This window comes from Coturnix japonica, chromosome 2 (assembly GCF_054131305.1).
Source record: "Coturnix japonica strain WE chromosome 2, WE-NBRP24, whole genome shotgun sequence".
In the NCBI taxonomy this organism is placed as follows: Eukaryota; Metazoa; Chordata; class Aves; order Galliformes; family Phasianidae; genus Coturnix; species Coturnix japonica.
In genome coordinates, this window is record NC_140664.1 from 43,124,293 (window position 1) to 43,186,377 (window position 62,085).

Here is a 62,085-nt window from a genome sequence, read left to right on the forward strand (position 1 = left end):
CATATGGTGGGTTTGGATATAGAACTCCTCCCTGTATCTGTATTTGAGGCAAGTTATGTTGGAACCTGCCTGTGTTCATTACAAACAGGTGGCAGAGCGATGCTGATTCATAGCATCATTGCAAATTTGTTCAAAAGTCAGTTTCCCACATATCTGCAGGAAATAAAGCTCCAACATTAGCAATGATATAGCAGAGATCAAAGCAAGACTACATAGAGGGAAAGTTGATTTTGTATGAAAGTTTGAATACATTTCAATTATACTCACACTTGAGTCCATACGCTTACGCCTACAAACAGCAGGAGAGTATACACACTCAAATTGTCTGTCTAGCACACAAGCTTCCAAATGTGAGTATCTAGGTGGTCTGATCAGGACTCCCTGGCAGTTAGAACAAGGGATGTCACCTATGAAGTCTTTTCCATGTCTTGTGGCTTCTTTTTGACTTAGTAACAGTGATCTGGTTTTCAGTGTGCCTCTGTCATACCGCCTAGGAGTTGAGAATAATTCATTACTACAGCCCTGCTCACTTTTGTGTTTCACTGTCTTGAGAAGCATCTTGGGATCCTCATGGACGGCTAATTCAGGCATGTTGTTCTTACAAACCTTGCCCTGTTGCTCCGCATATGGTCGCTCATCTTCACCTTCCCATTCCCTTCCTTTCATACCACTTATACTGCCGTTCTCTACACACTGATGCAAAATTCAGCAGACTTCCTTTGTATGAAACATTTTGAAGCTCTATACAAATTCGAGTTGATTGTAAACAAATATAGTCCCCCCACCCCCACCCCCCACCTCTTATTCCTTTTTTAACTTTTCCTACTCATGAAAAAAAACAAACCAAAACAACAAAACATCATAATGAATAGTTTCTCACGATTGCAAAACTTCAGAGAATAATTCCTGTGTTTATATATATTTTGTGTATTACATCATACCGAGAGGCCTCCACAAGACATATTTCTGCGTACTTATGTTAAAAAGAATCATCTTTTTCAGCTTAACTGTTCAGCTCTGTGATTAAGAGACATCCATTTGGTGGGGCCCTGGGTGCTAAGCCCCGTAAGATGAGTAAAAGATCTGATTTTCCATCAAACTGTAAACATCGCATTCTTTTAAAAAGATCTTGGATTAAGAGACAAGAGAGCAAAGAGGTATCTTAAATCTCTTGTTTAACAGTTGGTGCAGTTCTTGCTTTTTATAGATTATCGCATGTGAAGCACAGTGAAGTTGACCAAATTAGAAACAAAACATTGCTTACCATTGCAAAAATGAATCAAGGCTTTAAAATGAAATGAAAGAACAACCTTCCGCCCACAGAAACCAGTCCAAAAGTAAGATTTTGATTTATTTGATTCTACACATATTTTTGTCATTAAGCTTTGTAGCATATTCTAAACTTTTGCTGTACTGTTATGCATACTAAGCCACTGATTCCCACGTGGCAAGCTAACAGCAAAGAAAACACTTGTGTCACCACAGCTGTGGAAAAGAGAAAGTCCAAGGCAGAGACGCAGATTTCAGTGCTCTGACAGACACTTTAACCTACAAGAAAACACCACTGTACAGGGCAGTTTTGCAAGAAATGAGTCAAAATTGCAGATGGCCATGAAAAAGAAGAAGCAAAGCTGTTGTTAGTAGCACTGAAGCTGGATCAGCAGTGTGTGTATACAAGCAAATGTGGGGACTCCTAGAACAAGCACTCAGCATCCATTCGCATCTAAGGGAGCCCCAGCGCTGCTGGTGGCTGCCCCAGGACCTGGCCTTTGATGGTGGTGAGTTTCTTGGACTTTTCTTTCTTATAAACAAGGACAATAAATTGTCACATGAACATCAATCATTTTCAGAAAGATTTCTGTAGGTGTGTGCTTTACACAAATTAGGGATTGGGTATCTAAAATTTGTTTTATTCATTTGTTTGCCTGGGGCAGTTAGCTGCAACCAGGCAGATGCCAACTCTTGAAGGAGGATGCAAGGAGGATTGCAGTTCCCTCAAATCAAAACAAGGCCGCAGCTGCAGAGATGCCCATCGTTACTATCTAGTGGAGCTATAGTCACATGCATTTTCTTTCATGGCATTTCCAGAATGGTTGTCATTGCAGCCAAATACTAAGGCTAGACCACAAAAGCACCTTGATTAGCTTTATTTTTCCTATTGCCTGCTCCCTTATTTGTATTTGTGGGAATATGTGTGTTCACATGTGTCTTAATTTTTCACAGTTGTTTTACAGTCTGCTTTCTGATGTCTTGAAGACCACACATTAAGGAACGCCGGGTGTAGACGAACTGTTAAGACTTTCCTAGTAGCACTAATTCAAGCTTGAAGTCTCTTCTGCTCTTTTCTTTTTCTTCCCAGAAGCAACATCAAAATGCCAAGAGACAGAGAGGCATTTTTCATATGGGAACGTCTTTATTTTGCATCATCCAGCGGCTCGCTTGCTGGAAGGGTCTGCTCATCAGGGACAGAGGAACAAGTTATTCTGAATAAATTAAAGGCATGAGCTTCTGGCATAGCCGCATCTAGATAATTGCAGTCCCCTTCCATCTCCTCTCTGTGTAAGGGATTTTACCTGCAGTCACAGCTGGGTGAACTCCCTGCTGCTGGCTGCAAGGTAGGAGCACACAGAGGGGTATTGCAAAATAAGGTCATGATTGTGAAACTTGGTTCACCTTTCTGATTATTTTAATGCTCTCCACTGCAGAGGGCAAGACAGGCATTGAAACCATGAAATGTCATGGAAACAAAAGGAAGAAATATGTGCTTCACTACCAAGATGTATGTAAGTGCTATGTTGCCTTTTCGAAGTGAAGCAAATGAACACGCAAAGGAAATAGTGCTTCATATTTCTTTTAGATGTGGGATGTTTGCTAATGTTGTTAGACCAACACAAAGCCAGATGGCTTCATTTTGGATTGTTATGGGGTGTTCTTTTTCCACTGTGCCTAACAAGAAATCATTTATGAAGCAAAAGAAAAAATACCACCAGACTCTTTATATTACGTAACTTCACAAGGAAAAAAAAAAAAAAAAAAGAAAAAAGAAGAAGTCTTTTGGGATTTTATAGAAATATGATTAGATTGTTGCTGAAACTTCATTGCTTAAGACAAACACTGGATTAAATGACAACTATTATGATGGTACCTTTGTGACCAGTACATGCATTCATGGCAGAGCGGTTAATGACCCCTGCAAAGCAGCTCAGCTTCTCTGAGAGGCAAAAAACCCATTACATATCATTCAGAGGCAGTCAGAGCTCCCTGAACAATTGCACTGCTGTAGATGCCCAGGGGCTGAGGGTGCCTGCAGAAACCTCCTGCTGCTGGCACTTTTCTGATGGCCACCCACACCCATGGCACGCATCATGGCCTGGGTCCCCAGATCGCTCTCCGCATGTGCCGGGCAGGGATTGGAAACACCATTCCCTCAGTCTCCCTCACTAATATGGATACGAGCTACCATTGCAACAGCTGTGCAGTGTCCATAAGTGCCAGTGCTGCTGCATGGTGAAAGATGGAAATGAAGCCGAGAGGAGCCATGTGTCACATAGCGCAATGGTGATAAGTGCCAAGAATAGACCGAGACCTCCTGACACCATATCTTGTGATTTCACCACTAGACATCTTCCTGTTTGCCTTTGAAGATGTTGACAGCTTACTGGAGAGGAAAATCTACAAACATGACACATTCCTCCATCTAAAAAGGGCTTTGTTATTTGATATAGGAACTCTTTTAATTATTTTGGTAACTTCACAGCATGAGGTCAAAAGGGGCAGATTTGTTAGCAGCATTTATTAGAGATCTCTCCATGGGTAGCACACAAGTCCAGAAGAACTGTTGTGACACGCTGGAGTTTTTTTCCCCAGTCCCACCCAGGAATAGCTTAACGAGAAGCACCGTAACTTTTTGACTGGAAATAGTGAAATTGGTGCTGATCCAGAGAGAACTGACCTTATTTTTCATGCACCATTTGAATCTATACCAAAAGATGTTCCAGCTCCTGCTGCTTTGGGTATTACTTTCAGATTGAAACAGATGGACACAAATCCAAAGAGACTGTTTTTTCCCTGTACAAGCCAAATGTCCAAGCAAAACTTCATATACCTCCATCACTGCAACTGCACTTCAACAGTCTGAGTTCTTAGATGAGAGTAAACTTATTAGCAGGATTGATTACACAACTGGATAGGTGACTTCGATGCTTTCATTAGTCACAGAAGGTTTTTATTGTTTCTTGTGAATCTTTTTAGCAGATTTGCTCACAATAATCCTTTTTTCCACTTCTTTCTGATGACATAAAAGAGGTGAGAATGAAGAAATATCATAGGCAAAAACTCTCCCCTCTGCACAGTAAATGCATAGTGAAAGGGGAAAAAACCCACACTATTCAGTTATGTAAATTATGATATGGAAATTATATCCAAAATTGTTCTCAGTCTGAATTTGGCAGTAAAGTTCTGCTAGCTTTTTGCCTTATGCCTAATGGTACAAGGCAGCACTTTGGACTCAGCACTTGGCTAGGAGCTGAGAAAACCTGGCAAGCTTTCATCTTTTAAACAGCAACATGCCAGAGTACACGTAACAAGGCAAAGCACACGTATTTGGGAGTTGTGCATCACTCGTAGAACACCTTGTCTGTGCCTGAAGTGGTGCACTGGTTTAATGGAGCACCTTGCTGGGGAACTCTGCTACAGGTTTATGTTCTTGCATTACTGGAACTGATATAACTCTGGTTTACAATGGAGGGTACAGAGAAGGAAAGCTGTGACTCCTCAGCTGAGACAACTCTTCAGAGTAGGCATCCATCCTAGGTGGTGCTACAAATGCTATGGCATTAGGTTCAAGATCAGTGGGACTATCGGACCCTGAGTATGATCCCAGCTTGCCCTGAGAGGGGCCCAGAAACACAGTGGCGGATCATGCTTGGGCTATCTGCCCCAGACTGTTAGCCTCTCCATTTGAAAATCCAGGATGCTGGATGCTGGCAGCCTTAGGTTGTAGGTGGTCTGAAGGGCTCATGAAGCTCTTGACCTCTGACATAGCAGTGGCACCTGAATGTGGACCAAATGTCCTTTCCTGGAAACACAATCCACAGGGGTAGACCTTTATAATGAACCTTATGCATTCCCAAAGAAGCTCATGGGGCTATGAGTGAGTTGAAGAGTCTCAGCTTTAAATAGTTTACCCTGAACATCTTTGTGGTCCTGGTGGATATTTGTATGAGCTAACACCATGCCTTCAAAAGGGAGGTTTGTTTTCCGCCTCTACTGATCTTTACATGCAAAATACTTTGGATCATCCGTATCATATAGCGGGGTCAAGCATTTTAATTTATGGGGGGTCACAGTTGCTACTCCTCTTAAACACCAATGGAATTTTTCAATATCCTTGAAGTAAATCCCTTTTTTCAAAACAGTAAATGTTAGCATGACAGCATGTCAAACACGGATTTGTTTCAAGATTATTTACTTACAATTAGACAACTGTGCTGGCTCTCAGAGAGAATAGTCAGCAAAACCAACATTATTTGAAAGAGCAGCGGGGATGGCTAGTGCTTTAGAATCCAAGGAATGTGGTTTTCATGAATTCCACAGCCTTATGAGATGCCACGGAGCTAACTAATTTGTTCTTTAAAGGTTTGTTTGGGCCTATTTTACATGCAGCTAAAGTTGATGGGTGTTATATTTCAGGAGGAAAAAGGAAACAGTGATTTCTCCATACGAATACTTGCAAAATGGACATTTTCACATTAAGGTCAAAGTATTTTCCTTTTTTTTCTTTCTTTCTTTCTTTCTTTCTTTCTTTCTTTCTTTCTTTCTTTCTTTCTTTCTTTCTTTCTTTCTTTCTTTCTTTCTTTCTTTCTTCCTTTCTTTCTTTCTTTTCTTTTCTTTTCTTTTCTTTTCACTTTTACTTTGACATATGCATACACAGAAACCTATAGAGCCAGGCACTGAGATGGGCAAATACAACAAGGCAGCTGGTTCGGCCTATAACTGTGATGGGCTTAATGGCACCGTTAGCATTTCTGCATGCTGCAACCATGGCTCTTCTTGCAAACTGCTGTTCCATAATAAGCATTCCTTGTAAATCCTTCCTGCTTGGTTAGCTCTTTTCTAAGCAGAAAGCAAAAGGTAGAGCATGTAGTTATGTGCAGGGAGGCAGTTTTTAAGGGCACATTCTTCCTGATGTGTGTTTTCAATAAAATCTTAATTATCCTCTTCACTGAAGCTAAATTGACGTGTTTGTCTTTGTGGGCACGACGTGGCTCAGCCCATACTTTTGAAACAGGGCAGGGACAGCTAAGGAGCAGCAGAGCCCTCTTGGGAGTTCAAAATGGGTGTTTGGCGCACATGGAGAGGCTGGGTTCTGGTTCAGTGTAACACACAGAGCAATGACAAATCAGACATACAAACACTGCCCAGACCAGGACAAGAAACAAGCAGCAAAGTAGAGAGACGCTGGGGCAGAGCAGCGGTATGGCCACAAAATGGTGGGCTGGTGGCCTACCTAACCTGGGCCATGGGTCTGGACAGGCAGATGTGCTGCTTCTCTGGCTTCAGCTGCTCTGAAACCCCTTGAAATCCCTGAAGTCTTTTGACAATAACCCAGTGAGTTAAACTTGCTCCTTCCAAAATTTCATATTTCTGTTTCACATCTTGTGATGCTTTGAGATGCTGAATTCCCTCTCCTCCTACATCCATCCCCTCCAGCTAGGACTGGGCTCTAAATGGACAAGCACAGATAAATGAGGTATCAGATAGCAATACTTCACATCAGAAGTGCCAGGCAAAAGAAGCAGGAAATCCTAAGTTTTTAATATGTGTGACAAGGCATTTTTCTAACTCAGTCTGAAGAGAAAATGGGTTGGTGATAAAAATGATAGATCTGCTTACAGATTTACAGATTTTTACATACTTGATAAGCTAGGTAGAGTCTTGCTAGAACATTAAAGACAATTTATGTACTCAGAATTCACATAATGATGTGGAAACAGATGCCAGAAATGGTCTCAAGGGAGGAAAAAGAAACAGTGAACTAGGAAACGAGGCTCCTGTTAGGGCATATAATTAGAATATCTGAAGAGTGACAAAATTCAAATGCCAAAAGAGCTCCATTTCACATCACTAAGAAGGTGCCCAGAAGATGGAATACAACGAAGAGCCCAGAAAATTGCTAGTTTCTGTTAAGCTTCTGGTAGAGAGCCCGTGCATTCTGAAATTTGGCACACAGCAATACTCTCTGTTGTCCAGTCTGTGCTTTTGTTACTTTAGTACATGCCTTTTATAAATTTAGAAGTAGCCTTTGGCTACCATGGAGATTAACCCACCTCGAGAAGACATTTGAGTCTCCAGAATAAGACCTAGACCCAGAACTACACCAGGACTGGCTATGAGATTCCATCTCTACTGCAACCTGTGTGAAACCCACTTGTTCAAGCTGCTGTGTTCTGTATCAGGGTCTTAGGGTACAGAAACCACCGTGACTTACAACCCCATCAGGATAGCCAAAGACTGCCAGTGCAGGCACTCTTTTTTACCCAGGGTGTGTAAGGGAAAGGGGAGGAGGAGGCATCTGGCAGCAAGGAGCAAAAGAGCAGAGAACAAAGGGCATGCTTTACCCTGCTCCATCGGGTAGCCCTGCCCTGGTCCATTTGTTGTGCAATCCAAAACTGCCTGTCAGCAGCATTATTTATGGCAATGTACAGGCTGAGTCTAAGAATCAGGAAGCCAAATCCAGCTTCTGTGATGTCATTTCCTATCCAGGCTTTTAGATTTTTAGCCTAACTTGTCAAAAAAGTGACTGTTACGTGACTTCTGCAGCCTGCTTGTACCATGGTTTATCAGTCTTTTGAGAATTTTTATGGTTGGAAAAGATCTCTAAGGTCAACCATCCACCTGCCACCAATATTGCTCACTGAACAATGTCCCTCAGTACCACTCTTACATGTTTCTTGAACACCTCCATGGCTGGTGACTACACCACCTCTCTGGGCAGCCTGTTCCAATGCTCAACCAATCTTTCAGATAAGTTTTTCCTAACATCCAACATGAGCCTCCCCTGGCAAAACCTGAAGCCAGAACTTCTTATCCTATTGTCCTCTTAACCTTTTCTTAATAAGTTCATAGTGCAGATCACCCATTTCAGACATTTGATAGAAGGTTGCAAGACTCAGCATTGTCCAGTTCACAAATGTTTGATTGAGCCACTTGTCTGCATAGAAAAATGAGAGCTAGAAGAGCACCTGTTCCTCAAGGAAGGTGGGCAGAGCTCAGCCTTTATTCAGTCTGGAAGTTGCACCCTATGATGCAACCCAGCCATCGCAGGACTCCTGGGCTAAGAGCAACTTCTCTTAAGTCTGAGAGAAGCGGACATACAGCAAGAGCAAAACTGAGCACTCTTCATGATGCTCTGTATCTTGTGGCATGGACAAAGTATTGGAGATAAGCCAGATGGTGCATAAAGTCCCAGATCTTAGTCTAAAAGGGTTAAAGAAATAAAGCTTTTGACTTGAAAAAAAGTCCAAAGGAACCTTAAGGGTGGAAATGGGAACAGAAAAAGTCCAGAGACATGTCAGCAGCTGAGATGATTGCATCCCTAATCATAAACCAAGGGGCTCTGATTTGATCTATGGAATGACCAGACACAGAAGGAATTTGAGTGGAATTCTTGTGCCTGCAGAGAAGTGGATGTAGTATGCAGGTCAAATAATGCACTGAGAAGGGTATGAGGATTTTTAAAAAGTGTGGGCTGAGAAGCATTGTGGAGTTTATCTAGAAACTCAGGGAGGGGGATTCTTAATGAGAAAGGACACTCAGCTTCCTTCTGTACTGAAATGTCTCCCATTTGCTATTAGCAGCTCAGCAGGGGTGGTATGATACAATTACTCGTTAGGTAAAGGAATGTCAAACCTTTGCCCTAAGAGGGGGCTAAACTCGTCACTCATACTCAACCCTACATCTTTTCATAAGCCTAAGCAGTACTCAAACAAGGATCACCTTTTTGTTTTAGTTTGGTTTGGATTTTTTTGTTTGTTTTAGTGAGTGCTCTAATTCTGCAATGATGAGTTTGCTCCTGTTTCTCTGTGCTGAGCTGTAACACAGCTGTCGTGCACATACAGTCTTGCTTGTTACACAAAGCTGGGAGGGACTAGTTTCATCTGCGTAAGGTCATTTCCTCCATGAAAAGCATCATGTACAGCTTCTCTCTCTCCCAGTCTTTCTCTTCCCGACCCCAAATAAATCATAAGCTGTAAGGGTTATACCCAGCATTTTAATTCTGGGAAGAGGGGAGGAAGAAGACAATGAAGCAACAAGGCTCTGTGGCCATGTCTGCACCAATGATTCATATATTGCGTTGTCATACTGCCGTTGCTGCAGCTTTTGTGGTTTAAGGCTGCAAGGGAGGTACTTTTTTATCAGACAGAATGCCTTAATGGGAAAAAATGGGCAAGGCTTTTAGATTTGTGTCCTTTCTTTCAGCTGTGGTTGTCAGGCTAGTAGAAGATGTTTGCTCCCTCAACAAATCTTACTTTTCTGATTAAATCTCTACAGACTAAATGCTGCACTGACTTAACGGCACATTCAACATTATTCCTGGGTTTCACTCTTTTCAATGAGTAATAAATAAAAATATCAAGTTTAGGTACATCAAAGGCATTTGGAATAAAATCTTCAAATTAAATGGGAACATATGTAGCTCACATATCTTTATTTGAATAAAGAATATGGAAAAACTAACAAAGTGTACTGTTTCAGCTGATCTGTTTTCCTCAGAAAACTTTGCTGAGTAAGGCACTGAAATGTTAAACTTTGTTGCTTTTTCCATTTCTGTTGCTTAAGGAATTTTCTGCACAACTGTTGCATGTGTGTTGGGAAAATAACACCGCTTTAGCATTATTTTTTTATATGTAAGTCTCTTTGATTCTCTTTTGTTATGCCAGAGATTTGATGTTTCTTTCGACATCGTAAGGGCTGTTTTTGCAAGGACTGCCTGGGATGGCAGCAAAGTGACCTCAGCAGCTCCTGTCCTCACACACAGAACACTAACAGGTATCAAGCAGTTCTGACGTACCATAGGTGGGTAAACAAGGAACTAGTGAAATCCCACAAAATTCTCACTGAGAAAAGGAAGAAAAGTTATCCAGAAATAACACTGTTCAGTTTGGCACCAAAGCAAAGAGTAGCATCTCGGGTTTCTTTGGGAGGCCATCGCTTGGGATCAGGTGCTCTATGGGACGTGTGCTGCAGGCCAAGATTTTTTCCCAAGACTTTTGTGTGGGACTGACTTTGCTTTCCTCAGTGGAAATAGTGCCCAAAGGGCTGAACTTGCTTTTTCAAGGACACATGAGTGGGCAGGAGTGCTATTTCCCCTAAGAAAGTGGGTTATCTGTCAGCAACCAAGCCATCTCTCTGCAAACAGTAGCTCTTTCATAGCAGAGCTACTTTGTGGAATCCTGTGGTTTCAGATGATTTCCACAGAAACCTCTAATGGTAAATTCAGCAGACAGTGCACTGATAATGTTCTTTGCTCAGAAATCCAAGTCTGAGCCTGGAGAACAGGTACTTTCCATTTCTCATGGCTTCCTTTTGTACTAGTTCTTACAGGGGCATGAGGATTAAACACTCTTATGACTTCCTCATGAGGTTACTCTGGTTAGAGATATAAAGAAAAGTAGATTTTGCTTTTTGGAAAAGGAATTCAAAAGTTTTCAGCAAAAATGCATTACCTCCATCATCCAAACTGATAGAAAGAAAACACTTTTAGAAAATATGATGAAGAAAACAGCAAAGCAGGTGGCCTAAAAGTCAGGGTTATGGAAAATGTGACAATGGGCAGAAATACCTTTATTTCTGGCATAGTAGTCAGTGTAAATTTTCCAATCCTAGTTAACATGAATTGGATGTACTAAGCAGTTTTTGTTGCATGGCAGCTTACACTGCAGGCAAAAGCAGAGCAGGACAGGACACTGTCTATATTCTGAGTTACTTGAAGAAGAGCTAACAAGAAACTAGACAGCACAGTGATAGCATACAGCCACTGTGGTGTGCTAGCAACACCACACCAGCACTGAGAAGTAGAATGGAGAAGAAGACATCTTTGTGGATGAAGGAAACAAGAAGAGATGGGCAAGGGCAATATGCTTGCTCTAACTGCCAGCAATCTTTACCAACAGAAGTTAAGTTTATGTGTGTTCTTTCTTTGTGCTTGTGAAAAGCAACAGCTTTAAGCGCACACAGTAAACGCAACACTTGGATTACTGTTGATATAAATTTCCCTTTAACTTTGATTAGTGTTGAACTAAGTAGATTGTGAGTCTTTATCCTCTAATCTGGTCTTTGCTCTGACAACAGTAGCAAATTGAGATGAATGAAGGATAAGTGAGCACTTTGTATGGCTATCCCAGTCCTAAATTACCACAGGAGTGTCCTTCAGACAGGGTTTTATATCTGAAGGTCCTCCAGGCACAGAAGATAAGTGCATGTTACTAGCTTACAGCCTTTGGGCAGAAGAAAAAGCATTTATAGATGAAGTTTCTGTCATAATGTCTCTACATTCATTTCTCTGAACAAAGGAAGAAATATCTGTTAGTTCTGAAGATATGATGGAAGATCTTCCTTTAGCTGAAGGGAATGGAGAGAGAACTTTCCACTGTGGGTATAAAAGCATGAAGCTCTCTCTGACTGAAATATTTCAGCTTCATTCCTGAATGCTAAAAGCTACGGCTGAACCTTGTCCTGGCACTCCAAGCATGTGGCAAAATGAGGCACAGAGCTTCCATTCCTAAAACCACCTCCTTCGTTCAAGAAAAAAGAAGGGGGTTCTGGACACAGTCTAACATCAAAACAGCTAAAATTTTCTAATATCACAGAGTGTGATTTTTTATGATGGATTCCTTGGTAGATGTTCCATAATGAATTTCATGATTGTGTATGCTTCTTCAGTGACCAAAAAGCCTAAATTCACACCTGAGAATCGAAGCCTTACTTAGATAGCACAATGGTTGTCATGTGCAGTGAGAACAATGGTTAGAGGTGGTTTCAGTGGCACTAAGTCCTTTGTTATCACAATGACGTACCTGTTAGGAAAGTGGGGAGCCTCTGATACTTTCTGATGTGATAGTGCCTCGAGAACTGTGTTCAGTTTTGGGCCCCTCACTGCAAGAAAGACATTGCGGCCCTGGAACGTGTTCAGAGGAGGGCTACAAAGCTGGTGAGGGGTCTGGAGCACAGGCTGTATGAGAAAAGGCTGAGGGAGCTAGGTTTGTTCAGCCTGGAGAAGAGAAGGCACAGGGGAGACCTTATTGCTCTCTATAACTTCCTGAAGGGAGGTTGTAGTGAGCTGGGGGTTGGCCTCTTCTCTCGTGTAATCAGTGATAGAACTAGAGGGAATGGTTTTAAGCTGCGCCAGGGGAGATTCAGGCTGGACATTAGGAAGTATTACTTCTCGGAAAGGGTATTCAGGCATTGGAATGCACTGCCCAGGGAGGTGGTGGAGTCACCGACCATGGGAGTGTTCAAGAAACGTTTGGATGTTGTGTTGAGGAATATGATTTAGCTGGGATTAGATGATCTTCTAGGTCTTTTACAACCTTGATAATTCTGTGACTCTGTAATAAACCACTGTGCCCTTAAACATGCATCTGTTTTAACACAAACACTTCAGACAGATGGGACATTGTCATCAACTTTTTTTTTGTGATTAAAGATCTTGTAAATTCTGTACATGTTACAGAAAAAAATATGTATCTGATGTCCTCCAGGTCTCCAGCTGTGGAGATTTACAGCTGTAAGAAACAATTGTAATAAGAGATGATACTATCTGTATGGATGTTATACAAGCAGCCAAGGGCTATGGCTTTCCTGGTTTTGGCTGGAGCAGAGTTAACTTTTTGCTAGTATGTGGTATGGTTCTGTATTGTGGACTTGGGTTGAGAATAATGTTGATAGCAAACTAAAAATTGAGTTGTTGCTGAGCGGTGCTTACACAGAGCCCACATACTTGAGACATACTTGGGATGCTTGTTACAGTCATGCAGATGAGAGAAGATGCAGCTCTCAGTTGCATTTTGTTTGTTGGCCAGTGGCTGAAAGTGATGTCTAAACATCAGTTCCTGTGTAAAGAGAAAAGGAGAAAGAACAATACTTACGTTGTGTTTTTCTGGGCTAATGGTTCAGAGATTTTCCTAGGAGAGATGGAAGGAGGGAAACTGCTGCGAGGTTCCCGAGGATTCAGCCCAGATTCTTCAGCACTGCAGCTGAACACTGAGAGAAGGTATGCACAGAAATATCCACATTTCAGCTCCTTCTGGGAGCCACAGATAACACTTGTCAGTTAGACCTGGAGAGGAATCTGTTACAGAAAGGAAAACTAAAGCCAAATGCTGTCAGTGGATGCCCATATCCTGACTTACTGTATCTACATGAGTCATTGTTGGAATAAATTATTTCTGTTATGAAATTGATGAATAGTGATGGAATGTGAGTTCCATATGATTGATTCTATTTCGAATGTAGCCAATTATTTGCATTTATTTAATCTGAAAATATAAACTTTGATTTTAGCTCCCTTTCAAGGTTTATCTTTCTCCTATGAGACTGACAGAAATATCTTTGTTTGCTGATAGTCATAATTTCATTAGATTGCATTTAATGTGCGAGCTGAGATCATAATTGTCCAGATAAGTACATTATATAGGGTGAGCAGAGCACGTAGTTTGGATATATATATGATCATATTCCACGAGAACAACAGCATCACTTCAGGCTCTACCTGACCAAACTACAACAAAGTAGCTGACATAAAATCAGAGGATCCTTAGAGTTGGAAGGGATCTTTAAAGGTCATCTGGTCCAACTCCCTTTCATTGAACAGGGACACCACAGCTAGGTCAGATATATATATATATATCAGTTTCATGTCTGCTTTGTTCAGCCCGGAAGAATGCTTCTCCCAAAATGAAGAAATATAAAATAAATGAAGATTACTGTATTTTCACTTTGGAAAGGTTCATCTAGTGTAACCTCTTCTGTATGTGTATGTGCCTACCCCTGATATGCCAGACAAAGATTAACGGAATAATGATGCTGCCTTCACTATTAATAGAAAGAGTTCAGGCTGATTAGTCAAGCTTAACCTACTTGTTTTGACAAGGTCTTTGAGTTTACTTCAGTTTAAACAAGAATAGAAAGCTCCTTAATGATGTTTATTAAGTGTGAAGCTATATTTTTCTGTATTGGCAGAGAAGAGAAATGAATAGCTCGAAGATGTCAAACAAACATTTTAAAGTATGTTCTGTAGAATAAGAATTATAAGAACATAATTGTTTCCCCAGATTTAGTCAAAATACCCCATCCACATAATAACAGGAAGAGACTTCTGCATCAAATTCCGTTGGTAGAAGGTGAGCAAGAAATATTACTTTATGCATTTCATAGTCAAAAGGATTAGTCATAATTATTATTTACTGGAAGGATTGGCTTTACTATCAGAAAACTACAAGTTGCAATTCTGTATAGTGAATATAAATTAATGTTGCTTGATCTTTAAGAAAAGAAGCCAAAACCTTAAATGCAAGTCCAGGTCAGATTCACATAAGGTGCTTGAGAATTGCAAGCTCTTTTATCTTCTGAATTAAATGTACTGACCAGATACTTTTGTTTCCACCAAATTCCCTAAGACCCCTTCTCTGCTATATCTTCCTCCTTCAGACAGCAATAGATATGGAGACAATTAAGCCCTTAGAGGAGGAATGTCACTGACGCAGATCAGGACAGGAGCCCTTTTATTTGATAATGCAGAACAGTGGCTAGTGGGGGGACACTCTCCCCTGGAGCTATGGCTTTTGAAATAAAACTACACGAGTTCCTGTGCAGTTTCTACAGCTGTTACTCATCTCCCCTAGGCTCATCACTCAATTAGTGAAAGTTTTTATGGTGAGTATCGTGATGCTATATTTCATTCCATGCTTCCTCATGTGTGCTGTAGCTTGTGTTGTCCCACACATCCTAGAACCGTGGGCCGTGTAGAGTGTGCAGATATATCAGGGTTTGGTGGAATGGCAAGCTGATGCTCACCTGTATTTAATGTCAGTCTGGAAACAGATAACAGCCTGGTCCCAAAAACTGCAAGTGAAGACAGATCTCATAGCTTACATATTGCCCAAGCATCCTCATCTGCAATGAAAACATTACTTATCAATCTGAGAAGACACATAGTTCCATAATGATACAGTTCTCTTTCAACCACAGTCCTGAACTGCCAGCCTGAAACTTACCTGCCCTGACTAATAACATCAGCCCAGTGGAGTGGCAATGAGTATCATGGAGGACTGGATTTGAGGTCTTATGTGATGGGCACAGGGCAGAGGAGGAACTGCCTGTGCAACCAATCACAGGCGATTCAGCTCCTGGGAGAAGCTTGCTGGAGGCAGTCTGTAACATCTGGGTTGAGAAACAGCTGTGATTTGCTGATACACATAATTGAGATGCCTCCCTGGAATTAAGTGTCTCCAGAGGAAACTCAGCATCTGAGCAAACAAGACAACCAGGAAGGATGTGGGATTGAAACAGATGGCACTCAGGTCTCCCCTCTTTCTAGCTGAGCATTAAACGTTGTTCCTGGGTGCCTTGCTTCTTTGCAGGAGATTTATAACAGGCAGCGTCAGTGCTGCAGCCTCCTGGGATCACCATGTGGGAGTTAGTAGCTTATGACTAATCTTGTGTCTCTGGTCATGGTATTTGGGCTGACAGACACACATCCATCTCCCTGTCAGTGCAGAATTCTTGCCCAGGAAGCATTTCCAGCCTTTTGCCCAGTCTCTGTCTTCAGACGTGGAGTTTTCCCTTTGGATTCTATTACAGTCCAACAGTGCCAGGATATTATCCCCTATGTTTTAAATAACTTTTTGTACTACCCCACACCACTCAGCTGCCCCCTCAGCTGCTGGCCCCCCATGGCACTATTCCAGCATTTTGCTGGAATACACACTCTATCAAATACTCATTTCTCCTGTTAAGACTTTTCTTGGAAAAGCCCATTTCTCTGATCTCTAATCAATATATATTCTTGAAGAGACTCTGGAGTACACACTCCTCTATCAAATACTCATTTCTCTTGTTAAGACTTTTCTTGGAAAAGCCCATTTCTTTGATCTCTAATATATACCTTGAAGAGATTCTATATGAAAGCTTTATATATGTATTTCCAATAAATAACTTTCTTGACCTAAATGCAGCTTTGGGTAGTGAGGGGAATAGGAGACAGTGGAGAAAGGAAAGAAACAAGTGAAATATTTCACATTCTCCAAGAATCATGAATCTGTGCCTATTATTTCACCATTAAAAGTGGGACATAGCTGCCTTACTCTATAGCATTTTGAAATGACAAGTGTAGTTTCTGCAGTACGGAGACTGCTAAGAATAAAATGCTATTTCTAAAATATATCATGTAGCAAAGAGATAATTTGCTGGATTTTTTTACAAAGACATTTTCATGTGGCAGCTAATTGTTTATTAAAACAATCTTCATCAGTGACATTGACAGTGGGGTGGAGTGCACCCTCAACAAGTTTGCAGATGACACTGAGCTGTGGGGTGCAGTTGACAAACCAGAAAGATGGAATGCCATCCAAAGGGATCTAGACAGGCTTGAGTAGTGGGTCCACATGAACCTCATGAGGTTCAACAGATCCAAGTGCAGGGTCTTGCACCTGGGTCACGGCAATCCCCACTACAAATAAAGCTAGGGGATGAAAGGATCGAGCATAGCCCTGCCGAAAAACATATGCCACTGTGCCTCATTTATCATTTAAAATCTCAGCCTCAGCCGAAATTTGTAGATTCAGTGAAAAACCATGTATCCCCCTTACACTGATGCTGTAGTACTGAGAGGTCAATCAGTAACAGCATACTCTGTGTGTACAGCTAAATGGTTTGATTCTACAAGATATCTGCAAAAGAGGAATTCCCCTGCATCTTCAGTCTTTCAACAAGCAAACAGGACAAAATCCAGCAATGTGCCTTTGCAACCCAGAAAGCTAACCGTATCCTGGAGTGCATCAAAAGATGTGTGATCTTGCTCCTCTGCTCTGTGCTGGTGAGGCCTCACCTGGAGAACTGCATCTAGATGTGGAGTCTTCAGTACAGGAGAGACATGAACCTGTTGGAGAGTGTCCAGTGGAGGGCCACAAAAATGATGCAAAGGATGGAACCACCCTCCTACAAGGACTGGCTGAGAGACCTGGGGCTGTTCAGCCTGGAGGAGAGAAGGCTCTAGGGTGACCTGACAATGGCCTTTCAATATCTAAATGGGAGCAAGAGGAAAGAAGGAGACAGACTCTTTAGCAGTATCTGTGGTGAGAGAACAAGAGGAAATGGTTTCAAGCTTAAGGAGAGAAGACATAGGTTGGATATAAGGAAAAGGTCTTTTACAATGGGGATGGTGAGGCACTAGAACAGGCTGCCCACAGATATGGCAGATGCCCCATGCTTGGAGACTTTCAAGGATAGGCTGGACCAGAACCTGGGCAACCTGATCTAGCTGTGAATGGCCCATGTTCATTGCACAGAAGATGGACTAGGTGATCTTTAAAGGTTCCTTCCAACTTTAAGGAATCTATTAATTCACAATGCTAATCTTTGTGTGCTTTATCATTTTTGGACTTGCCTGTGGGAATTTTGAACTGCCAAGTAGAACAAAGTTGTATCTCAAGTTACCTTTGCCCCATGAAGTCCTGAGCATTTGAATTTCAAGGATGGAAAGTCCAGAATACAAATCTACTCACAAGGACACAAAACCATTACATGCAATTCTTCCCTCTTGTGGCTATGCCCAAAGACAATAATGTCACCGAGTTGTCTGGATGTTTCTCATATCAGTCTGTAAAAGGTGAAATATTCCTTATTGTTATATTAACACTCCTAAATATTTTACTTATATTGAAGTGTTAGCACTTACCTAATGACAAATGTGACTTTATAGGAAATTATGCATCGATTCCTTATAGACTCCATATCACTGCATAAACAAGAGTAGGAGAATTGCATATTAGTGCTTATCAAAAAGCCTTACATTTAAACTAGGATCATCTCAATGCCATGAAAAACACAGGAGTCTTAAACGGTGATATTTTTGGGAAAAGGGCACGGTTAATTACTCCAAGTGCTCTGTTATGTCTTGAGTCTAAAGCTGTCGTACTGAAACTTGCAGGAGTTCTGGCTTAAAACTGCAGCAAAACATTTCTGCTATGAACTGGATCCTCAGGGTTATACCAGCTGTGCTTCTGGCCCAGAATGAGAGCCTTTTCTCATTTAAAACCCAGCCAATACTCATGTAAGTATGTGGGCTGATCTCAGTTTTGATTTGGGAAATGGACAAACTGTGGTGAAATAGCTTTCCTCCAGTGGCCGAATTCTGCAGGGGCTTAGACCATGCTAAATTTCTCTCCTACAAGCAACTTTCAAAGCTTTTCAGTTCAGTGAACGTTTAATAGCAAGTGATCATAAGAATATACCCTGAAGATATCTTTAATTGAGAGTTCATCTGCAAAGATGCTGTTGTTAGTCCTAGCTCTGACTGTGGTCACATAGGTACATGTATTTATCAGAAGCTGAGCTGCATTTTCTTTAACCTGCCATTGACTTGGGCTGAGGCTGTAGGCTTAGTTGAAGTCTTGTGCATGCACAGAGAATTCAACAGGATTATTTTCAGGGACTCTGATGGTTTTTGATGGCCCTGGCCCAGGACAAGAGTTTATAGTCTTTGCAGCCAGAAAAAAACTGAATGAGATCATCTGATCCGATCTCTGGTTAATCACAGGACAAGCAAGTTTTACCCAGATATGCCAGTACTGAGAGAACAATCTTTTCCCCAGGATATTGGGAAGCCCTTAGCATGATGAAGAGGAGTGGAGGTGCCTTTCTCTCCATATTATTCTCACTCCACTGCCAGCCATGACTGCCAGAGAAGACTGCAAACACTGGCCAGTCTCCTCCTCTCACAACACGTGTGTGCTTCATGCAGTCTCAAAATAAGGCCAATTGTAGTAAGTTCAATCAAAAAGACATGTAGCTCAGCACTACATCCAAATGTAGCAGATGCTTTCAAGAAATGCAGAAAGCTGAGCAATATAAAATCATCCTTCATTTAATCAGTGGCTTAGGAATCTTTTGAACCAGAGCTTGGTGCTGGCTCACCATACTGGAATAATGTGGTGGAGGGATCTCTCCTCCAGGAACCGCCTATTTTTTATCCCATTAATTTTGCTCTCAGAATCTATATTAATCCCTTTTTTTCTTACAATATGTTATATCTCCTTAGAAGAACTCTGAGGGTAAATCCACTTCCTTCATATAAGCTGTCTCAATATTTTCCTCACAGCTATTAGGAAATTTCTCATTTCAAGGCTGGATTTTTCCAATTCTAACTTCCCGGAGCTAGATCTTATCAGGCTTTCATCAGCACACTTGAAGCAGAGGATGGAAAACAGATTTTTCTCTTTCCCTTTCCCTATTGTACTGTATCTATCTTTAAGTAATAGCTACTCTGAATTTTAAAATCCTGATCCAGAGGCGAGTGATTTACTTTAAGCACATAAGCAACCCCATTGACTTCGGTGTGACTACTCTTGGGCTAAAAGTTAAATACGTTTTTAAGTGCTCTGCTTGAATAGTATTTAAGTTCTCATTAATTTCTAATTCACTTTCATTCCTTGCTCTTGATACTTGATCCCTACAAAGAGTTGGAAGCCAGTGTTTAAGTAAATAGTTCAGTGTGGGATCACATAAGTAGCTCACAACACCGCAATTTCCATTGTAGGCTTTTGTCTAGTGCTAAAGGAATTCTGACTGACAGATACCAAGGGCTTTTCTGATGTTATTTTCTCTGAGGAGCTAATGCTCTTCATTCTTGTTAATTCCCTCTGCTGCCTGGTTTATTTGTTCAGCAGTGCCCTAAACAAGAAAGGTTCCTTTTGAACAATAGGCTGCTTTGCACTCTGTTCTCTGTGTGTGTGGTTTACTGAATCCAGTCCTAGAGAAAATGTGCTGGTCTTCATCTGGTATGAATCAAAGCTATTTGCAGAGATGAGGGAGATATGCTTATTTACATCAGCTAAGGTTCTGACCAGCTGTCTGTAGTATTAATGTACAATTGTGTGCATACGTGCACACATTAAGACCTACGCAAATCAATAGACCTTCAGCAACCTGTACGTGGATATGAAATATCTTATAAGAAATGCAAACGCAAAAGAGAGAAATTAAGGCTTATTTCTTCCTGAGGTCAAGTAGGAGAATATACAGTCTGACACTATACATGTCTCCCAGTGCTGATAGCAAAATACTTTCGAGTAATGCTAGCAACAAAATCACATTGAGTAATGTTAACAACACAATCACCCCCTAAAGCTTTCTAGCATTTGTTTCAGATTAATCTGCTTTATTTCAGAATTTTTAATATTGGTTCATGACTATTCCTATGTCCTACATAGATGTGACTAGAGACTCTGGCTCTCTTTGTAGGCAACACGAAGCAAACACTTCAGCCAAATTAGGAAGTTAAATACTGCTTAGCTCATGGTATGGTGCACAGAATGTGTGGTGAGAGTACATCTGAATGTACAGTACTAGCCCAGTACTCCAGATTTTTGCTAATATTCTGGAATAAAATCTTTTTAATAAAATTGCATGTTAGTAATTTGCATACACTAGCTATATTGCACATAAAGGTGTAGTTCTTAAAGAACTAAAAAACCTTGACTTGGGTGAACAATTGGTTATATTTTAGGGTACAGTTTCCAGCTGGAACCTAAACAAAGCTTTTACTACCTCTTCAAATCTTACAAAAAATCTCAATGTAGAGATACAAAATTGCCTTCACAGGCAGAGGAGTTACCTTAGTTACCTCAGCATTAGCACTTTTGTGAGAAAATAAGTATCTCCTGTGTAAATGCATAAATAAGAACCTACAATTAGCATCCTTCCAGCAGCACTAGAGACAGCATTTTCTATACTGTGCTGAAAACCACAATGAGTCTATGCCCCATGATTGTTTTTATGTTCTTTATATGTAGGAAATAAAGTAAAAACATAGACTCATAGACTCATAGACTCATAGACTCATAGACTCATAGAATCATAGAATCATAGAATCATAGAATCATAGAATCATAGAATCATAGAATCATAGAATCATAGAATGGCTTGGGTTGGAAGTGACCTCAAGGATCATTAAGTTCCAACCCCCCTGCCATAGGCAGGGTTACAGGCTGCTAGATCAAATTGCCCAGGGCCCCATGCAAGCTGGCCTTAAATACCTCCAGGGACAGGGCATCCACAACCTCTCTGGGCAACATGTCCCAGCATGAATCCAATGAATAGTCCATGCTTCAAATCCATCTCTCTCCAATTTAGAGATAGGGATGCAGTGGGAGACCATGTCAAAGGCCTTGCAGAAGTCCAGGTAGATGACATACGTTACCTCAGTAACTGCATCAGGAATCACTACTGGCCATTGTCAAGAAATTAGGATGTTTGATACCATGCTGGATACTAATAAAATATCTGACCAAAATCTAAGTAAAAATCTAGCAAGACTTTCAACTGTTATGGTCTAATCCTGAAGCAAATTACTGTGTTAGATTATGCTCAAAATGAGTTTTCCTTTATCTTTTATTACTTTAACACTTTTATTTGAGTTTTGAGAAAGATGATGGTTTAGATATGGTAGCTGCCATCTCAGCTGACTGCAGATGGTGCTAGGAAATGGCAGACAGGAATTTGTACAGCTTGAAATGATTCCTAACATCATTATGCTCTAAGTGTGAATGCTCAGATCCTGCCAACTTCCATGCATGCCAGAAGTTACACATAGCAGAATATAAATCCAATTATGGCTTGTTTTATACAAATATAAACAGAAAAACAGAATAACTGAGGTTAGAAGGGACCACTTGAGATTATCTGGTCCAACTTGTACTCAAACTAGAGCTGGTTGCCCATGACCACATCCTATCAGATTTCAAATGCCTCTACAGAGGCTCTACAAATGCCTCTACAAATGCCTCCACAGCCTTTCTTTGAGTATTTGACTGCACTCATGGTAAAAAATCTGTTTTCTTGTGTTTGATTGCATTTCATGTGTTTACTTTATGCCCAGTGCCTCTTGTTGTGTTGCTGGCATCACTGAGACTGGCTCTTTTATCTGCATTCCCTCCCATCAGGTATTTATCTATAATAGGATCCCCATGAGCCTTCTCCAGGTTGAGGAGTCCCAGTTCTCCTGACCTCTCCTCGTATAGAAGATGCTCCTGTCCCTTAATTATCATTATGGCCCTGCACTGGACTTACTCTAGGGTCTCCGTGTCTCTTGTACTGAGGAGCCTATAACTAGACCCTGCATTCCAGATGTGGCCTTGCTAGTGCCAGTTAGGGGGCAAAGATCAATACCCTCGGCCTGCTGGCAATCCTTTTCTTAATGCAGATCAGGATACCACTGGCAAAGACTTAGAGGCAAACCAGGTCAAGTTGACGCTTCATGTCCTGTCAATTAGATTAATCTGTCCCAGTTTCAGAGACCTACGTTTAGGTTAGTCTGCTACATCCACTTTCCACTTGGGACAAAAACAAGGTCTTCCAAAGTGTGACTCATCTAATTCTGAGGTGAAGATCTACAGCAGATCAGCTGAATAGTACTTACTATTACACAGCACATGCAAAAGTATTAAGAAAGTTGAAGCTCAGACAGATCCTCATATTAGTGTGAATGGTTTCATAACAGAGAAGAAAATGACAGAGAAAGTATTTTAAGGGTTGTATGTTGATATGTATGTTGATATGTCCTGTTATATCACATGTGCTTGTCTTCATAAGCTTCATTTCTGCTAATTGCAAATAGTTATTTGTTGGTAGGGGATATAGAAATGTAATTAACTTCATGTATCTGTATTTAGAGAGACTGTATTCTTCAGTGTCTTCCCTGATGTTTTGGTACTTTGTTTGTTTTTTTTTTATCTTTTGCCTCCATTTCCTTCCCTGCCTTTTTTGTCTCACTTCTAATTCTCATTTGCTCAGAACCCAGTGTTTCTTTTTTTATTCTCCTCCCATTTGTCAGGTCTCTGTAACTGATGTTGTTGTTGTTTCTTTGCAGATCTTTAAAAGCTATGAGTACTGAGGCAGCTGCATGGGGCAGTGCACTAGTTATATAAAAAGACAGCTGTAAAAACATGTGCAGTGACAATTAAGCAAGAGCTGTTAGGAGCATGAAGCCATTAATTCAAATTGCAGCAATGCTCTTCTTAATATATCATTTCTAATATCAGAAATGGTGAAAAAGCACCTGGAAGCATTCCAGATTTACTTCCTCCAATTCTGTGCTACTGCAAGTAAGGGAGTTGTGTTTGCCTTGTTACTGGATGTATGGAGGAACTGTTATCTTCAGACATCCCTCCTTGGTCTTCTGATCTCTCAGGCACTTTGGTAGGCTCTACTTTAGATGCAGCAGAAGTAAAAGGCTGAGTTTCCAGCCAAAGGATTGTTTCTCACCAAAACAACTTCCACTTTCTTTATTGATTATGATAAAGGCCACACTGTGAATGCCTTCAGTAATCTTTTCAGGAAACCAGCAGACTGGGGTAGTCAGCATCATCTTCAAGAGTTCTTCAGCACCTCACAAACTACACACTGATTATTCAGTCATCTTAATGTCATTAAAATCCAGAGTAGTTTCCAACAAGCGGCCACCCTTTAACTAGATGATACGGAGCTGAATGACAAAGATATGCTTAAGCAAACCAGATGAAAACACACACGGAACCCTGCTCTTTTCAGTTGCAGGATGAAAGCTGATACATTACATGTCTGCATGCAATAAAACTTTTTTTGTTTTAATGTTCCTAGGGAAGCTTGAAACTAAATCCTTGCAAAACATCTGGTTGAAAACTTCAGCATTTTCATATTAAATGCTTCCTGAAATCTGTTTGTGTAACTGTAGCATGCAGATTTGCTTCACAGCTTTGTAATAAATTGGTTCTAACTCATTTTGTTATCCTTGCATTGACTTTGATATCTCCTGCTGATAACATAACACCAGTAATAGTGCTACTCCAAGTTCAATAGTTAACTGATATTCTATGCACAAATTGTAAAGACAACCATATAATTTCTAGGTTTCAGCTTCATACTGTCTTACATTCAGTTCCTAAAGCTTTCATTCTCTGTTCCTTAAAAGTATTTAAATCCTGTTCCCCCATAGGTTTCTCTCTCCAAATGTGGTGTTCAGCATCATGTTACAACTTTGTTGGCACAATAGATCCCTTCTTTCTGTGTAGTATCTTTGAATAAGACATTAAGAAACTTTGCACACCTCTGTGAACAACAGATGGCACTTTACTGCTGGCATTTGGAGCTTTGTGTCAAAGTCCTGGAGAGCCTGGGAAAGCAATCAGCAGCAAAGTGGAAGGTTTTTCCACACCGAATAGTCTTCCTGAGTGACCAAGGATAGGCAACCAAAAGGAAATCCAAAGAGTCATACATTCGAGAAACGTTTGGACGCTGTCAGACGCTGAGTTTGGATTTTGGGTAGTCCTGTGTGGAGCGAGGAGTTGGACCTGATGATCCTCGTGGGTCCCTTGTAAGTTAGGATATTCTATGGTGCCATGATTTTAAAGCACACTAAACGCTCTGAGGATGATTCCTCTGATCTCAAAAGCACCTTGGTGTGCTATGAGCCCCTTCTGGGCTGAAACCATGGCACGGGGTGTTATGCAGTGCCAGCTCAAGTCATGGCTAAACGCAGCCCTGTGAACAGCAAAAAAGATGCAGCCATGCTTAACATTTTGATCAAGGAATTTGAGAATAAGTTTTAAGAATGCTCCCCCCCAAAAAATCAGTTCTTTGGTTTATTCATGACTTCATTTTCAGTTGAAATAAATACATTACCCACCAATTTTTATATGGAATGTACAGAGCTGCAGGTTGAACCTTCCCACCAGCCTTCCGTTAGATGTTGTTGTGTGACAGATGGCAGCAGAGGGGCAGTCTGACAGGATGGTGTCTGACATGGAAGTGCGTATGAAGCAAAGGCGTGTCAATGGATTCCTCCATGCTGCAAAAGTGGCACCTATTGGCATTCATCAACACTTACTGAATGTTTCTAGAGACCAAGCAATGGATGTGAGCACAGTGAGATGGTGGGTGGTGCATTTCAGCAGTGACAACAGCAACAGTGGATCACATCTGCTGGTACTGAAGGAGGACTCCTACCACCTCTGAAATACAGAGGAAAATGGAAACCACTCAAGGGCTCCTGAAGTACTGGGAAGGATTAAAAACAAAACAAAAATCTGAATTTCTATGGCTTATGAATTTCTATGGTTTTTAAACCATACTGACTTGTAAAAAAGTTTTGACTCTGCTTTAGATTAGCCATGTAATTAAGACAATAGGACTCCATTAAGATTTAATGTCAGTGGGAAGTGGTTGAACTAGTGGTATGCTTACAAACAAAACTAGCTCAGATTTTGAACAACTGGAGACTACTTCATAAAAGTATCAAGTGATTTAGTGTAAATGTATAGAACACTGCATGACTCATAGAGTCTGTAAGTACGTCCACATATTCTCAGCCTGATTGACTGTCTCAGAAACAGTAGAAAACAACTCTTCCAAATAGCAAATAATTGTATAAATATATAAATGGAACAAAACCCTACAGCTGAAGTATAACACAGGAAATTCCATTTCAACATATTTCTTGATTCTTAATCCTGCCAGGTGGAATGGATCAACAAAAAAGGGAGAAGTCACTGTACATTGCAAAAAACGTTATACATTTATGGAGGTCATCCAGTAGGACAGAAGGAAACTCCAGAAATCAGCTACAACTTGCATTGCTAGAGTTCAGTTAGGTTCAAGTTTAGTGTCTACGTGAATCACAATAATTCTTTCAGTTTGAATTTATCAGTGTCTTGCAAAAAGCCTATTTCTTTCCTGAAATCCCTTCTCAAATTATTTTCTTGTTTGTTTCCCAATGTATACATGTTTATTTCAATAAAAATACAAGAGTACTGGAGTAATAGTTGGGCAGGAGAGAAAGATGTTCTATAATTTGCTCACAAGAGCTTCTTCATATTGTCTCTAGTATGAGTAGCTGTTACAAGGCTACTTCATAATGTGCAACCATATTATGTATTATATATATAATATATCAAATTATATATATATTATATATTGCATTATTGTAGTGCAAGTTGAGGACTTCCAGTTTCCATTAAGTGCTAATAGGTCATCTACTCTTCCTGATACACCTCTTGACCAAGAAGAACAAACCATGTTGGATCTTGATCATCAACCATCAGCTGACTCTTATGAACTATGAGGGAAATTTAAAAAAGGGGGGGGTTGTTTTAAAACTGATGTTACAGACCATGAACTGTAGGCATTCCCTGTCTACTCTTTTGCTTTAATGGGGTAATACTGGTGAACATCACAGGTGGGATATGATCTGGTAACAATACTTGTACAAATTTTATATCAAGCATCTGCTAGTACTTAGGTATCTCATTTCAAAATATCTAAGACTTTGTGCAGGTCAGGTCCTAGACACATTTCACACACGTGGATTAACTGAAGAAAATCACTGAATGGCAAAACCTCACAACATGAGCAAGTATAATAATGTACAAAATGACAAAATTTGCTTATCTTATTTCTGAGCCTGCTTGCATGGGAGCCTGCACCTACGTCTCCCAATTCTTTTGATTCTGTACCTTCAGAAGTTATGTGAAGAAGGCCATGAATCCAGTGTTTCTTACAGCAAAATAAACTACACTGAAGATTAAATGTTGGAAGCTATTTTTAGCCAAACTAATTGGAATATTTTCACATAAGCTGCAAATGCCTCCTAAGGTAAAAGACAAGATGATGAAAGATCTGGAAAGACAGAAAGACTATCAAAATACAGCGTTTCATAACGTAATTCTATCCAACGCTCCCCCTAGTGGCTTTGCACACACATCTGAGCATGAAGTCCCGCATGCACAAATGCCCCAGCCTAATGACAGAATGTACCACTAATAGGATTAAATACCTTGTCATCAGATAAGTCGAACATGGCAAAATCCCCGTCACTCCCAGCAATTAGATCAGAGCACAGCCCCAGCCCTTCCCGACGCGCAAGCAGTTTTGAAGAAGAGGTGTTTCAGTATTAATGGTAAATATGCTGGGGCTTTTTTTACATTTCTTTTGTAGGGGGTTTGTATTCCTTTGCAAAGTTAATTAGTCTTTTGCTGTAATTGTACAGTTACAATGTGCAAGTGACTAAATAAGTAAATCCAGGCTATAAATAAGTGCAGACTTTTAATTAACATACACAGTTGCAGTTGCTATGTGCATCTTCTGGTTAGCAGAAAGGAACTTAAACACTGTGTTCACTTGATGAGATGTAAGCTATAAAGCGTAGCTGAATGGTTTCTAAAAAACAAGTCCTTCTCATTAAACTGTTTCTGGGTGGGAAATGAAATAAATGTCATTTCTTTCCCTTATTTTGCAGGTGTTTCTTTCAATTTCTGATGTGTTTATTTTTAAAACTGATCTTGTTGCCAGTTTCTTAGCACACCTGTTAATGCTTTTGCTCTGTTAAGATTATCCCGAAGGACAAGGCATGTTTGGAGATAAGGAGAGAAATAACACTCTAGAAACGTCCCGTTTAAAATCCGGCAGCAATGTTTAGCATGGAAACACTTGTAATATGAAATAACGATAAAAGAGAGTTAAAGGATTTTAGTAGAGTAGTTAGTGTGCTTTGCAAGGTAGGAAAGAGACTGTCTGAGCTCCATAAGCCTGCAGTTTTATATATCTGTGTCCTGGTTCTATTACACCTCTGTGTAAACTCAGTAGAATTAATCTATTTAGATCTATCTAGAATTAATCTATTAATAGATACATAATGAATGAGGCCAGCTTCTTACTCGTGTGTTTTCACTAAGGGTATCATTTAAGAGCAAGTTGTAGATCTCAGAAATTATAGTTAGAGAAAAAAATTAACAGAATTGTATTACACTTAGTAAAAACTGCACCTAAGCATTTGAACATCATGAAGATGCTTACATTTAATTATTTCAACTTGCTTCTTTAACAGAAAGAACATGAAGTCCCCTTGGTTATTTATAATATACTTGCTATGGCTGAATGGTCACCAGTGTGCACCGACCAGGCAGGAGGAAATAAATCTACGGGAAAACCTGAAGAGTATGTATGCAGGGGTGTGCTGGAAGCCTTGAGGCCCGAGTCTCCACTTAGGCTTGCTCTGGTTTACTTTGCCTTTCGCACTCACTGGAGTCAAGAGGTTCTGCTTATAAGTGTGGACTGACTTTCACGGAAGTGAAGTATCCACGCACATGACTGGGAGATAACAACTGAAATGAGAAACAAGAGGGATTAAGAGTCCACCTTATAGAAACTGCTTACAAAATTTTGATAGGTTATTTACTCCATCATAGGTCATTAGAGTATAAACCAAACCTAGCAATTAAATCAATCAGTTTCACATTTTATTATGCTCAGCTATAAAATATAATCATTAGAAATAATTGCAATAAAATTACTTAATACAGAAAAAAAACAGCTGTTATGCATATACTCACCTCGAAGCATGGCTTTACTGTGTAGGTCAGAATCCCAGGAGGATCAGCCATGAAGTGTTCCTTAGCTTCAGTGTATTTTAAAAGCATTTCTGTGACAAACAGAATGCTAGGAGAGGGGAAGAAGGCTAAAGCAGAAGGCCTGAATGACACGTGCTTTTGGCATTCTCACAGTAATGTGCGTTTTAGTTGTTTTTATAGCCCCATTAATATTCAGAGCACTTTTGCAAAGAGAACAAATAAGGGATTTCCACACAGGCAGAGACTCGAGGTCTAATGTGGAAACCAACCTACCTTTCAGCAACAGTCTACGGCCATTACCTCATAGGAAGTCTAGAGATTATATTTTAGGAAAGTAGGCTGAAAACTCCTGCAATCCATATTTTCAAAATGTTACGTGAAACTGTCATTGACTGATTTCAGATTAAAAATACATATACAGGTTGTGTCATCAAGAAACTGGTGAGCAACCCTAGGAGATTCCCAAAACCCAGGATGAGGCCTTGAGCATCCTGCTCTCATCAACCCTGCTCTAAGCAAGGAGTTGGACCTGGCCATCTCCAGAGTTGACTTCCAATCTCAACTATTCTGGGGTTCAGGGATCAGAAATGGGATAGCTAAATACATAGACTGAGCTACACACAGCTAAGCAATGGCAACAGCTCTGGGCCAAATTTTTATCTGATGGAAAATCAGATAGAAAGAGTCTTGGCTCTGTGTTATTCAGCATTCACTGTCCCATGAGTTGGCTCTGCAGATGTAGGGAAACATAAAGCTGTTTCACGTTGTCATTAGAGAACAGCCATTTGTGCTAGTATTAAAACTGGAATAACTCACTGTATAACTTGGCTTTTTTAGCTTTATCTGAAGTTGGGGAGAAATATGTAGATGAAGAGGTAAAGAAAGCTTTGATTGGTATCAAACACATGAAAATTATGATGGAAAGAAATGAAGATAAGCACATAGATCTGATGAAAACCTTGAAGAAGAGCAGTGAAGAAAAACAGGTAACAAGTGCATCTGTTTTCATTTGTTTGTTTGTTTGCTTGTTCTTAAAGTTGAATCTATTTTTAATCCGAGATAAAGCATGTTGTACGAAGGTTTTAGTGAACATTGTTTTACTTTTTCCAGTTCCTTAAGAAAGAGCCTGCGTGTTTGCGACACATGGCATTCTAAGGCTCCAGTTCTGACTGAAGCTTTCAGTCTGCACTGACTATTATTTCCAGTGAACTTAAGAGGAAAATTCCATCTTGGCCCAATTTAGAGATTAATTTAAACTGTTTGTATTATCAAATCAAAAAGCACACAGTAGCTTGTTAACTTTGGGAACACCGGTGCACTCCCATTATCCAGCCTGCTGTTGGTTCTTGCTGAATGAGTTCATTTATCCAGAACTTATCCCCACAGTTAGAGTTTATGAAACACTGAATAAGTATATTTAGAAAGATGAGAAATAATTAAACACAGCACATGAATATCACGATTACCTGCTCTACCAAGAACATACTGACCAAAGTTTTCTTTTCTGTGAGACTTTCCTCTAATGAAATGCTGCTGATGAATTAAAGGGTTTCTGTCATGGTTGGAAACAACTTGGAGTATTGTTTGGAAATGAAAATTGTTAAAATATATTGCACTAGGAGAAAGAAATGAATGATGTACAATCTACTTTTACTAGAAAGTTTTCTGTCTTTCCATTGTCCAGCCTATTCTAAAATGCTTATTGCAATTGTTGCTCATGCTTCTGCAGCAGAGGAAAGAAATACCCTCACTATAACCTTTCCATTAGAATAGTCACCCAAAGGGGATTATGTACTTTTGAATATTTCTGCATTAAAGGAGGAATTTATGTGAAGTATCATAGGCCCTTGCAGAAATGAGCAGAGTAACAAAAAAGGACTGTTTGGGGAACAGATGAATACTCAGGCTGGAGATGAAAGACTTGTGTTGACTCCTGACTTTGTGAGAGCTTGAATGGTTTTTGCATAGAAAGCCTCACGGTTTCTTCACAGCATCAAAAATGCAGGTAGGCCATAGAGATCTGTCTGGTTATGTAGGCCGCACTATATTGCTGAGAGAACAACATCAGGAAAACTGTAAGGAAAAGCTTTTCAGTTTTCAGTTCCTCCACATGTGATTGCAGCTGAGAAAACATCCTACCCCAGTAGTGAAGGATTAGAAAAAAAGAACTCTAAATAACAAAAACGAGCAATCAGCTCTGGGGATTCATGTTCACAATATCAACCTGAAAAGTGCAATCAGCAGAATCTTTTTTCTTATTCAGGAAGCCTTGCGACTTATGGATGAAGTAAAGGAAAGATTAGAAGAAGAAGAAAGACAATGCCAAGTATCTTTGAAAAATCTATGGGATGAATGTGAATCTTGTTTAGAAAGTACCTGCATGCGATTCTATACAACTTGCAGACGTGGTTTATCAACATTTAGAAGCAAGGTAAGAAGAAATTTTGTATCTGGCAAGTATTCTTGAATTTACCTACCAGTTTTAGAGAGAACACAGCTTGTTTTCTCAGTGGCCAGCTCTGTCAGTGACACTGACTTAGTAAAACTGATTTAACTTGGAAGGTCTGGAAATGCGAAGTTACAAGACACAGACCATAGTCAATTATATTCATTGAACACAGAGCTAAAACTAGGTCTGGGGCACCCTGGTGTGACACCATGGACACTGATCATTCCCCTCCTGTGGAGTCTTGCCAGATATACTGTGATGATGTATCTCACAGCAGGAGCTGCACTACAATGCTCAGTAGCTGTTTGTGAAAAATAATGTGTAGATTATTTATGTTCCACAAGAAAATCAGCGGAGTTAAAACTGTAGATTCAGTTAGGAATACTTAATGGGGGGGCGGAAATCACTAACTTACACATCATACTTTCCTATTTCCTATATTTATATTATTTTATTTCTACTCGTCAAGTAACAAAATGACTTTAAAATGTTTTCCTGTTTTCAGCAGGGGAAACCATTAGCAGAGATTTCCCTGGTTCTACTAGAAAGTATGCTTTCCTGGCTGGTACATTACTGTTAAAAGATTTAACTGCCTTTGACACTTTTGCTAACTTCCTCTGTGAGCAATATGTACAGGTATACATGCACACCCATATGTGGTGTGGTGTTTCTTAACCCTTACTGGTTTTCTAAGGCCATAAGGTGTGGCTCCACACAGCACTGCACCTGCTCTGTCAAAGGCATTGTGTCACACAGCATGAAGCAGGGATGAGCAGCTGAGGTGTAGGGAACAGGAACTTCCCAGAACAGAATTGCTCTTCAGTATCTTACATTGTCAAATCATGGACTCAGAGCCACTGTTTTATTGCTTTTAATGGGTTTCGGCTTGCAGAGGAATTTGAGCACTTGGCCATTGGTGAGACGCAAGGGCATTTATAGGTCACAGTGAGAACAATTGCCTTCTGTTCTCTACATGACACAAAACTACCACAGAAATGTTTCCAAGATAAAGTCCAAACTGTTTGTTGGATAAAACCCAGAAGCCAGTACTGACTTTGAACCTCAACAGACTGAACTGATTTTTCTCCAGATCTGATTTGTATCTAATGATTTAGACTAAATGAACTTTCACTAGCATCTTAAATTACTTCGGAGAATATACTGTGATTTTGATTATTGAAAGAGTCCCTTGTTTCTATAGGTACTTGAAAAAAAGTTTAGAGCTACTTCTCTGAGAGAAGAAAAACTGATAAGGCTGAGGGATCTGGCCTTGTTCAGCCTGGAGAAGGTTGTGGGGTGACCTAATTGCAGCCTTTTAGTACCAAAAGGGAGCCTATAAACAGGAGGGGAGTCAACTCTTTGAAAGAGTAGGAAAGGGCAGCAGGACAAGGGGAAATGGTTTTAAGTAGAGGGAGGGAAGATTTAGGTTGGATGTCAGGGGAAAGTTCTTTACTATGAGTGGGAAGGTGCTGGAACAGGCTGCCCAGAGAGGCTGTGGATGCCCCATCCCTGGAAGTGTTCAAGGCCAGGTTGGATGGGGCCCTGGGCATCCTGGGCCTTAACGCGGCAGGGGAGGTCTTGATCCTTGAGGTCCCTTCCAACCTGGGCCATTCTGTGAGTCTATAACTCCATGATTCTATGATTCTGTGATTCCATAAACTGTCAAGCAGCTGATCTATCTCTTTCTTATATGCAGGTTGAAGATTTTTTGAGGAAGATACCTCCACTTATTTTCCCTTTTCATGAAGATCGAGGAAAAGATATCCAGTTTAAAGAAAAGCCTGAGAAAGAGGATACTCAGCTAGTAAAAATGGAAGATCTATTTAGCCAGCTGTTATCAGACATGGGCTCAGTGTTTGACAAAAGTTTCATGTTTTTCAAGAAGATGCAAAAAGAATTTGACCAATCCTTTCAAACATATTTCATGTCTGATCTGGATTTGAGTGAATCCCCCAGCCTGCCTGCTTTACCCGAGGCCACTACCAGAAATGATGGCTTACAGAAAGACTGGGGTATACCGGCCTTCCTGCAGACAGTCTTTGATTTCAGCAAGACAGTGTTTGAAGGTGTCAGTGAGGTGATCACTGAGGTATTCAATGAATACAAAGATAATAGAAGAGATTTGCCAGAACAAGCCAAAGGCAAGTGTTGGAAATAAAAATCAACTGCACTGTCAATGATATCAAACCTCTCAGGACAGCTAACCCACAGCTGATGTTTCAGTTTTTAGCACATTAATTTTACATGTGGTAAGGGAGTTCTGGGGGTTTTCTTGGTTAAACAGACATGGGTTAAGTATAAATTCATTGGTTACATTAAAAGGTAGAAATCACCTAGAAAACTCATAGAAATACTGCAGCGTGACTTGGGTGTCCTACACAGTCTGATTTTCATGGCATTATTCTGCAGGAGTGTGTCTGCAGGAGTTTCTCAGGAGCTCTTGAATTCATAGCAGATGCAGGTTTTCAAAAGGTTGACTGACAGGTCTGATATCAGCATGTGTCAGGAAGACTTGTATATCATATCATACTGATATGTCTCCAACTCTAAAAATTCTGTGAGATGTCATGGCATATCCCTGCCCTTGCCAGACAGCCGCAAGACTTCCCTAAAGCTCCTGCTGCAATGTCATGTACCAGTCACATACAAACCAGCCAAGTGATTTTCCAGCAACCAGGAAAATTCTGTGCATAACTTCAGGGTCAGGTGATAATACTCAATGGGGGAAACAACCCTCGGTCAACATTTAGAACGCAAATAAGCTTTATCTTTCTTATTAATAAAAATAGAAATAAATAATTGGCTGTCAGCGGGGAATATGCTACCATTTTTAAGGGAATTATACAGGGGCATGAATTCTTTGTAAGAAAACATGGTTTGCATCTTCTCCCAACTTCTATTTTGCTTGGCACACATAGTAAGTAACAAACATGTATTTGTCAAGATGTTCAACTTTGTGGCAGTCTAAAAATACTGTAATTTCCTCCTAGGTTCTGACAGGGGTGGCATGTTCTCAAAAATCGTGTCAGGACGTCAGAGGACTCTGTGCAAAGAGCTTCGAGAGAATTCCTCCGGATGCACACAGTTTCAGGAGAGATGTCAGAAATGTCAAGACAATCTTTTGCACGGTAAATAGATATTTCCTGATGTATTTCTGCAACGTGTTGGCCATTGGTTTGTACGCCTTGAGGCTGTCACCTACTACTGTGCTCTTTCTATATTTATGGAATTAACATTCAGTCACAGACTTTTCACTGTAATTATTAATTCAAACACTATTAGTCCATCCAGATTTCAATTACCTTTTCCCACTGTCTCCACACAGTGTCAGTATAACTCAGTTGTTAACTTACGGCTGGAGATCTGAAGTTATATACGCTATAATAGAATACCTGTGGGCATTGTTAGAGCAAGAGGTGAGGCAGCAATAGATCCTGCTTGGTGCAAAAGCATTCCTGATGCTCATTTCTTCTGCAGACAACAAGACAAAATGTCAGGTAGCATTAGCTTCTCACAAGGAAAGCAAGTACTTCAGAGTTTGTAAGTGTTCTTTGTTGGACCACATCGGCAAGCAGGGCTGACACGGAGAACAAAAAAGGGAAGTGCTTGTTGGTACATAAGAAGATAGCAGATCTCTGGCATGCATTCTCTATGGGCAGCTGGAAAAGCTGGGAAGTATTGGTAATGGTTGGACTAGATGATCTTCTAGGTCTTTTCCAACCTTGATAATTCTGTGATTCTGTAAACTAAAAGAGGGGAGATTGACATTAGATGTCAGGAGGAAATTTTTCACTGAGAGGGTGGTGAGATGCAGACACGGGCTGCCTAGAGAGGCTGTGGGCATCCCATCCATGGAGGAGTTCAGGACCAGGTTATGAGGGGCCATGGGCAACCTGATCTAGTGCCTGATTTAGTGAGTGGCAACCCTGCCTGTGGCAGGGGGATGGAACTAGATGATCTTAGAGTTCCCTTCCAATCCAAGCTATTCTATGATTCATCAGCCTGCTTGAAGGTCTATTGCCAAGCAACATAGTATAACCTTAAAGAACTTAGCAAGTTGTAATACAGCAAATAGGATAATTAATCCATTCAGTCATTGTAAGCCTAAACTAAACCTACCAAAATAGGTCAGCAAGAATTTGTTTGTTTTGTTTAAGATAGCTTAAATACCAACTCAAAAATATGCCCCATCGCTAGACCTTTGTTGTAGTTTTCCTTTATTTCTGTACTTCAGGTAGAGAAGAGCACGTACAAGACACCTTGTTTTCCTATATCTTCACACTGGCTGTGTTTTTAAACAGATTGCCCAAATGTCCCTGAACTGCACATGAAGTTTGACGAAGCCTTTAAGCTGGTTAATCTCTCTGGTGAGCAGTATGAGCAGATTCTCCAGATGGTTCAGCGTCATACAGAAGACACTTCCTACTTGCTGAACAAAATGAAAGAAAGATTTGGGTGGGTGTCCGAGTTATCCAATATGACCATCGGACCAGAAAATATTTTCAATATAATCAAGGTAAGTGTTACCTACTAAGGGGACCTATTGCACAGTACTGTCTTCCATCTACTCCTTGATCATAGGTGTGTTCTTGGGGATTGTGGATGTTTGTATACGTGTACATTTTGGTCTTTAAAACATGAAGTCTCTACTCATCCCAACCTAAAAATACATTAATAATGTATTAGTAATCCCTCAATGAATTTAATAATCCTTCAGTGAGCTGAATCTACAGAGATTAGAAACTATTTTCCTCTAAATCCTTTTAGTCAGGTGGATGGCTGACAGGCTAACCCAAATCATTGCAGACAAGAGTAAATTGACACTAGCAGCTTTGACAGGCCCGTGATTACCTTCCTGGATAAATGTCACTATAGTGGCCAGCAATACATCCTTACTGGATCACTGAATATATAGCTACGTGTCTCTGTCTGTACCTATCTGTCACAAAGCTCAAAGAAAGCAAATGCTATGCAGGTTATTGCAGTGGAAGCTGCATATAATAAGCAGCAGCTGTCAATATGACTTGAAATACATCATGATTATCTACATCTCACACACATGAAGACATCCAAAGTAAATTAAGTTGATTTTACTGGGTTGGGATAAATTCTGTTCTCCCTTTCAACTCAGAAATCCAGTGTACTAGTTACTACAAGACCTTTATGAAAATCATTATGCAATCCACAAAGCAAAAGAAAACAAAACACAACATCAGGAACTAGGGAATAGCTCATGTTTAAGCTCACTTTCCCAACCAAGTCTAAGCTATCTGTTCAGGAAAATAAAGCTGCAGAACTAAGTCTGGTTTAGAAAAACAAATAGGGCTGAGCAGCTTCAGTCAAGCAAAACTCCTCTTGAAATCAGTGAGAACAACTCACACACAGGTTTTCAGTATGTGATTGGAAGCTCTTTGTAAGTGTAGTTTGTGGATTAAATACTAACTTATGATTCTTAAATGTGGTCTTGCAGTGTCGTGTCACATCTTCCCACCACTTACAATAGGCTTTGGCATAAATTCAAGGCATCCAGTTTCTTTTAATAAGAAAGTGATTTCAAGAAGGCAGACAAGATTAAAATATTTTTTCTATTTAATTTTCCCTTATTAAATATGGAAGTAGCTATAAATGAAACCAATAGCATACAGCTATTTGTAGTGCTAAAGTACTGATTTTCTCTCATCAAGGTGGTACCTGGGGATGTTTCTGGTACAAATGAAACTGTGGTAGACGTGAATATATTGACTTCGCCTACTTTCACCATTAAAGTTCCTCCCCACTTAGACCCAAAGAGTGCTGAATTCATCGAGTACATAGCTGGAAAAGCACTGCAACTATATAAGCAGAATTTTTAAGTGGTAAGTTCATCTCTCTCTCGCTTCTCAGAGAATGCAGCTCTTCATAAGAAATGTTTGCATTGCAATAAACATTAGTTGGAACAGGATTCTGTCATGCTATATTCAAGACTGTCTCTTTGGAAACAACACTTTGATTGAAAGACAAGCACAAGTGTTACAGAAAACAAAAATGAATGCTCAGTGTTCTAGCCTGCAAAGCACAGACATTATGATATTAAAAGACTACACTTATTTAACTGTGAAAACCCTCCATCTTTAAGTAACATCTGGGATGAGGTAATTTAATAACAAATATTCCATCAGAAAAGAATTGCCTCACAACCACAATCTGGAGCTTTGGCATCAGATTCAATGTCTTTGCATTCATTAATCGAGTATAAAATGGAATTACCGCTGCTCATCTTTTTTCTTCTTTAATTTTAGGTTGTGTTTAATAGCATGTTCCATATTATTTTTGACAAAACTGTGCTGCAATGTTAGAATCAACATCACGATTTGAAAAAGCTGTTTTGCCATAACATTTTCACATTATCAGTGTTCTACTCAGAGTAACAGGGCTAACACTGTTTACAGAATCTGCAAATTGACTTGTAGGAGTGTTTGCAGAAAGATCTTTCCCGTGGCCTTCTAAATATTTTTGTAGGAAGGGCTTAAGAAACTGGGGAAGGGAAGAAATAGGCTGCAAGAATGAAGAAACAGTGTTTCATGTTCTCTAACCTCATGGAAAAACTCCAGGAGAGGTAGCATAGTTTTTAAGTGTTGCTACTGGTATCACACCGTCATGGAGCTAGTCACAAAATCCCAAGGAAGCCAATCCCAATATGCACAGCTCTGGTGGGCTCCAGCACTCACAAACTCTAGGAAGCATTCCTGTCATTTTGATCATTCTTTAGATGAGAGGTTCACAATTTTTAAACAGATGAGATAAATCTCTTCCATCAGGGAGAATGAGGTGGCCTACAGAATTTAGACAGAACGTAATAAGCCTCACCATGAGCTCTGATTTAGGCTTATGTTGGTGAAATTATATGTATTATACTCAAAATGCATATTTTCCAATAGTTATTTGCATATAAAATGAAATCTTCAGCACTATTTATACACTGTTTTTCTTCAAAATTCTCTCCAATTTATACATAGTTATTGATAACAAATACTCTTTCAGGTAATTCTTTCGAAGACAGGCTGAGGGAGCTGGGCTTGTTCAGCCTGGAGAAAAGAAGGCTGCGGGGTGACCTCATTGCAGCCTTTCAGTACCTGAAGGGAACCTATATCCAGGAGGGGAGTAAACTCTTTGAAAGGACTGATAATGCCAGGACAAGGGGAAATGGATTTAAGTTGAAAGAGGGAAGATTTAGGTTGGATGTTAGGGGGAAGTTCTTCACTAGGAGAGTGGTTAGGCCCTGGAACAGGCTGCCCAGGGAGGTTGTGGATGCCCCGTCCTTGGAGGTGTTCAAGACCAGGTTGGACGGGGCCCTGGGCAACCTGATCTAGTAAATGTGTATGTTTGGTGGCCCTGCCAGGCAGGGGGGTTGGAACTACATGATCCTTGAGGTCCCTTCCAACCTGGGTCATTCTGTGATTCTGTGATTCTGTGATAATGTAAGGCTAAACTTCATGGCCTAATGGTGACAATCTAAATTTCCATAGTGTGATTATGGTTTTTAGCCTCAGTCTCCTGTGCAACACAACTTGTGTAGCCCTCTCATAGCTGAGAAAAGGTGGTATTTCCAAATCGCAGTACCAGGTTATGTTCTGTTTGTGCAGCAGTTTCAGGGTACATGAAAGTATGACAAAAAGAAAGAATGGGAACTCCACAAGAAAAGGAAGGGAAAAAAGAAAAAGCAAATTGTTTCAGTCTTTCTTATGTATCAGATGTGTTTCATTTCACATTTGTTCATTCAGTTCACAGTTGTACATTCCCCATATACAGATCTTTCCAAATCTTTCTATCATAAAATAAAAAGTTTGATCATTTATTTTCTTTTCTCCTAGGAATGAAGATGTGGGAAAACTCAGTCCCAGAAACCCGTGTACTCTCCTTAGGTGAAATACTCCTAAGCACAATGTTCAGCTATTTGTTAAATGACTATGGTTAAAATAGTTGCATATAAATAAAATTCTGCTTAATAAATACTGTGACATATGAGCTAGCAACTGATGACTGTAGCAGTCCTTCATTGAAATACATATTCAAGCCCACTTCGAGAGACATTTGTTTAAATAAAATGTTGTTTATGTTGTAAATTAGGTGATCTTTGAGGAACTACCTATAGCTCCGGTTATGCAAAGATTTAAGGAAATAATTAGCTGTAAACATGCAAATAACTTCTATTTGCATACTTAAATTCAGGCACATTTTTAAGCCTTTTCAAAATTGTTCCCTACAGATATTGTGCATTCAGCTAAGCCTGAAACAAGCAGATTACCATATGTGTATTGCATATTATTTTCCAATGAAAATGTTCCATTTCTTCTTCCAGTCGCTTTTGATGTTTGTAACGCACATTAAATTACTTTTCTGAATATGCATCAATGAGTAAGTCTTCTGCCCTTAGCACTTTGTACTTGTAGTTTGCCTTTGGAGCCGTAATTAACAGGGAACCCTTTATCAAAAAAAGATGTTTGCCTTTTCCTACATTGTTGTTGTTAGCTTGCATGGTATTTGCAAATTATATTAACTAAGAACAGATACAACTCTCAGAAGCAAAGCTCTAGGTGTTTTGGTTTTCTTGGCTGGGGTTGAACATTTTTGCATGCATTTACACGCACCATTTGCAACTTTATCTTTGCAAAATAAAATGTATGCATTTCAAAGTGCACACAGGAGACAAAAGGAAAATGGCAATTTAATTGTTTTAAGTAGTGGAAATGATACGTTTTCCTGTCTGCAGTATGGAAAAATTAACATTTTCTAGCCTACAGTTCCTGTTCCATTCAACTTCCTTTATATGACAGAGCACTAATCTTGAAAGATTAAGCAGACATAACTCCTGGAATCAAACCAGTTGTTGGAAAGCTGGGCTTTATCTGAGAGATATGTACCTCTTACTCTACTACACTACTCTACTGAGAGATACTTAGCACTTAACTACTAAGTTTTACTGTTCTATAACAAAGAAATATTCAGAGAAGAGCTGGTCTGTTTTGGCCAACAGACAGAATATACCTTGAAAATCTTCAGATGACATTGTATCAGGAGCTGTGCAGAAGGCAAAGTGCAGAACACAAAACTATGCTGAAAAACAGAGGAGTAGATACCAGCAAGGTGAAACACAACCACAGCCAGCACTAAGTGTTGCCCTTAGAGAGAAGTTACAGCATAAAAAGTGCACAGCTGTAAAAGCCCAGGAGGAGAGACACTGTAGGCCAACTTGAATGGAAACCTGGGCTCCTCAGTTCAAGACAGGGAACTTCTGAAGAGGGCCCAGTGGAGGGCTACAAAGATGATGAGCGGTCTGAAGCATCTGCCTTATGAGGAAAGGCTGAGAGACCTGGGGATGCCCAGCCTGGAAAAGAGAAGACAAAGAGGAACCTTATCACTGTTTATAAATATTTAATGGATGGGATTCAAGTGAATGGGGCCGGGCTCTTTTCAGTGATGTGCAGTGACAGGACAAGGGGCAATGGACACGGGCTGGAACACAGTAAGTTCCATAAAAACATGAAGAAGAACCTCTCTACTTTGTGGGTGACAGAGCACTGGAACAGGCTGCCCAGAGAAGCTGCAGAGTCTCCTTTGGAGATACTCAAGACCTCACTCGATGCTTTCCTGCGCAACCCACCGTGGGGACGCTGCTTTAGCAGAGGGTTGGATTGGATGATCCCTTCCACCCCTACAACACTGATTGTGTGACTGATGAAGTAACACCCAGAAGCCCAGCCATCCTCGCAGCCCTCACTCCTCGTCTAACGTGACGAGCAGCACACAAGTATCCGCCTGGCTCCCTCCATGAGCAGGAGGCGGCGCTCACGGGGCGTCCCTGAGGGGGCGGGGAGAAGAGGGAGGCGGCAGCCCGGCTCTGCGTGCCGCTGCGCGGGAAGGAAGACTTCTGGCGGGCTCGGCGGGCTGCCACAGCACATCCAGCCAAGGGGATCGCTTGTGTAGCTCCTTGCCCGCCATGCCGGCCGCGGAGGAGCCGTCGAGCGGCGAGCCGCAGTACCTGCAGCAGGTCCGGCACATCCTGCAGCACGGCCACCGAAAGGAGGACCGCACGGGCACCGGCACCATCTCCGTCTTCGGCATGCAGGCGCGGTATAGTCTGAGAGGTCGGCACCGCCGGGACCCGCGGCCATTCTGGCTGCAGGCTGCACCGGGAGCTGCCCCCTGTCCCCGCTGTCCCCTCAGTCCCTCCCGTGGTCGCCCCCGTTGTTTCCAGGGGCCGTCTTCCCGCTCTGGGGCTCGGCCGCCATCTTCTGCCGCCCCGCTGCAGGGCCCCCCCCTTCCCAATAGCAAACTTCTGTGTCAGACAGAAGTGGGCTTTGCCTTCTGTATGTGTAAAAGGTTATTTAGGCAGATGGGATCAGGCTTTTAGCAGCAGTACCCGGTGACAAAACAAGGGGCAGTGGGCACAAACTGGAACACAGGAAGTTCCATCTGAACGTGAAAAAGATAATGCATTAGATCGAGGTTGGCAGAGTGCTGGAAAAGGCTGCCCAGAGGAGCTGCAGTGTCTTCTCGAGGTGTTCAAACCCGGTCTGGGTGCTTTCCTGTGTAATCTACCATAGGAAGCCTTCGTTAGCTTGGGGTTGGAATAGGTGATATTCCAGAGGTCCCTTCTAACCTCTACAATTATCTGTTTTCATCACAACAAATCTGATCACATCTGACACCATGTAACTGTTTTTCAGATCAGTTCCCACTGCTGACAACAAAGAGAGTGTTCTGGAAAGGAGTGCTGGAGGAGCTGCTGTGGTTTATCAAGGTGCCGTATCTGGATGGCTCTATCAGTAGTAGGCCTGAGAATGGCATCAGTCTGATGAAGTGGTGTGAAGTGGGCTGACAGTAGCAGGACACGGGGAAATGGTTTTAAGTTGAAAGAGGGAAGATTTAGGTTGGATGTTAGGGGGAAATTCTTCACTAGGAGAGTGGTTAGGCCCTGGAACAGGCTGCCCAGGGAGGTTGTGGATGCCCCGTCCTTGGAGGTGTTCAAGACCAGGTTGGACGGGGCCCTGGGCAACCTGATCTAGTAAATGTGTATGTTTGGTGGCCCTGCTAGGCAGGGGGGTTGGAGCTACATGATCCTTGAGGTCCCTTCCAACCCGGGTCATTCTGTGATTCTGTGAAATGGGTTAAGGAATTTGGTGTGAATGCAGGCTCTTCTTTTTGTACAGCAGAGCAGCCCACACGTACAAGACTGTTGTTTTCAAAACATTCTATGTATTTCAGTGAATGCTGTTGCACTGTTACAGATCAGAATGTTTTTTTCTTCTTTTCCTTTTTAAGGGAAATAGTCTGGTACAGGGAGAGCTTTTGCTGCTTTAATGATACCCTGCAGTTAAAAAGCCTAGTGGAGTCTTTTGTTGGTGTTTACATAAGAAATAATATTGTAATTTATAAACAATCTAATGATATGCTTTTCAGTAGGTAGGTAGCTTGTATTGATTTGAACAGAAGCAAGCAGTGAGGAACTACAGGCGCAGTAAGACTGATGTAAACACTAGGCTATTAAGTAGTAAAAAATGACACCCAATAGGGCTAATTGCTGCAGTTAAGAGTACTAAAATTCTGTAGATAATATGTTGCAGAACAAGTGTTCCTTGAAATGCTGTGACAATGTGCTGATGTGGGAAAACCTGGCCAACAGTTTGTTAGATAGCAGGACTCACATACACAGATAGTTTTTTCAAGTATCTTTTTTTCAATGATAAAAGGCTGCTCACTCCTCCAAACAGAATGCTTGTTATGTTGGATTTTTGAGTCAGCTGATTGGCTCTCACTGCAGAATTCAGTGAGACTTTTCCAGTTCATTTTGTCTTGTTTTTCATTTTTGTCATGTTAACAAAAGGGACTTTAAGACTTTAACTTCATTAGAGGTGGCTTGGAAAAGACGCTGTCTAGGCCATACTTTATTGCCTGCTTTTATTCATCTGAAGAATAAAATCTTGTTTTCTTCATGTGAAATGATATACAGCAGGTGACCTTGAGACTGTATTTTTTGTGAGTTAAACAACAGCAGCTTTGCTCCTCAGGCTGAAGTCTTGTAAGGTACTTATAAGATTTGTTCTGCCCAAGTGCAAGAACAGCATCTAGTATGTTAATCAGACTGGCCATCCTTTATGTTAAAAATGGAAAAACACTGCTGACTAGTAAAGCTTAATGCTTCTGAGTCAAATCGTGTTCTCTGTTCTGGAATTAGGAGGTAAACTTCATACTCTCTTTGTTTTGTAGGGTTCTACAAATGCCAAAGAGCTCTCTGCAAAGGGTGTGAAGATTTGGGATGCCAATGGGTCACGTGAGTTCCTGGATAAACAGGGGTTTTGCAGCAGAGAAGAGGGGGACTTGGGACCAGTTTATGGTTTTCAGTGGAGGCATTTTGGAGCAGAATACAAAGACATGCACACAGGTAATCATGTTAAAAAGCAGCCTTGATTGCTTGGTGGGATGACTGGAACCTCACTTCCAGAAGTCTGTGGGTGGGTTGGGCTGTTGTTAAAAAGACTGTGCACACTGCGGAATGGAAACAAGAATGAATAATCTGTCTGAGAGGGTGATATTTGCTTTTTATTTTTTTTAATGAATTGAATCTAATTATCCTGAAAGATTTAGTTTTGTATGTGATAGTTTGGTATTTATAGAACAGTGGAATCATACATAATGTATACAGTATTTTTGCTTTAACATAGAGATGGTATGGTCACAGGTAGATGGAGAGATGCGTATCTGTATTGCAGTCTGGAACCATGAGCTAGCTCAGTGACAGCAGTGGAATAAAGACTGCGCTCTCTGAATGCTGACAAAGGATGCTAATTCCATGATGAAGTAATGCTTATTCCATGCTGCACTTGTGCTGACAGGAAGTGTTGTTAGTTCTGTATGTTCATGGGACACTGCAGAAAAGGAATCACAGAATGGCCTGGGTTGAAAAGGACCACAAAGATCATCCAGTTTCAACCCCCCTGCTATGTGCAGGGTTACCACCAGATCAGGCTGCCCAGAGCCACATCCAGCCTGGCCTTGAATGCCTCCAGGGATGGGGCATCCACAGCCTCCTTGGGCAACCTGTTCCAGTGCGTCACCACCCTCTGTGTGAAAAATTTCAATATTGGCATATTGACTACTGGCAGAGTACAGATTTACCCTAACATGGGTGGTGCAAACAGTGAACTAACATCTAAAAACTTGGTAAAGTGTTTTAGCTTTCCTGACTTGAAAGATCTGAGTTACTGTGTAGAAATAAAAAATGAATGAGGTAAATTTCCATTGCTAATGGATTTCATTAAGGTGCATCACTAGTAGATAGGTAATTAGCTTCAGGATCTAACAAAACGATTTGAAAAAGCTTCTGGCACAGAGCTGCTGGTATATTACTATGTTGTTTGCCAACCAGCTTGAGTCTCTCTCCCTATAACATAGTTTGGTGTTGGGTTGCGAGAAGAGTTATTAGAAAAAAATAGTTTTCAGCCGTGCTAATTCACTGGCATGACTCAGAATAATGAGTAACAACTAATGACTCTTCCTATTCTGGTATCCATTCTGCTTTTAATTCCAATGAATTTCCATATAATTGACATCGAGCCTAAAATCAGCCAGCAAGGGTCACTGGGTGAACTGTAATATCCTGTGCCTTCTGGTTCTTGAGTGTTTCGGAAATCTAGTTTTCATAAATGACCTTGGTGAGTGCTAGATAGATGTATGTATTTACTTGTCAAAAGCTTTCCTCTTTTAAGCATCCAAAGAATGCGTGGCATTCTGTGTTACTGGCCTGGATGTGATTTTTAATTTTTATTTTGAACAGGAATACTATAGCATATAAATATCAGCTGCAGAAAAAGGCAAGTACTATAGAAACAGAACGGGAGAATTACTTTAAGAAACATGAATATGAGATGTTAATATCTGTTGCTCATTCAAATACATCTTAGTCCTTTGTAAGTATCATGAATGTCATCATTCATTGTCCTAAATGATAAAGTAACATGTTTTGTGCAATTAATATATTGGTATTGCAACCTTTGTTTCCTGGGATGTAGTGTTAGTGCAGACTTCTAGTTTTTGATGCTTGAAAGAAAACTTTTTAGATAGGAATGGTCCAATTTCAGTGGGTGCTACAGGTACTGGAAGCACTCAAAGAGGTAGTTGGACATATTCTGATACAGTAATGAGAGCTTCACAAGCCTTAGAGCACCTGAAGAAAGATCGAGCATAACCTACACTTTGCGAGTGCCAACAGATAAATTAATGTCTTCAGTGTTTCAATAATATCTTCAGAGGCTGTCATTTGAGTATTGCTTTCCAGCAGAGTGTGGGCTGGGCTTTCAAAATAGATAACAATTTGAATCTGACTTAGGTCATATTTGGTATCTTTCTTCAGATTATTCCAACCAAGGAGTTGATCAGTTACAAAAAGTGATTGAGATGATCAAAACCAATCCAGATGACAGAAGAATCATCATGTGTGCTTGGAATCCCAAAGGTACTGAACCACGTACTCTAAGGGAATGTTGTTGCATATGAAAATACATAGACTGTATTCTAAGTACCATGTCAACATCAATTCTGTGTTACTGCCTTTCCTTGTTCTTTATAAAACTACCAGAAGTGCAGGTCACTGAGTGCAGTAAAAGTGGTCAGGGGTTGTCAGTTCTGCTTAATTCTCACGAACAAATCTCAAAATTTTTCAACTATTTTCGACTATTACTTCCAAGTTTTTCTCTCCAGGTTAAAGTGAGGGATATACATGGCTATCAGTGCCTTTTGACATACAGTCTCTGTTCAGAGATAAAGTTCTTATGTTAACAAGGTTAAAAAACAACAAGAATAAAGTATACCAAAGCAATGTGGTGGTTGGTTTTTTGTTTGTTTGTTTTATTTTTTAGCCATACATTAAATTGTAAACTTAGAAAAAAACATAGGACTAGAGAACAAAAGTGTTGTTCTTATTGCAGTCATTAATCCTCCAACGTTTTCCTTTATTGTCTCTGAAAGGGGATTTCACATGCTGCTGCTGTAATTATTTTTAAGGCTAGACATTCTTACGTATCAGGAGTGAGTTAAGTTTTACTTAAGTAAGTTTAGTCTCTTCACTTTAGGTATAAATACTCGTATTTTATTTTCTGAATTTATTTATCAATGATTAGTCAGTTTTAAATCTCAACAAGCAATGGTTATACTGCAGTGAGTAGTGAGATAAAGCAACTTTAAGTTGCTTTAGGGTACATCCTTAATTTAGCTCTCTTAAATCATCCTTTAGAGAAATAAATTGGCTCCCCTAGGTGAGTAAAGCTAAACTGCTGTGCAGCATTGTCATGGTTTAATAATTTTGTAATTTTTGCTATCAGTATTCCACATCATAACATCATATAAAGCATGAATAATTTTACTGAATCTGCAACTTATCAGAAGAAGACTACATCTCCCAGGGAACAACACGATGGGTCATGGGACCTGGACTCTATATTAACTCTGTCGCAGAACAGACTGACGTCTTTCGAGTTCTGGCGTTCAGGGGAGTGTGTGGGAGCCTTCAGCCGTTCGCCTAGATTCACAGTAGGCCTCTCGGTTACGGGACTCATTCTCTCTCCTATTTTGCTTGATTCGTTAGCTCAATTTCAATTATATTGTATTATATTGTGTTATCCTGTATTTCGATATAGTATTTAGTAAATAAGTGTGCCTCCTTAGATCGTTGCCGCTGTTTTCTTTTCCTAATTAATTTTTTTTTTCCTTTCGGCCTAGGGCCCCTCCGGGGCCTACGGCCCCCTGTCACGGACGCAGGTGGATTTTTAGTTCAAACCGTGACAGATTTTGGTGGAGAATGCGGGCAAATTGAGTTGCTGTTTTTTTCTGTGTTTTCTTCTGTTGCTCTTTTAGCTTTTAACAGAGCTACGAGTTTTTTTCCCTGTTAAGGAGCTATCTCGTGTTTGCGATTCTGCACCTGCGAGCTTGACCTTGAAAGTCCAGGCGGACTGCCAATACTCCAGTATATTTTATAAACACTGCTGAGCTTTGTTTTCTTTTACTTTTTTCTCTCTATTGGAGGAAAAAAGATGTTTTCTCTACTAAATTTGTTTTACCAGGGACTGTGTGCCATTGGTTCCTTTTTTGAGACGCTCCGAACATATTGGGCCATGTTTAAGCTAGCCACTTTTTCTTATGGAGCTATACAATTGTATAATGAATTGAAAGCATGGTTAGCAATGCTCACTTCGTATCTGTATACAGCTCCAGAGGGAGCAACTAATGCAACTAATTATACAGAAATGGTGATTTTTAAGCGTGCTCCTCTTTCTTTCTATGAATCCTTTATGCAGTTTTCGAATGATCAGTGGGTCACACTCTTAATCTCCCTGATCTTACTGTTGATTATTGTAATAATCTCACTCAGTATCTGGATTTATAACATCCGGAGGAAGTCTTCCCTAGAACCAGAGAATACTGAGTGGCAGGGAATTGAAGAGATTCTCAAAGGACAGACATCTTCAGTGTTATGGAGCTTCACTCCTGAACACTTGAAGAATCCTGAGAGTTTGATTGCATATTTGAGGCAGGAATGTTGTGGCTCAGGCAGATCTCAGGAGGCACAAATGATTTTGGGCCTAGCTAATGCTTATTGGGCCTTAGTCAATACCATTCCTGAGAGGGAAGTTTTTGAAGCTGAGAGAGAGAGTCTCAGGGCCGAGAAAGAGAGTCTTAGAGCTGACGCAGCAAAACTTTGGGATGAGAAGGTAGAGAGAGAAAAAGCTTTTGAAGCTGAGAGAAAAGATCTCCTGTACCAACGAGACTCAATCTGGTACGAGAAAGAGAGTCTTAGAGCTGACGCAGCAAAACTTTGGGATGAGAAGGTAGAGAGAGAAAAAGCTTTTGAAGCTGAGAGAAAAGATCTCCTGTACCAACGAGACTCAATCTGGTACGAGAAAGAGAGTCTTAGAGCTGACGCAGAAAAACTTTGGGATGAGAAAAGCTCCCTGCAATCCCAACTCAACACTCTCCAGTCTGAGCACAGCGCCCTCCGGTCCGAGCACGACACTCTCCAGTCCGAGCACGGCGCCCTCCGGTCCGAGCACGACGCTCTCCAGTCCGAGCACGGCGCCCTCCGGTCCGAGCACGACACTCTCCAGTCCGAGCACAGCGCCCTCCGGTCCGAGTACAACACTCTCCAGACTGAGCGCGATGCCCTCCGGACCGAGCACAATGCCCTCCAGACCGAGCACAACACTCTCCAGTCCAAGTATGACGCCGTCCAGTCTGAGTGCGGCACCCTCCAGGCCAAGCATGATGCCTTCCAATCCAACTGCGACACCCTCCAGTCCGAGCACAACACTCTTCAGTCTGTGCATAATGCCCTCCAGTCCGAGCATAACGCTCTTCAGACTGAGCACAATGCCCTCCAGACCGAGCACAACACTCTTCAGTCCGAGCATAATGCCCTCCGGTCCGAGCACGACGCTCTCCAGTCCGAGCACGGTGCCCTCCGGTCCGAGCATGACACTCTCCAGACTGAGCGCGATGCCCTCCGGTCCGAGCACGACACTCTCCAGTCCGAGCACAGCGCCCTCCGGTCCAAGTATGACACTCTCCAGTCCAAACACAAAGACCTCCAGTCCGGGTACGACAATCTCCGGGCAGCGCGCAGCGCCCTCCTGTCTAAGCACAACGCTCTCCAGTCTGAGCACGACGCCCTCCAGTCTAGTTATAACGTCCTCAGGGCAGAATGCGACACCCTCAAGTCTGAACCGTATGTACTCCAACTTAACCAACCACCGGGGGCACCAGATACAATGTTGGTTGCCCCTGTAAGAGGGCGAAAAACAAAACGAGTTTCAACTCAGATAGAGAAAATGCAGAAGGAGTTAGAAGAGCGGAGGGAGTTAGGAGAGCAGGACTCAGGAGAGCAGGGGGACTCAGGAGAGCAGGGGGACTCAGGAGGTCAGGGGGACTCAGGAGAGCAGGAGGAGTCAGAAGACCAGAGGAAGTCGGCGGAGCAGAGGTTGTTAGAGCAGTATAAGAAGATGTTAGAGGAGGAGAAGAAGTCAGAGGAGCAGAGGAAGTTAGGAGAGAGAAAGTTAGGAGAGAGGAAAAAGGAGGAAGGTCGCCTGGAGGAAATAACACAAGCGTCAGAGTCAGGGTCAGAGTCAGACGAGGAGCCAAAAGCTAAATTTTCTTTACGAGAATTTCTCGAGTCCAAACTTATAGATGGGGCAGCCTCATCAACACAGCTGCCAACATTAACACCTGGGACTCCTGATAGAGCAAAAGGTGAGCAAAGTATTACGACCATTATTGATCGATCTTTTAAACTGAGTGAAATTCGAGATCTGAGAAAGGATTTCACACGTCAGCCAAAAGAAAATATGGTCACTTGGTTACTTCGCTGCTGGGACAATGGTGCCAATAGTGCGTGGCTCGATGGCAGTGAAGCTCGCCAACTGGGTAGCATTTCCAGGGACTCACGTGTGGACAGAGGTATAGGCACATGCCAAAATCGGTCCTACACCCTCTGGAAGCGGATGTTGATAGCGGTAAGAGATAGATTCCCCTTTAAACGGGACTTGGAGCCTGAGAAAAAGAAATGGACTGATATGGAGAAAGGTATCCAATTTTTGAGAGAAAGGGCTCTGGTGGAAATGCTCTACAGCCCCCAGTTCAATCGTAACAATCCAAACCAATTACATGATCCTGAAGCAGTCCACGTTCCACGACAAATGTGGCGTGACTTTACAAAGGCAGCTCCAGAAAAGCATGCCAGTGCACTTGCATTGGTATATGGCAAAGGGGAAAGAAAGCCCCTTGTAAATGAGCTAATTAGCAGACTTCAGGAGCTTGAATTATTTATAAGCGCTACAGAAGTTAAGCTTTATACTTCAGCCATTGTCCAAATGGGAAAAAAAATAGTGGAAAGGTTAGACAAAGTGGAGGAAACACAAAGTGATATTATTGACAAATTGGCTAATGTGCCTGATGTAGATGAATCCACGGTGGTACCAGATGATGGAAACCAGGATTTCCACGATCGCCTATTGAGAGAGCTAAACAACATGAGTTCCTCTCGACCTGTATCATCGAAAATCTCAACCATAAAAAAGAGACGTCCTCGTATTCAAGCAAATGACAACGATAAGACACCTCGTATTCAAGCAAACGACAATGATAAGACCATACGTTTTGCTTTGTTGTATTTCTTGAGTAATCATGGGGAGGATATAAAGAAGTGGTATAACTCATCCACTTCTGCACTTCAGGCACGAGTGAAAGAATTACAATCCAAAACAACCACCAAGGTGAACTCTTCCAAACGGGGGAGAGTTCCAGTTGCTGCAAGTCAACGAGGTAAACAATAGAGGGGCCCTGCCCCCAGCCAGGGGGGGGAAAGGGACAACAGAGTATACTGGACTGTGTGGATTAAGTGGCCTGGCACATCTCAACCACAGAAATATAAAGCCTTGGTGGACACTGGTGCACAATGCACCCTAATGCCCTCAAGTCACCAAGGGACACAACCAATTTATATCCATGGAGTGACTGGGGGTTCCCAAGAATTGACTATGTTGGAGGCCGAAATAAGCCTCACTGGTAAAAACTGGCGAATGCACCCTATTGTGACTGGTCCAGAGGCTCCATGTATACTGGGAATCGATTACCTTAGGATGGGATATTTCAAGGATCCCAAGGGGTATCGATGGGCCTTTGGGATAGCTGCTGTAAACACAAATGGTGTTAAGCAGCTGTCAACTTTACCTGGTCTGTCAGATGATCCTTCTGCTGTGGGGTTGCTCCAGGTAAAAGACCAAGAGGTACCAATTGCCACCAAAGTGGTTCACAGACGGCAGTACCGCACCAATAGGGACTCATTGCTCCCCATTCAAAAGCTAATTCGCCAATTAGAAAATCAGGGAGTGATTAGCAAAACGCACTCGCCTTTTAACAGCCCCATATGGCCAGTGCGTAAAACCAGTGGGGAATGGAGGCTGACGGTAGATTACCGTGGCCTGAATGAAGTCACACCTCCATTAAGTGCTGCTGTACCAGACATGCTAGAACTCCAGTATGAATTGGAGTCAAAAGAAGCTAGGTGGTATGCCACCATTGATATTGCTAATGCCTTCTTTTCCATCCCATTGGCTGCAAAATGTAGGCCACAGTTTGCTTTTACCTGGAGAGGTATTCAGTATACCTGGAACCGTTTACCCCAGGGGTGGAAGCACAGCCCAACAATTTGCCATGGATTGATCCAAGCTGTTTTGGAACAGGGTAATGCTCCTGAGCACTTGCAGTATATTGATGACATTGTGGTGTGGGGCCATACAGCAGCAGAGGTTTCCAAGAAAGGGAAACAGATAATCCAAATTCTTTTGCAAGCTGGTTTTGCCATTAAGCGCAGCAAGGTGAAGGGGCCTGCCCAGGAAATCCAGTTCTTAGGCATAAAATGGCAAGATGGACGTCGTCACATCCCAGCAGATGTGATTGACAAAATCACTGCTATGTCTCCGCCCACAAATAAAACAGAGACCCAATCTTTTCTGGGAGTAGTGGGCTTTTGGAGAATGCATGTCCCAAACTACAGCCACATAGTGAGCCCTCTCTATCAGGTAACACGGAAGAAGAATAATTTCTCATGGGGTCCTGAGCAGCAGCAGGCTTTTGAGCAGATAAAACAAGAAATAGCCCGTGCCGTGGCCTTGGGGCCAGTACGGACGGGACAGGATGTGAAGAACATCCTCTACACTGCTGCTGGAGAGAAAGGTCCCACCTGGAGTTTGTGGCAAAGAGCCTCAGGAGAGACCCGAGGCCGACCCCTAGGATTTTGGAGTCGAGCATATAAAGGGTCTGAGGAGCGCTACACTCCGACTGAGAAGGAGATCTTAGCCGTGTATGAGGGGGTTCGGGCTGCTTCTGAAGTAGTTGGGACAGAGGTTCAGCTTCTTCTAGCACCTCGCTTGCCAGTAATAAACTGGATGTTTAAAGGACAGGTTCCCTCCACCCATCATGCTACTGATGCCACTTGGAGTAAGTGGATTTCATTAATTACTCAACGAGCTCGAATGGGAAAACTCAGCCGTCCTGGAATTCTAGAAGTGATCATGGACTGGCCTGAGAGTAAAAAAAATTGAAATACCACCTACAGAAGAGGTATCACGTGCTAAAGAGGCACCACCATACAATGAGCTACCAGAAAACGAAAAGAAATTTGCCCTATTCACAGACGGATCATGTCGTATTGTTGGGAAGCATCGCAGATGGAAAGCTGCTGTATGGAGCCCCACACGACAAGTTGCAGAGGCCACTGAAGGTAAAGGAGAATCAAGTCAATTCGCAGAGGTAAAGGCTGTTCAGCTGGCTTTAGATGTGGCTGAACGGGAGAGGTGGCCAATGCTTCATCTTTATACTGATTCATGGATGGTGGCAAATGCCTTATGGGGGTGGTTGCAACAGTGGGAAAATGATAATTGGCAACGAAAGGGTAAACCTGTTTGGGCTGCTGAACTATGGAAAGACATTGCTGCCCGAATAAGGAACATTGTTGTAAAGGTGCGCCATGTAGATGCTCATGTGCCTAAAAGTAAGGCTACTGAAGAACATAAAAATAACCATCAGGTTGATCGAGCTGCCAAAATTGAGGTGGCTCAAATAGACTTGGACTGGCAGAACAAGGGTGAATTATTCCTAGCTCGGTGGGCCCATGAGACTTCAGGTCATCAAGGAAGGGATGCAACATATAAGTGGGCCAGAGACCGAGGGGTGGACTTAACTATGGACGCTATTGCTCAAGTTATTCATGATTGTGAAACATGCGCCATAATTAAACAAGCCAAGAGGATGAAACCTATTTGGGGGGAAGGGCGATGGCAAAAGTATAAATATGGAGAGGCATGGCAGGTTGATTATATCACCTTGCCACGATCTCGCAATGGTAAGCGTTATGTACTCACCATGGTGGAGGCAACCACTGGGTGGCTCGAAACATACGCAGTACCCCATGCTACCGCCCGAAACACCATATTAGGGTTGGAAAAGCAAATCCTGTGGCGGCATGGCACTCCGGAAAGAATTGAATCAGATAATGGGACCCATTTTAAAAATTCCCTTGTAACCACTTGGGCCAAAAATCATGGCATTGAGTGGATTTACCATATTCCCTATCATGCACCAGCTTCTGGTAAGATTGAACGATTCAATGGGTTATTGAAAACTATGTTGAAAGCAATGGGTGGCGGAACGTATAAAAATTGGGAGAACCATTTAGCAGAAGCCACCTGGTTGGTCAACACTCGAGGATCTAGTAATCGTAATGGTCCTAACCAATCCAGCTCCCTACGTACCGTGGAGGGAGATAAGGTTCCTGTAGTACACATAAAGAGTGTGTTGGGAAAAACAGTTTGGGTCCTTCCAGCGTCTGGAAAGGGCAAACCTCTCCGGGGTACTGTCTTTGCCCAGGGACCTGGGTGCACATGGTGGGTGATGGACAAAAATGGGAATGTTCAATGTGTACCACAAGGGAATTTGATGTTGGGGGAGTGCAGCCAATGATTTTCCTGTAGATATATAGGTAGAGTCTCAGAAAATATTTCAATTAGGTACAGAATAGTTCAATTAGGTATAGGACTTAAGATAGAGTGGATTAATGTTAAGGAAACACTTTTTCTCTATATACCTTAATTAGGCATTCTGTAAGCAAGTTTTCCATCTGGACTCTATATCCTGCACTGGCCATGCATGTGTAGAGCACACATGGAAAGAAGTATAAGTCAAAAGGAAATCTGCTGTGGTGGCTGGGAAAGGATGAGTGCACCTTGATGTGGGGGACGCCCTACTAGCGCTGCCTTTCCCCTCTACCGCTGACATGTTTTCCTTTTTCTGGCAGTTTTGCCATTTTCTCAAAATTAATAAATAGTAAATTAGGTTATAGAGTTTTGTTCTCAACTTAGGGATTTGTATGGAATAAATATAGATTGTTGAGAAAAAATAAGGTTGCTGATTATTCACAATTATACATATGAGTGTGTAAGTATGTATAAATATAATGTAATGATGTAGAATAAGGGGTGGAATGTCATGGTTTAATAATTTTGTAATTTTTGCTATCAGTATTCCACATCATAACATCATATAAAGCATGAATAATTTTACTGAATCTGCAACTTATCAGAAGAAGACTACATCTCCCAGGGAACAACACGATGGGTCATGGGACCTGGACTCTATATTAACTCTGTCGCAGAACAGACTGACGTCTTTCGAGTTCTGGCGTTCAGGGGAGTGTGTGGGAGCCTTCAGCCGTTCGCCTAGATTCACAGTAGGCCTCTCGGTTACGGGACTCATTCTCTCTCCTATTTTGCTTGATTCGTTAGCTCAATTTCAATTATATTGTATTATATTGTGTTATCCTGTATTTCGATATAGTATTTAGTAAATAAGTGTGCCTCCTTAGATCGTTGCCGCTGTTTTCTTTTCCTAATTAATTTTTTTTTCCTTTCGGCCTAGGGCCCCTCCGGGGCCTACGGCCCCCTGTCACGGACGCAGGTGGATTTTTAGTTCAAACCGTGACAAGCATTATGGCGCAAATCTGTTCTATAGAATACCTGTTTATGACTTTTCTGATTGTACAGCCCAGGAGACAGCTCGTCGTGACTCAGTCTTAATTGCTTAGGCAGCAGGTACTCTCTTGTTTCAAGAGAAGGAACAACAGAATAATAACAATAGCAAACTGCACTACCTGCTGTATCTCTCACTGTGCTTGTTTAGTTTTTGCATTTTCTAAGATTATGACACTAATGCAGTTCTGTTTTCTCCACCCCTCCCCTTCTTTTCCTGTATTGTAATTCACAGATATTTCTCTGATGGCTTTGCCACCTTGCCACGCTCTTTGCCAGTTCTATGTTGTAAATGGTGAACTGTCTTGCCAACTGTATCAGAGGTCTGGAGATATGGGACTAGGAGTGCCTTTCAATATTGCCAGCTATTCGCTGCTCACATACATGATTGCCCATGTCACAGGGCTGAAGGTAGGCTATTTTATCATTTTATATGATGCTGACTGAAGAGTGAGGGTCTTAAAGACTGGTGTCATGTTCAGGAGAAACTGGAATTTGTGTACTGTTCAGGATCTTGCTTATATATATATACATGTATATCTATAAGCTAGTTTGTTTAGGAGTCGCCAAGTCACAGAACTTGCAAGCCTGCAAAAGGTATTTGAATGCTCTAGAAGTGCTTTGGGGTTTGTCTTGTGACTGCCACCTCTGTTTCCACAAGCTACATTGTTTAACAGTGGCTGAAGTTGCTAGTTTGAAACAACTTGAGCAAGTAATACATATGAGATGTGAAGCAAAGCTGGATGCCACTGTCGCATGTGTTTTCAGCGGATGAGCAGATCAGCAGTGTTTGTTCAGTCACTGTAGCTATCATGTGTTCTCCTTTCTCTTCAGCCTGGAGAATTCATACACACCTTAGGAGATGCTCACATATATCTGAATCATGTGGAGCCTCTAAAAGTTCAAGTAAGTACTCATTCTGTGTTCTTGTGCACTTTTTATCTTGCACAGTGCTCAGCAAATACCACATTGTCTCAGTATTGTACGTGCTGTTTTCCAGATACTAATTTGCATGGCTTTTCTTCACATTTCTGCCCTAAAAATTCTATTACCTGAACTGGTTATTATAGAATCATAGAATTACTCAGGTTGGAAAAGACCTTGAAGATTATCAAGTCAAACCACAGCCTAACCAGTACCCTAACTCTAAAAACCCTACACTATATCATATCCCTGAGCACCACATCCAAACAGCTCTTAAACACAACCAGGGATGGCGATTCAACCACCTCCCTGTCGGCCTATTCCAGTACCTAACTACCCTTTCTGTAAAGAAGTTTTTCCTAACATCCAACCTAAACTTGCCCTGGCGCAACTTGATGCCATTTCCCCTCGTCCTGTCACTTGTCACTAGTGAGAAGAGACCTGCCCCACTCTTCACTTATGACAGTGAACTGGTTTTTAACCTAAGTAAAACTTGTTACAAACAGAAATAAATACAGAGGTGACTGAAATGAATGTCTGTATGCTATTCCAGATCAAAATGTCCTATTGTAGAACTAAGTTAAAGATTGAGAGCCCGTACCCCTACTTTTGACTTCATCATTACAGAGCTTTAGAAAATCATTCTGCCCAAGAGGATAAACACAATTGAGCGTGTTTTTGGTATATCAGGAAAAGATAGCTCGTCAATTCAAGTTAGTTAATCAGTGTTACTGTTTACCTGGATAAGGCTGTATTTTCTTCAGGAGGTAATTTAGTGCGGGAGAAGAGAATAAGAATTTTATTTCACAGAATCACAGAGTGAGCCAGGTTGGAAGGGACCTCAAGGATCATGAAGCTCTAACCCCCCTGCCTGGCAGGGCCACCAAACTTCCATTTACTAAATCAGGTTGCTTAGGGTTCCCATCCAACCTGGCCTTGAACACCTCCAGGGATGGGGCATCCACAACCTCCCTGGGCAGCCTGTTCCAGTTATTTGGAGTGAATATCCTTACCATTCATTAAGCTCAAAACTGCCCAGAGATCCACCTATTGGATTGGGCCCTAGTGTTCCTGTGAGAAACTGCAGCACATGGGATGCGCATCTTCATCAGAATTTCCAATCTTGTTTAGTCTGCAAGGAATCTAATTTGCATCCACTACTCTGCAAACAGAGACTGCTCACAGTGTGTTCAGATGCTGCTGCACCTAATCAAAATACTAAAGTCAATTATGTTAAACATCTATTGTAATTATTTTTCTTTATGCCTTCTTGGGGAAGAAGGTGAATCTACAATGGGGTAATCTGCATTTAGATTAATGGGATCTGATTTATAACACAAAGTCTCCATCTCTTAAGTATTTATTAGTTTTATACCATTAACCTAGGATGTGCTTTTATTTTAGCTTCAAAGGGAGCCCAGACCTTTACCCAAACTCAAAATTCTTCGTAAGGTTGACGACATCAGTGACTTTAAGGCAGAAGACTTTCAGATTGAAGATTATAACCCTCATCCACCTATTAAGATGGAGATGGCTGTTTAATGCTATCAAACACCTTTTATTAATATGGAAATCTACCTAAGCTACTCAGCTTCCTCTGTACTCGAAGTTACAGTGGGTTTTTTTAATATAATTCTAAAGGTAGATGCTTTGTTATTGAAAAATCAGCCAGCATTGCCTCCAGTTGTTATTACAGAACAAATGTGTAGGGGTGGAATTTACTGCTCTTTCTTCCCAGCTGTTATGAAGCAGAGTAGAATTCCTGGCTTCTGTGTATCAGAAGGTGAGTTTGGATTATTTATTCCTTTCTAAATAATGCATTTAGTTTGCAAATGTTATCCCATTTTTACGTTGCTTTTCTACTGATTATTTCATTTGATTTTGGCCATTTCATTTACTATTCAGCAGTTATTTCTGAGTTGTGTTTGCTTACGTGCTTTGTTTAGTACTGAAAATAAGAACCTTTATGTACAACAGAGGATTTTTTCAACGTTATAGAGGTCTTTAAAATACATATGTTTAATAAAACTTTGTTTTTTAAAAAACCTTCAGGAATGCATGTTTAATTTTCATATGCCTGCAGTAAATGAGAGTTGGAAAGCAAAGTGGGGCTACAGGAGAGCTGGGGAGGTACTTAGTATAATGGCATGGAGAGACAGGATGAGGGGAATTAGATTTGAAGTAGAAGTTGGTAAATTTGGATTATATATTAAGAAGAAGTTCTTTACTGTGAGGGTGGTGAGACACTGGAACAGGCTGCCCAGTGATGTTGTGGATGCCCCGTCCTTGAATGGGGCTGTGAGCAACCTGGTCTAGAAGGAGGTGTCCCTGCCTAGAGCAGGGGGGGTTGGAACTAGGTGATCTTAAAAGGGTCCCTTCCAACTCAAACCATTCTGATTCTAAAATTATGTTTTAGCAGTCCAGTATATGCTACCATGGGCAATTATGTCCTGTATCTCAGGAACTAGTTGTGTCTTTCTACCCCTATTTACTACTGAAACTACGTTCAGGATATTACTAATAATTGCGTTTTGATTTCCAACCAATAGGACTACCTAAACCTAAATTATTGCTTTCTTCCTCTGATGTAGCCCAACCAAACAGTATTCCAGAAAGAGGATATCATTGCCTTTCTTAAGTGCATCAGATGGAAGCAAGCCGCTGCTTTTCAGAGAGGTTCTTCTTATTTCTTTGTCTTCCTTGAACAGAAATGAACAGACCATATGTGTTATTCCAGCAGCTGGTCATGCTAATAACATGGAAGGATCAAACAGATTTTTTCTTAAGGCTCCATTATTGTGTGCCCCGGTGGCGCAGTGGTAGAAGTGCCGCTCTGCTACACAGGGGCTCAAATCCCGGGGGTTGGACTTGATGATCTTTAGGGTCCCTTCCAACCTCCACGAGACTGTGATACTGTGATTATATCAACGCTCAGTAGCCAACTTATAGTTAGATTTGGGCCTTTGCCTTCTTTTAAATTGCTGAACTCAGATTCATTCAAGCAGTGTTCTTGTTGCTAGGCCTAAAAGCCACATCACACGCTCTTCCCTGTAAATTTCATTCCAACCCTATTGTCTAACATTTTAAAGTGATCTAGTTAGGCTATTCAAGACCACCTTTATTAGTTAGGCTGTCATCAACTTTGTATCATGACCGTACTTTTGTAAGTTAACAGTCGTCGAGTATATTTACAGTCTCCTAACATATAGGGAAACAGTGTAGGTTGCATGTTCACTTAACCGTGCTGCCTGCACTTAGCAAGTTAAGTTTCTTTTGCTGGAAACCAATTCATGCAGCGCTTCAGTTAAGATAGAATCTACAGGGTGTTCTGGCAAGTGTAGCCAAAGGGAATGTGTAACAAAACAGCCTAATGGCTCGAGTGGATGAATGAGTCTCAGTGAAATGAACCAGTACAGGAGAAGAAAGAATTAAGGAGAAGTTAGTCCAACTGGAAAGAGAAAAAGAAATTAATCTTTTAAGTACTACCTTTGTTAAAAATGGTCCATTCTTGTGTATGTGTGCACATACACACAGCGTGCTTTAACATAGTAACAGACCAGTATACATCTGGAAGGGCTACACCTTTTTCATGCAGGAATTAACTGAAATGCCACTTTTATCAGTACAGTTTTCTACTGGTAGCAGTTGTTGAAATGACTCATGTACCTTTAAGTCCAAGATAGTTTATGCTGCTCCAGAGATGAAAAATATATGAGGTAGAAATGTTTTACTATACAGCAGGCTTTAATGGGAATAAAAATGCAAACACGCTTTAAATTAATAAGCGTTAGACTTTTATATTTTCAGGCCAAGAAAATGAATATTCAAAGAATCTGAATATGTGGATTTAAGCATGAGGTACTCAAAGGATTTACAGAGCGTGAAGATCATTCACTGCTGACACAGAGGACTGGTGTGACTGAAGGCTAAATTCAGAGCACTGGTATAGACGAAACAGGATGCTGCTAGATCTTTTGGGAATCCCTGAAAGGAACCCATAGGCCTTTGGAGAGAAGGATGTGTTCTAACACTTAATTCCTGATAAATAAGCTTCCTATCCCTCATGCATTCCAGCTGCTGGCTGAAAGAGTTCTACAGGTGGCACTGAAGGTATGTTCATTACAAGCTTTGCATATCCACAGCAATTCTGAGTCCTTGTCACTTGCCCTGTTGACTGCTACTCATTCCTGCCTCAGAATCTGGCCCTTTAAGTATATTTTTCCATTCTTGTCATTCATTCTCTGAATGCATCCTTCTGTCATTTCTCCTTTCTTGGCCTTACAATAATAGCAGCAAGAATGTTTATGTTCTAGTCAGATGAAGGGTCAAAAAAGAAGAAACCCTCTTGTCAGCCATCAGAATCCACACTTCCCTTTGGAGCCCACAGTGACAGCAAGACGTGCATAATGGGAACACCAAGTAGCAGCATCTTTTTAAGAGGGTACAAACCAGCCACCTCAGAGTCAGTACTTAGAGGAGTGTTTTGTATAGCTAAGATGCTTTCAGGATTTCTGGATGCTGAGATAAATATCAAGTGTCATCAATTGCTGGACTAATTCATGGAGATCGACGCGCTCAGCGTGAGGGTGAAGAGGAGCTGAAAACAAAACACAGCAATGTGTGGATTTACTTAAGCAAAGAACATGAGATGAAGGACTAAAGGGGAAAGATTAAAAGCTTTCCTATTCTTTCATATTTCTACACAACTCCTGGCAAACTGTCACAGCAATTTCTGCTGGAGAAAAAGCGTCCATGGGGTCAGAAGTCTTTTAGTGCAGCCCTATAGCATGACATGAAACAAACAAACATTACCACACTGCATACAAGCTTATGCTTACAAAGCACAGGACTGACAGCCAAAGAAACCAAAGAAGCCAACCTGGAAAGCAGGAAGAAATTTATTTTCTTCCTACTGCTGCATTTTGAAGAGCCTTATTCTGGAACTTCTTGGCCATCAGTGGCATTGACTGATAGGTTTCATTCACTCTTCCCTGCCTGCAGCTGACAGTTTGGAGACATATGAGGGCTCTGGCTTGTAGAAGACGTTTAAATATCGCTCTGCTGTAGCACTGCAAGGGATAAAATAATGAGGCCTGAACTCTCCCAAATTAACATATTACAAGAGCTGCTAAAAGAGCTGCTGGCAACTGATAACAAAACATGTGTACAGTATCCCTTCTGTGTGGTTTAGTAAAGCCAAATTATTTTAATTACTCAATTTAAATGGAAGATCGTGTGAGTATTTGGATGAAACAGTGTTCAAGGATGTTATCAGTCCTTGGAAGAACCAGATTATGCTTGTAAGCTATTAAGAAGGCTGTAAGTGACACAAGTGGATGAGATGAGCTAGTTACACATAGAAACATATATCTGTGTGTGTGGGCATAGTCTCATTGGAGACTATTACTGGATGTCGAACTGCACAAGTAAAAAGTGAAGTGGAAATGGTTCTACCATTCAAGGACTGAGGGCTAAGCCTAAGAAATTAAGACTGACTTTGACTTAAGATACTTGCTTTCAGTATCTTATATCACTGGGTCTGGAGCAGCAAGTATCTAACCAGGGATGTGCAAACTCACATCTGAGGGTGACTAAGAATATTGATGAAAACTTACTTAAAGAAGCTTAAAATAACAGAGTAGGTACTTGGTAGATTGGTAAGTTAATTAGTATACATGTATGTATATGTGTATTTATACATAAGAAAGAATTGCAGACGTAAATTAAGAGAGGAAAAAGCCTTATCGCCAGGTCACAGTTTTGAGGGTGATCATCTGATGGCTTGGAGGTTTATGACATATGCAGCAGTGTCAGTGAAACACCAGACTGAGCAGCAAAGCAGGAATTGCTCATTCCATGGTCTGAAGCACCCACTTCTGCTTCAGAAGTGCAGCTGCAAACAGGGCAGGGAACGAACAACTGCCTGGAGGAAGAGCTCTGTATAAACAAGGTTGATGCTTATGTAAGCAAGAACACTCAGTATTTAGAAAACCCATTCAACTCTGATTACACTTAAATGGCTGGTGCTATTCTGACAACAGTGGCGCACAGGATTATACTTAGCCTATTAGCGGTCTAATTACTATAATCTTCAAGTCACTGTAGCTAAAGAACTTTAGTATCAAATGAAAAAAAAAAACAACAACCAAAAGTCTCTAGCCCCAACAGGCTCCATGAGACTTTCTTTGTTTAAGGCCCTTTCTAAGGCTGGTGTTCAGCAATAAGAGCTTGTCACAGGCCCAGCGAGATGGCAGTTGAGCAGTCGCAAGTATAAGAACACATCGGGTTCTTTTCATAACGCTTTATACTAAAATAGGGAAGTATTTTATCCGAACAGTAGGATCATACACACTTTTATGTTTGGAAGTTTACTCAAAAATAGGAAAATATTCTGAAAACGCTACAGACTGAAAGAATGAATGACAGAAACAACCTGCAGGCCTGTCAC

The 62,085-nt window shown here is 41.2% G+C and overlaps 3 protein-coding genes across 3 annotated transcripts; all 3 read left to right on the top strand.

Moving 5' to 3' along the window:
- The first annotated feature begins 27,003 nt into the window (after nucleotides 1–27,003).
- Nucleotides 27,004–39,119, top strand: CLUL1 (clusterin like 1). The gene is made up of 9 exons (XM_015855387.3): nucleotides 27,004–27,208; nucleotides 28,136–28,245; nucleotides 29,496–29,644; nucleotides 30,922–31,089; nucleotides 32,804–33,248; nucleotides 34,098–34,235; nucleotides 35,409–35,623; nucleotides 36,792–36,962; nucleotides 38,958–39,119. The coding sequence occupies exons 2-8, from the start codon at nucleotides 28,143–28,145 to the stop codon at nucleotides 36,957–36,959; spliced, it is 1,386 nt and encodes a 461-aa protein (XP_015710873.2). The 5' UTR covers nucleotides 27,004–27,208; nucleotides 28,136–28,142; the 3' UTR covers nucleotides 36,960–36,962; nucleotides 38,958–39,119.
- Nucleotides 39,120–40,998: 1,879 nt separating this feature from the next.
- On the top strand, nucleotides 40,999–57,682 carry TYMS (thymidylate synthetase). The gene is made up of 7 exons (XM_015855384.3): nucleotides 40,999–41,231; nucleotides 41,814–41,887; nucleotides 43,354–43,528; nucleotides 45,497–45,598; nucleotides 54,949–55,124; nucleotides 55,548–55,619; nucleotides 57,042–57,682. The coding sequence occupies exons 1-7, from the start codon at nucleotides 41,084–41,086 to the stop codon at nucleotides 57,177–57,179; spliced, it is 885 nt and encodes a 294-aa protein (XP_015710870.2). The 5' UTR covers nucleotides 40,999–41,083; the 3' UTR covers nucleotides 57,180–57,682.
- On the top strand, nucleotides 46,844–50,226 carry LOC146761791 (uncharacterized). The gene is made up of 2 exons (XM_085539620.1): nucleotides 46,844–48,859; nucleotides 50,089–50,226. The coding sequence occupies exons 1-2, from the start codon at nucleotides 47,172–47,174 to the stop codon at nucleotides 50,090–50,092; spliced, it is 1,692 nt and encodes a 563-aa protein (XP_085395746.1). The 5' UTR covers nucleotides 46,844–47,171; the 3' UTR covers nucleotides 50,093–50,226.
- Nucleotides 57,683–62,085: the final 4,403 nt, after the last annotated feature.

What these genes read in the sequence shown, in the direction of transcription:
- TYMS (XM_015855384.3), top strand. Translation starts at nt 41,084, where the DNA reads ATGCCGGCCGCGGAGGAGCCGTCGAGCGGCGAGCCGCAGTACCTGCAG. An exon ending in AGCTGCTGTGGTTTATCAAG is followed by an intron (nt 41,888 to 43,353) that starts GTGCCGTATCTG and finishes TTTGTTTTGTAG; the next exon opens with GGTTCTACAAATGCCAAAGA. An exon ending in TGGAGCCTCTAAAAGTTCAA is followed by an intron (nt 55,620 to 57,041) that starts GTAAGTACTCAT and finishes CTTTTATTTTAG; the next exon opens with CTTCAAAGGGAGCCCAGACC.
- CLUL1 (XM_015855387.3), top strand. Translation starts at nt 28,143, where the DNA reads ATGAAGTCCCCTTGGTTATTTATAATATACTTGCTATGGCTGAATGGT. An exon ending in AGAGCAGTGAAGAAAAACAG is followed by an intron (nt 29,645 to 30,921) that starts GTAACAAGTGCA and finishes TTTCTTATTCAG; the next exon opens with GAAGCCTTGCGACTTATGGA. An exon ending in TTTGCCAGAACAAGCCAAAG is followed by an intron (nt 33,249 to 34,097) that starts GCAAGTGTTGGA and finishes ATTTCCTCCTAG; the next exon opens with GTTCTGACAGGGGTGGCATG.
- LOC146761791 (XM_085539620.1), top strand. Translation starts at nt 47,172, where the DNA reads ATGTTTTCTCTACTAAATTTGTTTTACCAGGGACTGTGTGCCATTGGT.